Source organism: Neltuma alba, unplaced genomic scaffold (assembly GCF_004799145.2).
Source record: "Neltuma alba isolate B1F8T4 unplaced genomic scaffold, ASM479914v2 tig00006885_pilon, whole genome shotgun sequence".
In the NCBI taxonomy this organism is placed as follows: domain Eukaryota; kingdom Viridiplantae; phylum Streptophyta; class Magnoliopsida; order Fabales; family Fabaceae; genus Neltuma; species Neltuma alba.
Genome location: NW_021634610.1, coordinates 5,590 through 77,678, shown reverse-complemented (window position 1 = coordinate 77,678; position 72,089 = coordinate 5,590). Strand labels below are relative to the sequence as shown.

The 72,089-nt window shown below is 35.5% G+C and overlaps 5 protein-coding genes, 1 non-coding gene and 4 pseudogenes across 7 annotated transcripts; 3 read left to right on the top strand and 7 right to left on the bottom strand.

The window, feature by feature from the left end:
* Nucleotides 1–4,084: 4,084 nt before the first annotated feature.
* LOC114751374 (protein JINGUBANG-like) lies at nucleotides 4,085–5,224 on the top strand. The gene has a single exon (XM_028940056.1). The coding sequence runs from the start codon at nucleotides 4,085–4,087 to the stop codon at nucleotides 5,222–5,224; it is 1,140 nt and encodes a 379-aa protein (XP_028795889.1).
* A 5,693-nt stretch (nucleotides 5,225–10,917) lies between these two features.
* On the bottom strand, nucleotides 10,918–13,145 carry LOC114751368 (leucine-rich repeat receptor-like serine/threonine/tyrosine-protein kinase SOBIR1). The gene has a single exon (XM_028940053.1). The coding sequence runs from the start codon at nucleotides 13,102–13,104 to the stop codon at nucleotides 11,191–11,193; it is 1,914 nt and encodes a 637-aa protein (XP_028795886.1). The 5' UTR covers nucleotides 13,105–13,145; the 3' UTR covers nucleotides 10,918–11,190.
* A 9,009-nt stretch (nucleotides 13,146–22,154) lies between these two features.
* Nucleotides 22,155–25,089, bottom strand: LOC114751373 (protein SIEVE ELEMENT OCCLUSION B-like; annotated as a pseudogene).
* Nucleotides 25,090–31,426: 6,337 nt separating this feature from the next.
* On the bottom strand, nucleotides 31,427–31,498 carry TRNAT-UGU (transfer RNA threonine (anticodon UGU)). Its single transcript has one exon. It is a non-coding gene; the product is annotated as a tRNA-Thr (tRNA).
* Nucleotides 31,499–34,178: 2,680 nt separating this feature from the next.
* On the bottom strand, nucleotides 34,179–36,408 carry LOC114751369 (leucine-rich repeat receptor-like serine/threonine/tyrosine-protein kinase SOBIR1). The gene is given in 2 exon segments (XM_028940054.1): nucleotides 34,179–35,533; nucleotides 35,536–36,408. Coding segments are annotated over 2 exon segments (1,911 nt in total). The 5' UTR covers nucleotides 36,365–36,408; the 3' UTR covers nucleotides 34,179–34,451.
* Nucleotides 36,409–38,090: 1,682 nt separating this feature from the next.
* LOC114751372 (uncharacterized) lies at nucleotides 38,091–41,432 on the top strand (annotated as a pseudogene).
* Nucleotides 41,433–44,701: 3,269 nt separating this feature from the next.
* On the bottom strand, nucleotides 44,702–47,635 carry LOC114751371 (protein SIEVE ELEMENT OCCLUSION B-like; annotated as a pseudogene).
* An 8,973-nt stretch (nucleotides 47,636–56,608) lies between these two features.
* Nucleotides 56,609–59,639, bottom strand: LOC114751377 (protein SIEVE ELEMENT OCCLUSION B-like). Its single transcript, XM_028940059.1, has 7 exons — nucleotides 59,377–59,639; nucleotides 59,172–59,273; nucleotides 58,383–58,831; nucleotides 58,174–58,283; nucleotides 57,942–58,084; nucleotides 57,371–57,850; nucleotides 56,609–57,276 (listed from the first exon to the last, which is right to left on the bottom strand). Exons 1-7 carry the CDS (start codon nucleotides 59,599–59,601, stop codon nucleotides 56,659–56,661), a joined length of 2,127 nt encoding a protein of 708 aa, XP_028795892.1. The 5' UTR covers nucleotides 59,602–59,639; the 3' UTR covers nucleotides 56,609–56,658.
* A 1,991-nt stretch (nucleotides 59,640–61,630) lies between these two features.
* LOC114751378 (protein-L-isoaspartate O-methyltransferase 1-like) lies at nucleotides 61,631–63,819 on the top strand. Of its 2 annotated transcripts, XM_028940061.1 has the most exons (5): nucleotides 61,816–61,885; nucleotides 62,403–62,475; nucleotides 62,550–62,820; nucleotides 63,096–63,260; nucleotides 63,427–63,819. In XM_028940061.1, the coding sequence occupies exons 3-5, from the start codon at nucleotides 62,589–62,591 to the stop codon at nucleotides 63,675–63,677; spliced, it is 648 nt and encodes a 215-aa protein (XP_028795894.1). In that variant the 5' UTR covers nucleotides 61,816–61,885; nucleotides 62,403–62,475; nucleotides 62,550–62,588; the 3' UTR covers nucleotides 63,678–63,819. The 2 variants fall into 2 exon arrangements, with proteins under 2 accessions (XP_028795893.1, XP_028795894.1); XM_028940060.1 differs by lacking the exon at nucleotides 62,403–62,475 and having other exon boundaries at nucleotides 61,631–61,885.
* Nucleotides 63,820–67,783: 3,964 nt separating this feature from the next.
* LOC114751370 (protein SIEVE ELEMENT OCCLUSION B-like) lies at nucleotides 67,784–70,696 on the bottom strand (annotated as a pseudogene).
* Between the last annotated feature and the right edge of the window lie 1,393 nt (nucleotides 70,697–72,089).

Sequence of the window (72,089 nt, the reverse complement as noted above, 5' to 3'; positions counted from 1 at the left end):
TACGCTGCTAGTACTGGCGACTGTGCTTATGGAGGACTGCTTCGTAACGAAGCAGGAACTTTCCTTCGAGGGTTTTGCTTTCATCTCGTCGACGGTGATGCATTGCACGCCGAGCTCTGGGCTTGTCTACACGGGGTTGAAGCTTGCATGGGATGGTGGACACCGTAGAATAGTGTTGGAATCTGATGCCAGCACGGTTATTGAGCTGATCAAGAAAGAACCTGACGAGCTACATGCGGAATATCCTGTTAGCGCTGAAATTCGACTGCTACTGGACAGGAGCTTGGAGGTTCGTAGCACGCATGTGAATCGGGAGGCCAACAAAGCTGCAGACTTTCTCGCCAAAAAGGGTCTTCAAGTAATGAGAGGATTCCACTACATTGATTCTGTGCCCGATGAGATGGCACACATTCTAGATTTCGATCGCAATCCTACGGGTAGCGGTCATGTAGACACTATGTAAGGCTTCCCAAGTATTATCAAAAAAAGAATTGCAGGCTTGTTCACATAATTATAAGAACGAAACGGCTGATCAATTACCCGATGAGAGCAACCTGATTGACACAAAATTAACACAGAGCAACTGTAAGCTCATCCGTTATAAAAAGAAAAAGAAAGTGGGAGTGGGGGCTCACAAACACGTGATGAAGGTTACCGCTTGCTCCCTTCATATCAAGGGCGTTTGTTTGTCTCGACATGAGTGGAAGCGTTTTTTTTTTTTTTTTCCAAATGTTTGTGAGAGATGCTAAGCTCCTCCTAAATGTCAAAGATGAAGAAAAGAGATAGAAAAACCATGAAGTTAATGAACATGAAGTTATACCCATATTAAATAAGAAAATTAAAGTTTTCTATTGAAGGTCAAAACAAATAATCTAATTATGTCTTAAAATTTAAAGTGGAAAGAGTAAAATTCATAAGAATGGATTTATATTTTTATGATATATACTTTTGGTCCTAATTATAAGAGCTAGTTGACTAATTTAAGGAGATTAAAAAATAAGTTAAGTTAATTATTTATAATAAATAAGTGTTGTCTTTCCTAAAATATCTTTACTAGTCAAGTGTGTTGGCTAGAATTGTCATTATTAGAAAGATAATTTTTAAAAAAATACATAAATATTAGAGACAAAATAGATTGAAATCTTATATTTAAGACTAAAATAAAATTTAAACAAGATTTTATATTAAAGATCAGAGATACTGTAATAGAGTACATTTAAAAAAAATTCGCCATTTGGGGTTTATAGTCCAACGACATTAAATATTCTTCTTGATCTTTTTTAAAAGTGGGTGCATTGTATGTAGAAAATGTAATTGTCACCTACGTCATAACCGATTTTCTTTTCTAAGAGGCCGAATCAGTGAGGTACTTTTTTTTGGGGGGGGGGGGGAGGGGAGCGCGTCAACGACCGCCACTTGTAGCTACGGATAGAAGGCATCTCCTATGCCCTAACCCGTAGACGTGTTCAGCTGTTAAGTCAGCGCGCCCACTAACCAACTTACCTTAAACAGTTCGACCGTTCGTTTTCAACCCCCACCTTCTCTTGCCAATCATAGCAATGCTGCTTATTCTTTAATCGAGGGGCTGGCGTGCGTCCATTCAGAAAAATAACAAATAAAATAAAATTGTCCCACATAGTTCGTTCTTTTCTATTTAAATTTTCAAATATTAGCTACCACCTAGCTAGTTTTGAATTTATCAGAAGTATGGGTAAAGTTTTTAAGTTCAACCTCACCACAACAAATTCAAATGGATCCAAACAAAGATAGTAAAATTTGCCCTAAAAAAAGGTGCCATGTATAGTTGCGAATTTAAATTTTTTAAATTGTTTTTCTCTCATGAGTTTTTTTTTTGGGAAATATGAGAAAATATAAATTATTAATTCTTGATTGTTCACGCATATAACGGAAAAAAGTAAAAGCGGAAACTACAAGGAATGTGACACAACGAACCCTTCGCGTCGGTCCGTGGGAAGAACACGCAAAAGCTTTTCGGATCTACGGCCAATGAAACTCAGCCAAAGTGCAATTCATTGCAATATTACACAACTGACGTACCCCATCATTAACAAATCATATCTAATTAACGCCTCTAAAAACATTATAAATATATTCACACAACACAAACATAGGATTGTGTGCCACATTCCATGAACCACAAAATTGGCATACGTTTAGGTCAATTCCATTGGAGACATGCTTTGTCTTAAACACAAACAATTCATATCAGAAACGAGACGTTATCAACCTATAGGCCCCGACTTATGCATAACCCTATCCACACGCAAGCATCAATATAATTAACACTTGGATCCCCATAGTTTATTAATCGGGAAATCGTTAAAGATGTCATGATTTAAGCTTTGTTTATGTATAAATAGGAGGGACGTACGATATAATAATGGTTTTAATATTATAATGGTCTTTGGTGGGATTCTCTACCTGCACCTTAAACTCATGTCTCTCCGCTTAGGCTGATGCTACTAATGCGTCTGCACAAGAAAGATAAACTTTTAGTGGAAGAAAAGGCACCACCCACAACGCAAAAAGGACAATTTGAGGAGCGACGACGCAGCCAAAGAGCAACATAGTGTCCGCGAAAACGATGCCAAAGGAGAATGAACATTAAAGGCACGCATATAAAAATGATTTTTAAATAATAAACAATGTGGAAAAGGTTATATTAAAGCAAGTTAATGATAGAGAAGTAGTGAAGTGAGCATGGCATGCTTCGAAATTGCTAGGGCACCAAAACAGGAATCGTATCGTCGCGCATTGAAGACAACAACTTAGCTCACTATCATCTGAACTTCGATTATTTCGAAATATGGACGGCCCAGAGATCAACCTACGAACCATCATTGCTTTGAATGATAAAATTTTTTTGTATTTGCTCGTGAGTTTGTTAGAGTTCAACTTAATTATGTTTCAAAAGTTTATAAAGGGAAATTCTTTTTAATTAATTGGTTGGACCTATATATATAGATAAATGTTCGTTATACAGAATATGTTATTCATTTAATTAATAATTTGATATATGTTATTGAACATGATAATATTATCGTGTACGCGTATTTGATAAAGGTTATTATCTGATATCTTTGCTGCGCATCTCGAATCCTCGTCTTCTCATGTGAAAAGGGTCCCAGCTTTTGCGAGGACTTTTTTTTTTTGGGGGGGGGGTTGAGTATTGTAAGGACGAGGCCGAGTTGGTTCGGGTACAACGTACATGGGAGATTTTGCTGACTCTGATTCATTGGGTCCATTGGATCGTCAGTGGGTCCCGCCACTCTGGTTATTGGCCCACTAAGTCCCTCCTCCTCACCTTCTCCGCCCGCCACGTGCTGCTCTTTTAGTTTCCCCACCTGTTCCTACAATTAGTTGATTGATTATAAAACATTTATATAAAACGATACAGTATCTGTATATCCTTTTTTTGGGCCATCTTATACAGTCAATCAATTTAGCTCATTAGTATATTGCATGAGATTAAGGACCCGTTTAGAACAGTTTAAAAGCTGTTTTTTAATAGTGATTTATGAAATATGAGATAAGTATGTGAGACCACCACTATCTCAAACAGGCACTAAAATAAATCACCCTTTATTTCTAACTACTAAAAAATATTAATTTAGTAAGTTTTATATTCCTAATAGTACTGAATTATCTATGTATTTTTAATATGAAAATATTTTACATTTATATCATTTTAAAATCATGTCAAAAAGATTTTAAAAAGGGCTAATTTTGGTCCTCCCTCCATAACTTAACAGGTTTAGATCCTCTCAGAATCTTTCTTTTCTCTTTTCTTCTTGGAATTTGATCATCAAATAATAAATGATTCAGATTTAATATTTTAAAAAACAGATGTCCACCTTCTTTCTTCTATTTGTACAATGTTATAATAATAGTTTTATAAAGTATGAAATCTAAACCATTCGTTATTTGATCTAAAGGTAGAGATGAGATTGCAAAAAGAAAAGGAGAAAGAAAGATTATGAGAGGATCCACACTCGTATCCCAACTGCTACTTATACTCCAGCTTCTTCAAACTCCGATTGCCTTGCTTCGTTGCAACTCCAAAATGAGCTTCACAGAGAGAGCGTCCTGTGGAATCAGCACCAGTGTTAAAAAACCATGTTCGCTTTCCCACGAACCCCCTTTTAGTTACCGTTGTTTAGCATCTCTCAAAACCCTAACACCTCACATCACTTGTCTCGCCGTCCACCGGAACCTTCTGTACGCCGCTTCACTTAATGTAATCAACGTCTTCCATGTTTCTCACTACACTCACGTAGACGCATTCAACGAGAACCCCGCCTCAGGATTCGTCAAGTCCATTGCCTTCTGCGATTCCAAGATCTTCACCGCTCATCAAGACTGCAAGATTCGCGTGTGGTCCATCTCTCCCTCCAAACGACACCGTCTCCTCTGCACCCTTCCCACCGTCAAGGACCAGCTCCGTCGTTTCATGCTTCCCAAGAACTACGTCAGCGTTCGCCGCCACAAGAGGAGGCTGTGGATTCAGCACTGCGATACGGTGTCGGGTTTGGCCGTGAAGGAAGGGCTCATGTACTCGGTTTCTTGGGACAGGAGCTTAAAGATCTGGGACGTGTCCGATTACCGGTGCATGGAGTCCATGAAGGCACACGAAGACGCCATCAACGCCGTCGCCGTCTCGGGGAACGGAACGGTGTACACTGCTTCGGCCGACGGGAGCATCAGGGTCTGGGAGAGGGATGAGAAGGTGAAAAAGTACAGACTGGTGAACAGTCTAGAGAAGAAGAAATCAACCGTGAATGCACTGGCGTTGAACGGCGACGGTACGGTGCTGTTCGCGGGGGGTTGTGACAGTAAGATTTCGGTGTGGGAGGGGAAGCAGGAGACGAACGACGTCGTGTTGTTGGAAACTCTTCGGGGTCACAGCGGGGCAATCCTGTGCTTAATCAACGTGGAAGGATCGTGGATCGCGAGTGGATCAGCAGATCAGACGGTGAGGATCTGGGGAAAGGAAAGGGGAGGCGGGTACAGTTGCAAAGCAGTGTTGGAAGGTCATGAGAAGCCGGTGAAGTCAGTGGTGGCATTTTCAGGCGGCGAGGATGCGGGAAACGGCGTCGTCACAGTCTGTAGCGGAAGCCTTGACGGGCATATCAGAGTGTGGGAGTTATTGGGTTTGAATACTCCACCTTCAAAATCAAATAGAGGAGGTCTTCCTATAATATGAAAGCGATGCTATAGGGAATATGGATATGAAAATTATAGCAACAGTGGAGCATTATTAAATATATGGGTCAATAATATGAGAACGTGATGATGTATATATTGCAGATCATAAATATATTACTTGTTTTGCAGCAGACAGTATTTAAACTTGGATGATTGAAGGTCTCGTGATGTATCTAAACTCTGTGTAATTGTGATCACTTCAGCAAGCTAATTAATTAATTGCGTATTGCATGTGATTTCCTAGGATTTGCTCTCTGGACATGCGTGCATTAATATTATCACGTCTTGCTTTTTTGAGGCTTCGTGAAATCGGAATCAATTCAGAATCGTATGATGCTCTTTCTTCCGACAAATTTGTAAGTTTCTTGGAAGAATTGATTGGAATTTATTCATCATGAAGAATTGCTTGTTCCACGCTTTCAGCTGAAGGAAATAATATTCTTGAAAACTTGATTTCAAAACTCATATAATACCTCCCATCCTGAATATATAGAGTTATAGACAAAGGATTTGATCGCTTTGATTTTAAACATAATATCTCAATAGATTTTGCCTAAAAAATTTATAATTTTTCATCTAAAGCACCTCTATTGATTTCACATATTAGTAGGTTTTTAATCAAAAAGCAATTTCAATAGATATGGTTAAAGATGATAGTTTAGGAAACCAAAATACATTTATTATAAATAACTAACTTAAGTAATCTTCTTAATATTTATAAATAAATTTTCTAGATTCAATATTAAAAACGGGGGTAGTACCGCACACAAAAATTTCCTGACAAAATTCCGATTCCTTTTTTCCTAATTAATAAATACAGCTATAGGGTGCGATAAGAGGGCAGATTAAAAAGAATGCTTGCTATTGATGAAACGATAAAAGCACGGCTGTTGCATAGGCAAAACGTGTGATGTGTGCCTTTTTAACCACAAACATGTGTTCTTTGAGAGGAATTAGAAGGGCATGAGATGTGCCGCAAAATCGTTCTTGCAAAAGTTTATTTGATGTTTCTGGTAGACACTGTGACTTGATCTCTATGAGAGATTAGGTCCGAGCTGAGTATATATGACGTACGTGCATATTTGAGGAAAATGGAGAGAAGGAGAGTGGAGGACAAATTTTAATGAACTCCATCTAAAAAAATCGAATAAGTGGAGTTAAAAACTTTAAATTAATTTTGCTTATTCTTTTATTTTACATCTTTCCTTTGTGGAAATTTTATACTTCTCTAACTTTTTAATATGAGCTCATTAAAATTTTTCTTTTCTCACACCAAACCACAGGGTTATAGTCAATTGATTTGCAAGGAAAGGATTAGAGATTGCTTTGCTTATGTGTGTGTGTGTGTGGAGAATAATTCTGGTATAACAATTCTGTTGTCAACTGCAGAAAGTTGTAGTTTGGATATTGCAGAAACACACAAAGCCTCTCAAAATATATAATACGTGAAGGATGAAAATACAAATGAAAATTAAAACTCGATGCTTATTTTGAAAACGAACCAAACAACAACCGAACCAACCAGCACAAACCATATTTCATCAAAACTTCCTTCCTTTGAGAAACAAGATTTACGAGCTTGAAAAGACACAGCTTTTCTTTTAATCATGCATCATCGTTACATTATAATGACGACCATTATTTTCCAATCGCTTTCACACACGCCATTAACGTAATTAATGAACGTCCCACCAAGCTTTAGCTTTTCCGACGCTTGAGATGTTGTGCTCCTTTTCCAGATAAATTGCCGTACGACGAAGAAGCACATCATTTCATTTTTTAAATCAAATGGATGGGACGGCCAAGATTTGTGGCCACATTATTGAGCAGTGGGCTCTAAAACACTTTCTGAAGAATGAGCGAAAACCAGCAGGCATTCTGATCCCTACACATACACATCATACGCACAAATCTCTACGGTTCCCTTGATATTTTGTAAGGATTAAACTAACATATTCACACGAAAGAATATTCCTCAGCATATATCTGTGTGTGTGTGTGTGTTGAATGTATAAACAAAAAGATGGTAGTAGATCCGATGCATGGTATAAAGAGACGGATGGATAATCACAATAATAATAAAACCTGCGCTTTCGGCACTCAGGGGTTGAATGCTGAGCACGAATTAGCGTTATTAAGTTCATTAATCATGATTACGTTTGTCAAACACATATGCTTTTGTTTTCATTGCTGTATGCAATAGTATAATACCCACCATTACCTTTATGATTTTAATTTCTTTCCTCCCAAAATTAACCAAAGCCTTCGCTCCCAATTATAGTTTCTAAATATTCAAATAATGGACACTCTCCTGATCTTAAATTTAGGAGCTAAATAATTATATTATAGATATTGAGAAAACTAATTAAATTAATTATTTATAAGAAATGTGTTAATTTTTCAAGACAACTCCTAATTAATTTGTAATGGAAACTACCGCCTAATGAAAATTCTCCTAATAAATATAATTAATTATTGAGATAGTTTGGAGAACAAATTATGACAAAGTAAACCTCTTCGCTAACTCCAGCATTTAAGATCGAAACTAGAAAGTGCTCCCGTGTGATGCACAGGGGTGTGAATTATGAATGATTTTGTCATAATTTTACAGTGCACACAAAATTTGATCATAGATGTTTTAACATAAAATTAATAAAAAAAATTTCTTCAAACATAAAAAGGGACATATAAGAGTAACCGAAAGTACTAACAAAATTAACAAAAAAGAACAACAAAAACGTTTTTTTAAACCTTGTATAGTAATCCTTTAAAAATAAAACTTTGATAACTTTTGAAAATACTAGCATGGGTTTTAGTAGCTAATTAGAAGGTCACGAACCCTTTATCGAGGCATTATCAACCTAATCAGCTGTGCTATTTGTTTACTTGTGAATCATAGGAAAAATATTTTTAAAAATTACATCTCAGTAGAGCTATGCATCTATTTCATTGTCATGTTGGAAGAGTAAGATGATGTATTTGAAAATGTCAGCACACATATGAGCAGAAATAACTAATCAATTAGATTTATTCAGTCAGAGTGAGCTGGCAAAATAATCATATCTATTTTTCTTTTGACAAGGGAGAGACCTATTACTTAAACTTATTATTTCTTCATTTTCCAAAATCTCAGAGGTGAATGTGACGATTTGGAGGCCATTATCTGTGATTCCTCGTACATTCAGTTTGAACATTTGTTGACAAAAAGCACAAGCGTATTGCATGGTATCCCAATCTATGACTTTGGTCCAATACTACAGAGATCTATGTAGTTGAAATTGAAAAAGCAATGGAAAAAGACGTCTTCAGCACACCGACTGAATGAATTAATAATTGGATCCAATTACTCTAATTATTCAAAGGTGCTCTTGTAAAGGAGAGGGAATGACAGCATTAACATTGGGAAATCAAACAAGCAAGAAATTTTAAATTCAAATGGCCCCTCCATGCGTCTCCCTTTCTTTAGCTTTTACGACTTCAGGGAGGGAAATGTGCCTAACTATTTGTTTGGTACTGGAGAAATGAAGGAATGGGGAGGAAAAAATTTAATGAGATTAATTCCTTCAACAATTAGAAAAGTGGTGTTATAAAATTTTAATAGAAAAATATGTAAGATAAAAGAGTAAAAAATTAATTAAACCTTTCAATCTCATATTATTAATTTTTTAAAATTGAATTCATTAAATTTTTTCTTCTATTTATTTCCTTCCATTTTTCCCGTACCAAACAGATGCTAAAAGGGATCAAAATAACATCCATGCTTGTTTAATTTAAACTTCTGATATTTATTTCACGACATTAAATGTGGCTTGCGATTTGGGAATTCGCCACTTGTATTTGTTGACCCATTTGTAAATGAAGTTTGACACAAACCTGCAAGAGTCTGTTCACCACCCTTCGGCTATTGCAAGACTGAGACTGAGACTGAGAGCTAATCTTGTGGATTTCCTAGCCATTTGAGAACTTACACATATTTTCGTATGCAGCCATGCTTTCTAGAACACAATAAATTTAACCTCCTTTTTCTCCATTGCATAGGCCTTATACACATTAGATTCATAATTTTCTGTCTTGAGAGATACTGGAGCAATCAACAATATGATGCTATTAACAAAAGAAACCTACCAACCAGCCTTTTGAGCCACCAGTCCTTGATTTTTCGCTTCATGAGCATCCATGTTAGAATATTTTGAAGCGGATGAGTTCTGTCATATGACTTGCTTGTTAATTTCTAATATTAGATTAGATTTTTTATTCTGTCAGTGTGACATTATGCAGCAAGGAATAATTTCTCATTGAAACAGACACAAAAGTTGCTAGCTGCCACAGTAAAATCGTTTGATTAGCAAACCTCCTTCAATCATACAATAGGGTAAGTAGTGTTAAAGTTGAAACACAAATAGCCGTGCCAAATCAAGATCATTTTATGAGCCATGATTGTTATTTATATTATTCAGGTGTGATTCCACTCTATCAACAAATTTGACAGTGGGAAACAAATAAAGATTCAAAATAATGAGATATATGCGAGCACAAACATGAACCTAACTGAGCTTTTGCCTTCAGGAAGACAATGAAAACACATTTTGAAAATTCACCATAAGGACCTAAAATAAAAAGATGCCCACAATATAAGCCAATGCCAATCTAAAATTCATTGCAGAAGCTACTGGTATAAACTTCAGACAATATAACCGCATTTGGTAAATTAAAAACATCGAGAAAAATTAAAACGATCTTCCAAGACAAACTATTTGATTTTTTTTTTTTTGGCTTTAAAATTAAAACAGAAAAATCTCTACATCAAACATCTCACTAATGAAATAAATGTCGTATCTCTCACATTTCGCAGTACATTGACCTAGCCTAGGAGCAAGATATGCCTGTAACCCCAAATAACTTAAAAAATCCTCAGATTTTAAGTCAGAGAAAATCACAAACCAAATCTGCTAGTATGTTACTTTTAATTTGCTTCACCCTATCGTGAATGATAGTATAAGTTTATAGCAGAACGCTAATCCTTATAAGTTGGTGCCGGCAGAACTAGATAGACTGATACTATTAATTAATAGTTTTGATTAATGGAAGATACTGAGAAGAGGAAGTGGAAGCCTGACGAGTTGGTTCAAATTTGTCAATTGCTGGGGAGTTATCTCTCTCCCCATCTCCCTTATCTTCCTCCTTTTTTAGTATTCCTTTTTCATCTCCTGTCAGATCCAACACTTTATTATTCTCAGTACCATACTTTTCAGAACTCAGGATGATAGGAAACAGGGGCCTTTACTAGTTTATTGTTCAGTGAATTATTATGTTTTGTGTTTAATGTTTTATTATGTGTCTTATGTTAACTGTTACAAGTGCCTAACGTTGGTTACATCATTGTTAGTTCTATATGAATAGGATAAGGTAGTTATTTTCAGTTTATGTACCATAATATAAATATCATACATGTATTCTGCCAAAAGGGGAGATGAATGAAAAGCATTATTCAGTTTGCCTTAAACTTCCTCTTCTCCTAGAATTTTAAAATTCTAGGTTCTAGGCTCTCCCCCCCCCCCCCTTATCTTTCTCTTTCTCTTCTCTTCCCCTTTATTTCTGTCCTAACTCTCAAGATCTAACACAGGAACATCCCTTTAGCTTCACTCTAGGAATATTCTGTCAGTTTTAGCACTCACAGACGCACTGAAAAAGTAAACACTCGAAATGCGAGGGGCTGTTTCTTGTTCTTAATCATAACAAAGTCCAGATGAATTCTATAGAAAAGCTGGACAATACATGATGATTTACCAGGATTTAGACACAGAAATATCTTACATTATGTAATCAGAAACTGTATATTTTACAGTGTCGTCTTGCGTTTGACACAACACACCTACTAAAGGTAGACTAGCGTGATCATAGACACTTTATAACAAAAGCATTACATGCTATTATTCGACATTCTTCAGGAGCGTAGGAGCACTATCAGTGTTTGATTTGGGACAACATGCATCTGATATCCTTACTGTTAGGTCTCTCCTTGGGATCATCAAGAGTACAAAAGCAAGCAATCTTGAGAACCAGAAGCATCTGCTCTTCATATCCATTGCCTAAGAGCTTTTCATCAATGGCCCTAGTAGGATTGGCTGAAGTCATCACATTCCTCATCCACTTCACCAAACTCAGCTCCTCTGTTTCCTGAAAGAACGCATCAGATGGAATCTTTCCCATCACCAAGATGCCAAGAACAACCCCAAAGTTGTATATGTCGCACTTGTCAGTGAATTTCAGTGTTTGGTGATATTCTGGTGCTATGTAACCCATCGTTCCTGGCACATTTGAAGTTGAGACATGGGTATAAGGTTCTGGCATTGCTTTTGCAAGCCCAAAATCTGCAATTCGAGCTTCCATATCATCATCAAGAAGAATATTTCCGGGCTTGAGATCTCTGTGAATTATACGAGGAGTATGGTGCATGTGAAGGTACTCGAGGCCAGCTGCTACGCCAACTGTAATCTTGTGACGTGCTAACCAATCTAACTCTCTTACGCCTGCTTGAACTTGATTCAGCACATCTTGTAAGCTTCCGTTCTTCATGTACTCATATACAAGGTAGTGGCAATCCGGCCTTGACACGTGAGCTAGCAGAGGTAGAAGGTTTCGATGTCGAGTTTGACCAACCGTGTTGATCTCCGAGCGAATTTGACGCATTTTTTTGTTCAGAATCTTACTGTCTTCTTCAGACAGTTCGACTGCATCTTTTGGAGGTTGCTTGACCTTCTTTATAGCAACAAGTTTGTTGCTTCCTGGTAATTCAGCCTTGTAAACTTTTCCACAGCCACCTTTTCCAATCATTTCTAATGAACTCACTCCATCTTCTTTCTCCAGGAAAGCCAAGTCCTCTGCCTTTGCAATCAATGGACTATAAATTGCAGGGCCTGTGCTCTTCCCTCCACCTTTGAGCACAGCGACGGCCAACTTAAACAGCAAAGAAAATATTAACCCCGATATGCTCCCAGCGAATGCTCCTGCTAGGAATCCGAGAATCCACCCACCTAGTTTCCTCCTTTTTTCCTTGTGTTCGTGATGCGCTGTTGGAGCTGGAGCTGGAGAAGCTTGAGCCCCTGAATGATTAGAATGGTTCCTACTGGATTTTGGAGCATAAGCAGAAGTTCCCTCACTTGTTGTTGGAGCTGAATTCTCAGCAAGGATGTATCTTCTGGGGATATCAGATGCTGAGTGTCCAAATCTCTTCATCAATGGCCCGGGAATTTCATGGAAGTGATTCCCAGAAAAGTTGAAGCGTTGGAGATTGCGAAATGAACGTATGGATGCCGGAATTCTCCCCGTGAAGAGATTGTCCGCCACGGAGAGACTTTCCAGGTTGGGGAAGTACTTCAGGAAATTCAAATTCCCAGAAAATTTGTTGGAAGATATGTCAAGGACTCGAAGGCGAATGAGGGAGGACAATTCAGACGGGACCTCGCCGGAGAAGTGGTTGTTTCCGAGGTCAAGAACTTCCAGCTTCCGGCAGTCAACTATATGAGCTGGAATCTGGCTCACGAGTTGGTTATCCGAAAGAGAAAGCTCCTTGAGCTCAGAGAGACGCCCAATCGCTGGGGACAGAACACCATTAAGCTTCTTAGACTTGAAGATGATTCTGGTGATTCTGAGAGCATAGCTCTCATTACTGGAAAGCCTCCTCTCGCAGAAAACACCGTCGGTGTTACATGGGTGGGCGGTCAATGGGTGGAGTTGACCGTTGAAACCCAACTGCTTCTGAAAAGTCAAGAAAGCTTTGAGATCTGAAGGATCGATATCAATTTTGGCATGGATGATGAAGAGAAGGGAGAATAATGAAAAGAGTAAGAGGTGTGATTTTGCAGGAGGGAGAGCCATTAACAAAGGAAAGTGAAGGCGAGAGGATTTGGGGAAGATGAGGCTGCTTCCTATGTGAGTGTTTGCTCGTTTGATAATTCTTATAGCGGCTAACCGTGTGGAATACTTGCCGCACTGGGGTCCACTGCTGGAATTTTTTTATCAAGCTTCCAATCCGAGCAGTGTTATTAAACCCGGACCGGACCGGACGGTCCAACCGGTTTGACCGTCACCCGGTGATGCAAGCGGCTGGTTCAAATGCTTCAGGCCGTCTTATGCTTTCAGCCGGATTTAGCCGTTTTGAACCGCCTTTTGAGCCGGAATCCAGATTTGAGCCGGGAACCGGAACGGATTTGAGTAAACCGGACGGTTTTGAGCTTACCTTTTCTGGCAAGAAAAACCTTCAGATCTGATATATTTCGTCATTCCTTTGGGATGATTTTACACTTTTGCTAAAATACCACGTCTTCTTCAGTTCTCTGTGCTTCCTTTCCTCCGTCATTGTTGTTCGTTGGTTAATCCTCATCCTCAAGCAAGTGAGCAAGCTTCACTTCTTCCCTCTGTCACGACTTCCAATCTCCCCTTACCCAAAGCTGTACGTCTTAGATAATGGCGAAGCTAATGGAAGAACGTAGCAACTCACTCTCACTCTCTCCCCAAAAGGTCCTTTTTTTTCCGTCTCTAGATTCTTCTCCCTACCCTTGTCCTTATCTGTGAAGATTTATTTTATGTTTTCTAAACTTTTCTTCTTGTGATTAGTCCAGCATAATCCACGTGTAGTGTACTGCTCATCCTAGTGTGTGCGTATAACTTATGAGAATGTTTGAATGTGCAGTGAAGGCCCAAAATCAACGCTTGCCAGAAAAAATCAAATGGGAGCAGAATGAAAAAACTCAAAATCATTATCAAGTTAAACTATTTAAATTTATTTTTATGCTATTTAAAAATTTGATATTTTAATTTTATATATTTATTATATATACATAATATTATTTTTAATTTAAATTTTATATTACCGGTCCAACCAGATGGTCCGACCGATCCGACCGTTTGAACCATGACCCGCTGACTTTTCCGGTTTGATGTCCGGTCCGGCTTTTAAAACATTGAATCCGAGTGCTGAACGGGTCAAATGTCAAGGACAGTTTATTGGTCCTCCTCACTACTTTCTTTTTTCATATTTTTTAAAAAATGTACGCTTTAATTTAATTCGCGGAGTCAACAAATTAAAGAAATGGATAAGGGTGAATACAACTTTTAGTCTCTTAAATTTATCCTTAATTTTGATTTTTTAAATTTTAAATTTTAGCTTTTTTAATTTTTTTATTTAAAATATTAATCCCTATAATTAATAAAAATTTTGACTATTTTACTTCTTGAGCGACCAAAAAACTTATAGTTTAAAACTTGAGTAATTAAGACTAAAATCAATATAAATTTGGGAGATCAAAGATTATATTAAACCAATAAACTATTGGTTAGTATGGTAACCAGTCTCATTCTTATAAAGAGGAGAACACAAATTTGAATATCAAGAAGAGTATTTACTAGGAAGGCTTTCTTTAACGCTTCCGGCCCAATAGAACTTAATCCAGGTTTAAAATGATTTGAGGATACTCTGAGTTATATAAAATTTTTTTTTAAAGTATAGTAAAGGTGGATTCAGCACCTCAATTTTATTTTTCACAGTACATCTAACAATATAATTTTATTTATGATGTATCTAGCACCTTAATCTTATTCTTCTGATGCATCTAGCATCTCAATGTTATTTTTTAGTATCATTTAATACTCTAATCTTTAGGATGGTGAATGCATTTAAAATAAGATAAAGGTATTAAACGCCAAAAAAAATCAGGGTGTTGGATGCATATAAAATATAAAATGAGCGTAATGGATCTAACTTAATCTTTTAAAGTATTAACTAATCTGAGTCCTAACCTTCAACTTAGAATTTATTTGAAAGTAGAAAATGCATTGTATTTGGATCGTTTGATTGATAATCTCAGTGCTATTGTACAAGTAGTAGTAACGTGCCCATCGGGGTTTTTAATCACTTTCAAACTTCATCACACAACCGAGGCGTATAATTTACGCGTTTATTAGATTATAGTAACTACTTTCAAGACTATTTATTTTAGCTATAATTTGTCCTCTTTTTTTTTTGACCAGACAAGCTATAATTTGTCTTTAAAGTATATGTAGGCAGAAAGAAAAATATAGTAAGACTATCCTCTCAAGCCATTAATAGAATTGCTAAAACCTACTGGCAAAAAACAAAACAAAACAAAAACCTTCAATAATGTAGCGGTACGGGGGTCCCAGAAAACTTCAATATCAGCAGTCACCCACAAGGCAAGCACATCAATGATGCAGTTTGTTTTTCCGGAAAAACTGGTTAAAAATTTGTTTTTGAAAATTTAATTAGCTGAAAAAAACCTGAATTTGAACGTGTGCAAGTATCATTAATGAGTGTCACATATTTTTCATTATGTGCAACATATCTTTCACTGTGTGCCAGTGACTTGTGTATTGATAATTGTTGCATACCATTGATGATATGTTGCATATAGCAGAAGATGTATTATACTTATGAATTATAATTATACTTGCTCAAATTCAAATCTGTTTAACTAATTAAATTTTTAAATAGGAATTTTTTTACCAATTTTTTCTTTTTTTTGGGAAATTTAAAAAAAAAAAAGAGCTAATGACTGTGGCTTTTTAACATAGTAAAGATAAAGACCGGCTCTTTAATATCATTTTTTGTTTTCAACCTATTAATACATGCTTTGCAAGATTTTATTAAATTTGTGTAAAAAAGTTGTTCAGCCAATTAATGCGCTTTATGTTTGTTTAATTTTTTATCAAAGAATCTTGAAGCTGTTATGTTTTCTGTGGACGAGCATGACTTAACACTAATTATAAGTATATTCCTATCATATCGTGATAATTAGAGACTTGTGTAGTGATATACATGTGTGTGACGCCCTTTTGTCTTGTTACGATGCATGTTTGGCATAGCCTTATGAAGCTTCACGGATCAGTTGAGATTAAAAAACAAAAAACTAATTGAATGAGAAAAAAAGGATGCTTAACATGTTTTTAGCGGCAATTTGCTTTCTGAATAAAAGCTATTTTAAATTTTTTTTGCGAACAACAGTGAAACTAAAGTCAAGTCCTATTTTTAATTTGAACTTTCTGAAATTAAATTTTTAATATATTATTTATTCAAACCTTTTTAAAATCAATATTTTTTCATAAAAGTTTATCCAAATATAAATGACACATTACACCAATCAACTTTTATCTCAACTTTGATTTATTAAAATCACTTTTATATTAATATTAATCCAAACAAGCCAACTATATGAATATAGCATATATCGTGGGGAAAACAAAGCTACAGATTATCTTGCATTTGAGGTTATTTTTTTGTAAGAAAATGTTCCATAATTAAGGAGTGATGATACCGGCACTTTCTATGTCGGCATTTTAATAGAAAGGATTCTTAAGATCATAAAACTCCATTATTTCAGCGAAAAAGGCATCGGCTAAGGGACAGGTTTTCTTTAATAGGTAGTAATGTTTTGTTTAAATAAAAACAATAATCTATTATTGTTTTAAACTTTTCAACTTCATTTAAAATATGAAGTTTCTTTATCTATTTTCTTCCAGAAAATGAAGCGATAACTTTTTCACTCAATTAAAAGGCAATTGTGTTTCTGAGTTGAGGATGCATAGTGCATTTCTTATGATAATTTTTGCGGTAATAAATAATAATAGCTACAATATTTAAAAAAAATTGACTAATACTATGCAGCAGTATATACCAAACAAAATAAAAGCTAGCCTGCTTTAAATAATGGACAGTGTTAGCAGTTCATATATGGAGAAATAAGGGTGACCAAGGGAATAATGTGTAATTTTGATTAGATATTTGTGTGCCCAATAAAATGTAAAGTGGAGCAAAACACAAAAATACGCCACTGTGTAAAGCCACAAAGTGTTGTCTACGATACTTTAAGGTCTTCTTGGCATGAGAGAAATGGTTTTTTTTTTTTTACTTTTTAAATTAAGTTTATTAAAGTTTTTCTCAACTTTCTTTCCTTTCATTCTCTTTCCACCAAACACAGGGTTAAAGTTGGCTGTGTTTCCTTTTGATAAAGTTAGTAGGAGAAAACAGGTTTAACATAAGGTTATGAAGCAGGAGTCATCATCAATAATCCTCTTGATAATTATAAATGTGTAAGTAAAGGATGGCCAAATCCAATACAACAATGCATAGCCAAGTTAAGCTCTTTTGTAACACATACCAAACAAAAATGTCCGAAAGGATATTCCCAATGAACTTTTTTTTTTTTAAAAAAAAAAGCTCTCTAATTAATAGTGGTAAATAATATTCTCTTTGATTGATAATATAATAACAAATTACTAATTTGAATAAATTAAGAGAGTTAAATAAATAAATAAATTATAATAGATATGATATGATCTCCTTCAATTCAATGTTTACATATATAACACTATATTATATATTAACTTATAACTTATATAAATGAATTTAGAGCAAAATAATAAATAATAGAAATAAAAGTCTCATGTGTAAAATCAAATCACTAAAAAGTTAAATTCAATTCAAAAAAACAATGTGAATGTCCTGACGAGTGACGACGGCATATCATTGTCGCTAGGAAGAAATTGGTATTTTGGGGGAGGTACGGGGATAAATCAGTCAAATTAATTCACTACTTTTCAGTCTTAATAACAAGACTTCGTTTGTCTAGAATTATGACAGGAGGAAGTATTTTATTTGAACGCGTCGGCAGAGCGTAAATGGAACGGCCGGAGTAGAAGTGGGGTTCAAAAAATTGACGGAGGTGGAATAATCAAAGAATTTGATTGGTTTGAGAATTAAATTAGTTGGGTTAACACAACGCTCCTTTCCTCAGTCAACTCTTCAAGTCAACAAGTCTTTGTTGTAACCTAACTGGCCTTTGCATGAATTAAAATCGACCTCACTAATTTTAATAGAATTAGTGTCAAGTCGAAAATGATCTCTGCAGATTCTAAATTTATACTCCTCCGATCCTTAATATAAGACCCATTTAACTAATTTGATTAGATTAAGGAAATTAGGTAAGTTAGTTAATTATAAGAAAAAGGGAAAACCATATTGGAGGTATCTATACTTTTTTTTAATTTTCAATTTGGTACCTATGTGTTTTTTGTTCTGAACTAAATCTTTATTTTTCCTCTATTAACATCATTAATCCTTATGTAGAAACTAAAAATATCAATAGAACAAAGTTATAAGAGCTAATGTTGCTAAAAAGATAAAATTAAATGTTTAATTAAAGGGAAAAAAACACATAGGTACCAAATTAAAAATTGAGAGAAAGTATAGGTACCTTCAATATGGTTTTCCCTAAGAAAAATGACACATTTTTCCTAAAACAACATAATCATCTTTTTTAATACCCCTCTTCCTCTTCTATTTGATTATGGTTGAGGGAGTATTCATAGGAGTAATTTAAAGAAAATTGATAAATATGAGAAATGGGTCTTATATTTAGGACCAAAACCAACTCAAGAATTGAGTCTTATATTAAGGACCGGAAGAGTACTAAAATAGACCAAACTGAGTTTTAGCCTAATGGGTCGCGGAAGTATGGAGTGTGAGCCTAAGATTCTCACAGAAACCCATGAATGGCTTTCTGAAAAAGAAGCAACCAGCACAGCACTAATTGGCCATCGTCCCCGACACCTGAGAAGAAAATTTAAGAGAGACAAACTATTCCGCAAGCTTTCCTTGAAGAGAGGCTGTGGACACGGCCCAAGGATGGGGAAGGATGGAGAGTCCGATCTCATGCGATGTTGGGGTATTATATTACCACACACTTTTTTCGTTAAAAAAAATGTAAATTAAATAATTGACATATATTAAAACTAAATGAGTTGTTGCATTTTTATTGATGGGAGTTTAGTTGATGTGGTATACTGATTGTATCTAAGGATTTCTCGACGTCTTTCAAGTTTTTTGAATGTGGATGAAAAAAATCAGAGTATATGTTATGTTTTGACAAAATTTGAGGTTAGTTTTTTTTTTTTTTGCCAAAAGGTTAGTTGGATAGATATAATACTTATTCGGTTTTTAATATAGGACTTAATTATTGAGCTGATTTTGATAATAAATATAAAACGTATTTCTCATATTTATTAATTTTTTCTAAATTACTCTTATGAATATTCTCTCAACCATAATTCAACAGAAGAGGGAAAGAGGATATTAATGAATATGATTATAATATTTTAGAAAAAACATGTTATATTTTCTATAATTAATTAACTTATCTAATTTTTTTAATTTAATCAAATTAGTTAAATAATCTTATATTAAGGACTGAATGAGTATATTGGTTATTATATGCAAAATTATCGGACAAATTTATTTATATTCTCGACTTTAGCAGGGTCATTTTTATCGTGTTATTGTGCTCATGATAATGCGTGTTTCTGCCATTCACAATTCTTACAATTTTTCGTGAAGAGCAAAATATTAAATATGAAATTGTTTTTTTCCTGCACGTGTCACACGACGAAGATATTCATGACTCATTCATCTTGCTCTATTAGCCATAGTATATTGATTATTACATTACAAGTAGTATAGTGCTATATAGTTGATCACTTTATAGTTTTGCTTTTTCGCTTAGTGGTGTATAATAAAGAAAAATAAGGAAAAAGGCATCCATATTCGTATATTTTTTAAAAGGAAATTAAAAAAAGATGCAAATGCAAAACACAGATAATTACCTGGAAAGTTCGTTTCTTCCTTGAACTGGGTCACATACCAGTCAACCAAAGCAACAAAAAGGCTAGCGTGCTTTCAAGGTTCAATGTTCTCATTTTATATTCATACCAAAGGCTAGACCCAGCTTCATTCAACCTCTCTTATGAACCTTCTTAGTTATTACCTTGTATGTTCTCATTTGGTCCAAAACCACAGGCCTAATGACTTGTGGAGAGATATTTGAATGAAAACTAAATCATGATTTTAAAAGTGATTTTACGATATATGAAATAAATATGTAAAAGAGTTTGTCTTAATTTGTGAATTTTTTCTTTTAAAAAGTCTTTATTGGGATATCTAAACACCCCCTAAGCCTCAAAATAAGACTCATGGACTGTTTGAGTGGAAACCAAATATTATTTTAAAAGTAATTTTACTGTATACGAAATAAGGGTGTGTTTGGATGAAACCAAACCGTGGTTTGAAAAAGTGATTCTGGAGAATAGATTCTGGGAAAAATAGATTCTGTGAAGAATAGATTTTGTAAAAAAGTGATTCTGAGAAGTGAGAGTGTTTGGATAGCTGTTATCAGAAGCATTTTTTATATATACAAATTACTAAAAAAAAAGACATAAGTTAATATGATAATTACAGAAAAAATAGATTTTATGATATATTTTAATTTGAAGGAATAAAATTATTAATAATATGTTTTTTACCAACATAATTAATAATACATAAGACAATATAATTAATAAATAATTAATGTGTATATATATTTATAAAATGTAAGATTAAATATATTTATAAAAAATATGTTTATAAAAAAAATAACAAGATACATATCATATAAGCCCTCACACTCTCCCTTTTTTCTCCAAAAGCAAAAAAATTTTGCTTTTTTCAAAACCATGGTTTTGGAGTCAAAACCATGGTTTTGGTTTTTGGAGGGAGTGTTTGGGTGACTTATCACCCAAACCATGGTTTGGGTCCCCAAACCATGGTTTGGGGTGTCACCCAAACGGAGCCTAAATATGTTATACAAAAATTTTATCTCAATTTACTTAAAAGCACTTTTTAAAAGTGTTTTTTAGGTAAACGAAACACTCCTTAAAAGTCACAAAAAAATTGTGTGTGAATCACGGTTAGTCTTTAGAAAAACGAGGGAAAAAAGATAAAAGATGAGTTAAAATAGAACAAGTTTTAGAAAAAACTGAGAAAAAAATAACCCACAAAATTTCACTGGTAAAAATGATTTGATGAATTTTTGTATTACAAAAGGTATTGATGTTGTTTTTTTTTTTTTTGGTTGATACAGTCATTCTCTTATAAGAAGCATAATCCTATTTTGAATACTAAATTTAAACATTTTCTTAATAGAGATTTGAATCTTAATTTTTGTGTTACAAAAGACTAGCCCTTCTACCCAAAAGCAGGTTATAAGGAGTATGCCTTCTACTATTTATTGTTTGCATATATATTACCTTTGATTCTAAATATAACAGCTAGTTAATTAATTTGAGTAGATTAGAAAATAAATTAAATTATTTATTTGTAATAAATAGGTGTTGTCTTTTCTAAAATATTCTTACTAATCAAGTGTATTAGTTAGAACTACTATTATTAGAAGGACCATTGAAAAAAAAATATAAATATAAAAGACAAAATAAATTAAAATTTTACATTTAAAATTAAAATAAAAATTAAATAAGATCTTACGTTAAATACGGAAGCTGTTATATGCCAACCACATGGTTTCGACCTTTTTGGGCCCAGCCGCCGGGACCAACACTTCAGCTGTTTAACAAGAAAAAGATTTAACAAAAATAAAAATAAGATGATGTCATATTGTTTTATTCCCCTTCTTATGCAAGAACACCGTCCGCTTGGATTCAACAAGAATGGATCCTCTAAAGTTTAGTGTGAAAGAAACTACAACGAACATATATAAGGGTGGATTTAATATTTCTAAATAAAATTTACAATAGATAACGAGAAGAAGGCGTTTAGAAAGAATGAGAAAATAGTGAAAATGCACATTCCAAGTATTTTATTTCAGTACCAAACCTACACGCTTGGGGCCCTTAAAGCCAAACACACAAACATCATCCTTCTTCAACCTCACATCTTCATCATTCCTAGCTAACTACACCAACCACAACGATTCAAGCTCAGAATACTGCTCCCACTAGCTCTCAAACCAAGCACATTATTTCGCCAAGCAACATATATATACACATATGTATATATAACGCCTTTATATAATGTTCTGTGCCTCTTACTCCACGCAACAGCAATACACGAAGTACGTCTCCATTGGACGCCCACATTCAGCACACACCACATTCTCTGGAATTTCCTTAGTGCTGCCCGGAAGTATGAGGCGATAACAGTGCATTGGCTGGTGAAGCTGCTTTAGATATTCATTCATGGCTGGAATGAATCCTTCTCTTATTGCACTTTCCTTCCAATTCTTGATCTCTATCAGGCATGCTAGCACCGCGTCTCCCTTGGCTCTCGCCATTTCATGTGCTTCTCTGCAGAATATGGTCCACCCCTGATCACTGCGGTCGAAGCTCAGCACCGACATCACTTCACTTAAAATCTGGTCGTGCTCCACTGTTTTCCTGTGCTGTTGTTTTGGGTATAACATGCTCTCTAGTCTCGTCCAGAAGAACCATATGGATGTGACGTTCGGCCAGAAGTAGCTGAACTTTCTGGTGGCAAACGTGTTGATCATTCTTAGCATCCTGTCTTTGGTGTTGTTCTTCCCCACATAAACCATCTCCAATGACAGGTTGTTAGCTCTCGCCACACTCATTGCAGTGCTTGTGAATGTTTGAATCCAATCAAGATCTTCACCTCCATTCAGGCATATGTATTTCCTTTCTTTCATTTGGTACACAATTCAATCACAATAATATCTATACGTCAGTAAGAAGGTTGTTCTTCGAATTCAAGCCATCAGGTGAAGGTGCATGAAGACTTACCCATTCTAGAACTGTAGGATCAATGCCATCAACAAGCAGCTCAAGGCTCCAGATTTCTGACTTCCACAAGGATTCTTCTTTCTCACGGGTAAAGGGAAAGGCCAAGTTGCCCCAAATCCAGTACATGTGGAGGGCACTGGGAGAGCATAGCCTGCCTTTCAGATCAAGGGCCACTAAGATAGCTCTCTTTATGAAATTCCACGCCTCTCTGATATACTTTATCACATATGATTCAATAATCAGCGGGTCCCTCACCCTGTACCATGGCATTAATGCTTGTAAATGTTTAAACTTCTGTCGAGCCAAATCATTCCAGGTCGCTTTGTCCAAGACCGGAATCCACACCATTTCGTAGTACATCACAATCCTTGCTCTTGCATCTTTGTACAAGTTATCAATTATTATGATCTCTTCTTGTGAGAGATCAAGATCTGATATCAGCAGCAACACATGCTTCCTTCTCAGCACCTCGAGACTAACCTCAAATTTAACCAATGAAATGTTTTAGAATAATGATAGGGGTTTAAGATGCATATGTAGAACAGTAAAAGTACAGGAATTTAGAGCCAACCCTTGTTTTGGTAGAACCATCTACGAGAGGGTGGATCTTCCTTGGCGTATATCAATGCCCTGAAAATTTTCATGCTGTCTACGTGGGCTGTCTCAAAAAGACGAACCAAATTGCGAAAGGCCTCGATGTGCCTCTTCTCATCTGCACTTCCATAGATATTCTTATAAACCATATTATGTTAATTCAGATTAAAGATTCTTGCACTAAAATGCTAATTCTGATATTCTCACCTATGTATTAGTAGCAGATGGCCAGTTGATTCTGAAGATGCTCATATATACTACTCATCTTATGTGCCAAGCTTGACAGTTCCCATTCCTCCGTGGGGGTTGATCCCTACCTATAATCATTATAACCATTAAAAAAACACAGCTTATTAGTCACTTCTTGATTAAAGTAAGGGAATGGAGTGTAAGAGCTTCCAAACTTACTCGTTCCTCAATCCTACAAGACTTGCAATCTGCGAAGAACAAGCCACGATACTTCGGATGGTCCAATAGGTGGTAACAGGAATATGAGCACTGGCATCGGATGTTGGAGTGTCCTCTGAAATGTACTCAGAGGGTAGATCTTTGAACTCAATGATACATCTAGTCACATCCAGAATCGCCTTCACTAGCTTGATCAGTGTATCAAATTGCTGCTTCAAATAGTCATAGTTCCCTACGAGATCAAGGAGTTGCTTGAGCAGTGCCACAGATTTAGTAAGTGTATTTGTAGCACCCAATTGAGCAACGAGCCAAAATTCTCCAAAGTTAACAGCGAAGGCTAATAAAGTTAGCACTACTTTTGCATGCCATGAAGAGCTAGACAACATGTTTAGGATCCCCATGGTTGTCATATGTACATCTCCACCTCTTTGGCACCGGTAACATAACCGCCAATATACATTTATAGTCATGCAATCCGTTTTCACAGTAACTTTTCACTCTCCTATGTTCGTTTAGAGGCAGAAAATTAACGTTATTATCACACTGAATGGCGAGTTACAGAACTATTAATGCTTGTAGAAGTATTTTCATAGTAAGGGTATATACTTAAAGAAATTACCGTAGTCGTCAAGATAAGTATATATTATTTGCCCTCGGGAAAAGCAAGAAAAGAAAATAGGGGAGGGAAAATTGTCAGTTCTTTTTTTAGAAAATCCATTCAACCTTAACGATAGTAATAAATAAACATAACTTTGGTTAAAGTTTTGCACATTTTGGCATAAGAAAACAACCTCGCAGGAAATTTTGTATATGATAAAGGACAAGGTATCAAGCATGTCCAACTGAGCAAAAATAGCAGCCTTCTCCATAGGATCAGCATGTTCTCTTTTCCCCTATGAACAAAATACACCACACAGCTAGATGCTTAGTTTACTATTTGATTATAACACAGAAATGATAAAAATGGACATAAAAACACAAAATGGTAAATAATACATCAACATCACCATCAACGGCACTACCAATGACATTAATCAAGATTTCCTCTATGATTTGGAGAACAGGCTTGACATCAACTTCACGACCATCAGAGGCATGAGTGGCTTGAGCTTGCTTCATCATGGCAGTGTTGTCCGAGGTTGAAAACATCCTACGTTGTCTTCTCTGCTTCATCTTACTGGGGGGAATCGCTGCCAGTTGGCGAGGGTGGTTGCTTGCCATATCGTCCTCAACACTTGATGTTATCAGAACACAGAATATAAGTAGTGTTTGGTTTTTATGTGTACGTGTGTGTGAGGTAGCGCTAAGGAGCAAGACTTGTATAATGAGAGGACGTGGAATAAAGTCTTATTGAACATGTACTTTGCTTGCAACTGGGTATAAAACAAAAGCAAAAGTGGCCTCTTGATTTGGACAAGATTATGCAGTTACAGTGCATGTTTATAGGTGGTATTTTTGTGTCTGTTATAGTGCGTCATCAGTGAATCAAGCATAAATACATATGCTTCCGTCCTAATAAATTTATGGATCCTCTCTATCTCTTCTACGGTAGACATTGATTATTTGAAAAGATCTGGGATTATGGGTCCACATAATATGGATTAGAGTTCTACTTTATAGGCAAATAGAGACAAAACAACAACAATAGCAATAAGCCTTATCCCACTAAGTGGAGTCAGTTATATAAATCACACGATGCCTTTGTACGTTGTCAACAACCCAGTCCTTAGATATGTTATTGACTAACGGGTTTCGTTCAATAACCTTATTGAGCATTCTTCTTAGTCTTCCTTTGCCCTTTTTTATGGAACTCCATACTATCTGATTTACCCTCCTCACCAGGGCCTCCAATAGCCTTCTTTGCATATGTCCAAACAGTCTTAAGTGGTGTTTAACCATTTTCTCTTGGATAGATGCCACACCAACTCTTACTTTAATATTTTCATTTAGAATATTATTTTTTCTTGTATGACCACACATTCATCTCAACATCTTCATTTCCCTTTATTGCCTAACATTCACCGCTGTACAACATAGCTAGTCTTATAGTAACCTGATAAAATTTTCCTTTAAACTTCTCAGGTACCTTCTTATTGCAAATAACTCCTGTAGCTTTCGTCCACTTTAACCAGCTAGCTTGTATTCTGTGAGAAACGTTTCCATCAATTTTACCATTCTCATGTATAATAGATCCTAAGTATTTAAATTTTGATACTCGAGAAATGATTTAATCCCTCATCTTTACCTCCAAATCACCACTGCCTTGCTTCGTCCCAAAATTACAATGCATATATTCTGTTTTGTTCCTACTCAAGCAAAAACCTTTCAACTCCAAAGTCTTTCTCCATAACTCTAATATAGAGTTAATGTCTTCTTTTGATTCTGCCATGAAGACTATGCCATTTGTGAAGAGCATAGACTTAGGGATTCTTTCTTGAATAAATTCGGTTAGTACGTCTAGAACAATTTTAAACAAGTAAGGACTCAAAGAAGATCCCTAGTGTAGGCCAACCTTAATAGGGAAGTCTTTTGTTTTACCTCTAGGCATTCTTACACTAGTAGTTACCCTCTCATACATATCTTATATGGTTTTGATATAAGCAATCCGTACACCTTTCTTTTCTAAAGCTTTCCAAAGTACTTCTCCTGGCACACGATCATAAGCTTTTTTCAAGTCAATAAAAATCATATATAAATCCCTTCTTTTACTCCTATATCTTTCCATTAACCCTTTTTGTAAATATAGATTGCTTCAATTGTAGATCTTCTTGGTATAAATCCAAATTGGTTCTCCGAAATAGAAGCCTCCAACCTCAACTTATGTTCAATCACTTTTTCCCACAACTTCATCATATGGCTCATAAGTTTTATCCCTTTATAGCTTGCATAGTTTCAAATGTCTCTTTTATTCTTGTAAATAGGAACTAAAATGCTTTTTCGCTAACCATCCGGCATATTCAGTCAGAGTGAGCTAGCAAAATAATCATATCTATTTTTCTTTTGACAAGGGAGAGACCTATTACTTAAACTTATTATTTCTTCATTTTCCAAAATCTCAGAGGTGAATGTGACGATTTGGAGGCCATTATCTGTGATTCCTCGTACATTCAGTTTGAACATTTGTTGACAAAAAGCACAAGCGTATTGCATGGTATCCCAATCTATGACTTTGGTCCAACACTACAGAGATCTATGTAGTTGAAATTGAAAAAGCAATGGAAAAAGACGTCTTCAGCACACCGACTGAATGAATTAATAATTGGATCCAATTACTCTAATTATTCAAAGGTGCTCTTGTAAAGGAGAGGGAATGACAGCATTAACATTGGGAAATCAAACAAGCAAGAAATTTTAAATTCAAATGGCCCCTCCATGCGTCTCCCTTTCTTTAGCTTTTACGACTTCAGGGAGGGAAATGTGCCTAACTATTTGTTTGGTACTGGAGAAATGAAGGAATGGGGAGGAAAAAATTTAATGAGATTAATTCCTTCAACAATTAGAAAAGTGGTGTTATAAAATTTAATAGAAAAATATGTAAGATAAAAGAGTAAAAAATTAATTAAACCTTTCAATCTCATATTATTAATTTTTTAAAATTGAATTCATTAAATTTTTTCTTCTATTTATTTCCTTCCATTTTTCCCGTACCAAACAGATGCTAAAAGGGATCAAAATAACATCCATGCTTGTTTAATTTAAACTTAAAAAAAAAAACCTGTTATCCTGTTTTTATGAATATAAAAATAAAGCCTTGTTTGGATATGCGCCTCTTGTTTACCCATTCTTTAAACTTAGTATTCATGTGCTTTTAGCGTCTTTAGAATAGTTAAATAAATAAAAGTAGTTTAAAGCTGTTTTTATTCTCATTTACCGCCAACTATATCACGACGCCATCCGACCACCGCCCAGAATGACCGACCTCCGTTAAAAAAGAATAGAATTTGTGTGATTTTCTTTTGTTTATCTGTGAAATTCTTTGGCAAATGATTAAAACGTCATAAAGAATACTACATCCTATCCTTAATCCTACCTCCAGTTATTAATATAAAATTTTATTTGACTTTTATTTTAATCTTAAATATAAGACCCTAATCTACTTTGTCTCTCATATTTATCTATTTTTTTTCCAAGACAGTTCTTGTAATAATGATAGTTTTAACTAATAAATTTGATTATCAAGGATATTTTAGAAAATATAATACTTATTTATTACTATTAACTAATTTAACTAGTTTTCTTAATCTACTCAAATTAGTCAACTAACTTTTATATTAAGGACTAGAGGTAGTATAAAAGTTAGTTTGACTTTAAATTTAATTTTAAATATAAGACATCAATCCACTTTATCTATTATATTTATCTATTTTTTTCAAAATAGCCTTTGTAATAGTTACACATGTTAAATATTCCATCAAATGACAGTTCTAACTAATTACACATGATTAATAAAGATATTCTAAGAAAGACAATACCTATTTATCACAAATAACTAATTTAACTAACTTTTTTAATTTATTTAAATTAATTAACTAGTTTTTATTTTAAGTATTGAAGGTAGTTTCTCAAAACTATTTGCAGAATATAAAAACATGGAACAGAGTAAGCATCGTTGTTCCTTACTTTCATGAGAATACAAATCAAATATAATACTCTTCTGGTCCTTAATATAAGACCCATTTAACTAATTTGATTAAATTAAAAAAGTTAAGTAAGTTAGTTAATTATAAGAAATATGACAAGTTTTTCCTAAAATACCATAATCATCTTTCTTAATACCCATCTTCCTCTTCTACTTGATTATGGTTGGTGGAGTATCCATAAGGATAATTTAGAGAAAATTGATAAATATGAGAAATGGGTCTTATATTTAGGATCAAAACCAACTCAACAATTGGGTCTTATATTAAGGACCGGAGGAGTATATTTTTTTTCCCAGTCTCTCATTATACCGAACCAAAGAATGTGTTGCACGTACAAGTTTCAGCCACGTGATAGGAAGAGCGAGGCATATAAAAGGAAAGGCAATATGATTTTGATACACTACTGCTACCCCTTCCATTCGAATTTTTTCTTCGTTTTTCCGGTTAATTATAGGCGTCTGGCGCAAGAAGAAGAGCCTGTTCGGCTCGTCAATCCTCCAGGGCCCAAATAATTCAATTTTCTACCATGAACTATATGTGTCAATGGATTGGTTCGATCCAAAACCTGAATAGATTTTTGTTATGAAGATCGATGAGATGGGTTTCACTGTATTTGGAGATTGAATCATTATTTCCGGGGGGGAAAATCCACCAACTGGCCGCTTAGTGCCCACCGCAAATGAATTCGATCGGCCAAAGGGATGCACAGAACATAAAAGTGAATTGTTATGTAATATGACAAAGTCTTGGCTAAATTAACCCTTACATTGGTTTGTTAGCTTATGAGTATGGCCTACCTAATCAGAAATAGTACAAAGTTCAGCAATATAAAGGAGGCACCATACGAAGCCAGCACTGAGCATGCACAACAGAACACAATATTGGAAGTCAAATAACATGCATACTCCATTTTTTCAGGGAATTCTTAAAACATAAGACATGGTTCACCTATCTGAAAAAAGGGTTTTCTATCATCGTTGGGCGGCCGCTGCTGCTTCTTCTAGCCTTGCCTAGGTTCTTGTTCTTTATTCAGCCATTATGCATTTTGAACCATAATTTATGAGTCAGGCCACCCAGATTCTCAACATCCAGTCTGGTTGATCAACTTCCAAACGTTTTACAAAGTCTATGCCAGTACCGTGAGCATAACAACATTTTAAATACAAAAAAGCAATAGACTACATCTACGTGAGTGATAGAATGCACTCGAAAATACTGAAAATGTTAGTTCAACGTCCTCTTAGTTTAAAGGCATGTTATTCACAAAAAGCCCATCCATTTTCCACCAGATACTGAAGCTCAAATTGGATGGCGTCAACATTTTACTTGGGCACATTCCACAGCCTAAACTACTTGTTAGCATAGCTACTTCCATACTTGTCTATATATGGAAATTTCTGGGTACCGCAGTGCAGCAAAAAGGCTAACACACAAATCTGCCCAAATGGTTGAGTGCATAAAGAATTTTCCAGCAGAAGAATATGCACAATCCAATTTTAATCACAAACTACACAGGCGTTGATCTGAGGTGAATGCACTACGTTGAATGGTGAATATTGATTCTCGTTGCTACTATACTGAAGAAATAAAGCGACACTCTAGCATACAGAAAATAATGCTGAAATATCTCAAATTTATCGTCAATAACTTACCCTGAAAAGGGAATAAATTATATTCCGAAAAAAGAGCCTCAAAAAATTTAAAAAAAGTGAAACAACCTTCCAATTAGTAGTTAGAACACAGTATGCACAGCGGACCATTCAAGTCTTACGGCGGAGGCGCTTCCTAAGCTTCTTGTACTTGTGCTTGTTCATTTTTCGCTTCCTCTTCCTCTTAACACTATCCGCCCAAATCGTCCGTGCATCATCATCCTCAATTCGCGGAGTATCAGCCCCCCCAAAATTTTCGGACTCAGCCGAAACAACGGGATTGCAGCAAAACCCAAACGGGAAAGAGGGAAAAAATTGGAAGCCCAAGCTTTGAGAAGAATTCGGCTTGTAGTCCGAAAGACTCAAAAAGGAAGCTGCGCTGCTAGTGGGATCCGGTAAGCGTGTGCCCGGAAGGGTTTCGAGGGGGATTGGAGAATCAGTGCGTCTCAGAATTGTTGGCGGTTTAATAGCTGATAGTACTCTAAAAGATGGCGTTGAGTTTCTGGAGATCTTGTGTATCAGGCTAGCCATTTAAGCAGCGAATTTGAATAATTATAGACAAAGGTCGAAGGGAAGACGAAGGTCGAAGGATTTAGCTCAGAATTCGCAGACGCAATCAGTGGATCACCCCTTTTAATGAAGGTAAAATTCAGGAGCTAAGGGCAAAACCGACGCCGTATTTGTTACAGGCAAGCAGCAGGACGCCTCCAAGGGCCGGCCTGGCAAAAAATTGCAGCCCATCAAAGGGCGGATCATACTGTTTTACTCATTCACCAATTGTTTCAACCCAAAAAAAAAAAAAATCATCTTCAACAAAAGAAAGTGAGAATTATCTAATGAATAATGATATAGTATTTGACCCAAAAAAAATCTAATGATATCGTATATCTTATCAAAATTTTTACTTAAACGCGATAATCATATAGATCTTTCATATGATGACAAATCTCTAGTTTATATCTAGTTACATGATTATCTAATTAAAGTATAGATTTGTCTTTTTTTTAATTGAAATATCTGATAGCAAAAATATCAGACATTACAACTTAGTTTAATCCTTTCATTTATTTTCATTGAGTTCTTAAAGAGAATAGTTCTCATTTTATTTTTTTCCCCAAAGTATCATCTTTCTGATCTTGTTTTTGAAAGTTGAAACGGAGATATACATAATGAAACAGAATGATGTTGCAGATGAGAATAATAATACGCTCGGGAAAAAAAAAGGGACAAGAATACAGAATACTGATGCTTCAGAAGAAAAACAAAATTTGCCCCCATGCAGGATCGAACTACAGACCTTCAGTTTACAAGACTGACGCTCTACCACTGAGCTATAGGGGCTGCTTGTCATGGCATTTGAAAATTGTTAAATTCCTCACCGTCAAACTTCGATGGCCTCCGCCCTTTCCTATTATTATTACTGAAAAAGTCAATTTCTTTTTGTTTTTAATTTTTCCCCCTTCTTCTTTTACATGCGTGTTTTACGCACTGGATCATTCATTTCTTAGATCGGATTCAATCGGATGATTTCCCCCTTATTCGTAGACTCTTGCAGAGAGAAAGAGTTATGTTATGGCGATTAAATATTTTCTATACAGCTAATTTGACTTGTAAAGAGTATGAAAACGATGACAGACCCGACTAAAGTTTTCATCCCTCATTGGATTTTCTAACATACAATTTCTGCGGTAGGGCCTGCACAGCGACCCTTGTGATGTGCATTTTCAAACTGGGTGCGTGTATGCGACGAGGTCAATGGCCGTGAAGTCTACTCCCTCAGAAAGAAAGTTCGACGTAACTGCACATTGGGCATTAGGCCCCCCCAAAAAAAAAAAAAAAAGAACAGTCAACTTCTGATATTTATTTCACGACATTAAATGTGGCTTGCGATTTGGGAATTCGCCACTTGTATTTGTTGACCCATTGGTAAATGAAGTTTGACACAAACCTGCAAGAGTCTGTTCACCACCCTTCTGCTATTGCAAAGACTGAGACTGAGACAGAGAGCTACTCTTGTAGATTTCCTAGCCATTTGAGAACTTACACATATTTTCGTATGCAGACATGCTTTCTAGAACACAATAAATTTAACCTCCTTTTTCTCCATTGCATGGGCCTTATACACATTAGATTCATAATTTTCTGTCTTAAGAGATACTGGAGCAATCAACAATATGATGCTATTAACAAAAGAAACCTACCAACCAGCCTTTTGAGCCACCAATCCTTGATTTTTCGCTTCATGAGCATCCATGTTAGAATATTTTGAAGCGGATGAGTTCTGTCATATGACTTGCTTGTTAATTTCTAATACTCCTCCGGTCCTAATTATAAGACCCAATTGACTTATTTGAGGAGATTAAGGAAGTAAGTTAAGTTGGTTATTTATAATAAATAAGTGTTGTCATTCCTAAAATATCCTTGCTAATTAAGTATATTGGCTAAAACTATCATTATTAGAAGGATTATCTTGAAAAAAATGCATAAATATAAGAGACAAAATGGATTAGGGTCTTATAATTAGGACCAAATAAAAAGTCAAATGGGGTCTTATAATAAGGACCGGAGGAGTATTAGATTAGATTTTTTATTCTGTCAGTGTGACATTATGCAGCAAGGAATAATTTCTCATTGAAACAGACACAAAAGTTGCTAGCTGCCACAGTAAAATCGTTTGATTAGCAAACCTCCTTCAATCATACAATAGGGTAAGTAGTGTTAAAGTTGACACACAAATAGCCGTGCCAAATTAAGATCATTTTATGAGCCATGATTGTTATTTATATTATTCAGGTGTGATTCCACTCTATCAACAAATTTGACAGTGGGAAACAAATAAAGATTCAAAATAATGAGATATATGCGAGCACAAACATGAACCTAACTGAGCTTTTGCCTTCAGGAGGACAATGAAAACACATTTTGAAAATTCACCATAAGGACCTAAAATAAAAAGATGCCCACAATATAAGCCAATGCCAATCTAAAATTCATTGCAGAAGCTACTGGTATAAACTTCAGACAATATAACCGCATTTGGTAAATTAAAAACATCGAGAAAAATTAAAACGATCTTCCAAGACAAACTATTTATTTTTTTTTTTTGGCTTTAAAATTAAAACAGAAAAATCTCTACATCAAACATCTCACTAATGAAATAAATGTCGTATCTCTCACATTTCGCAGTACATTGACCTAGCCTAGGAGCAAGATATGCCTGTAACCCCAAATAACTTTAAAAATCCTCAGATTTTAAGTCAGAGAAAATCACAAACCAAATCTGCTAGTATGTTACTTTTAATTTGCTTCACCCTATCGTGAATGGTAGTACAAGTTTATAGCAGAACGCTAATCCTTATAAGTTGGTGCCGGCAGAACTAGATAGACTGATACTATTAATTAATAGTTTTGATTAATGGAAGATACTGAGAAGAGGAAGTGGAAGGCTGACGAGTTGGTTCAAATTTGTCAATTGCTGGGGAGTTATCTCTCTCCCCATCTCCCGTATCTTCCTCCTTTTTTAGTATTCCTTTTTCATCTCCTGTCAGATCCAACACTTTATTATTCTCAGTACCATACTTTTCAGAACTCAGGATGATAGGAAACAGGGGCCTTTACTAGTTTATTGTTCAGTGAATTATTATGTTTTGTGTTTTATGTTTTATTATGTGTCTTATGTTAACTGTTACAAGTGTCTAACGTTGGTTACATCATTGTTAGTTCTATATGAATAGGATAAGGTAGTTATTTTCAGTTTATGTACCATAATATAAATATCATACATGTATTCTGCCAAAAGGGGAGATGAATGAAAAGCATTATTCAGTTTGCCTTAAACTTCCTCTTCTCCTAGAATTTTAAAATTCTAGGTTCTAGGCTCTCCCCCCCCCTTATCTTTCTCTTTCTCTTCTCTTCCCCTTTATTTCTGTCCTAACTCTCAAGATCTAACACAGGAACATCCCTTTAGCTTCACTCTAGGAATATTCTGTCAGTTTTAGCACTCACTGACGCACTGAAAAAGTAAACACTCGAAATGCGAGGGGCTGTTTCTTGTTCTTAATCATAACAAAGTCCAGATGAATTCTATAGAAAAGCTGGACAATACATGATGATTTACCAGGATTTAGACACAGAAATATCTTACATTATGTAATCAGAAACTGTATATTTTACAGTGTCGTCTTGCGTTTGACACAACACACCTACTAAAGGTAGACTAGCGTGATCATAGACACTTTATAACAAAAGCATTACATGCTATTATTCGACATTCTTCAGGAGCGTAGGAGCACTATCAGTGTTTGATTTGGGACAACATGCATCTGATATCCTTACTGTTAGGTCTCTCCTTGGGATCATCAAGAGTACAAAAGCAAGCAATCTTGAGAACCAGAAGCATCTGCTCTTCATATCCATTGCCTAAGAGCTTTTCATCAATGGCCCTAGTAGGATTGGCTGAAGTCATCACATTCCTCATCCACTTCACCAAACTCAGCTCCTCTGTTTCCTGAAAGAACGCATCAGATGGAATCTTTCCCATCACCAAGATGCCAAGAACAACCCCGAAGCTGTATATGTCGCACTTGTCAGTGAATTTCATTGTTTGGTGATATTCTGGTGCTATGTAACCCATCGTTCCCGCCACATTTGAAGTTGAGACATGGGTATAAGCTTCTGGCATTGCTTTTGCAAGCCCAAAATCTGCAATTCGAGCTTCCATATCATCATCAAGAAGAATATTTCCGGGCTTGAGATCTCTGTGAATTATACGAGGAGTATGGTGCATGTGAAGGTACTCGAGGCCAGCTGCTACGCCAACTGTAATCTTGTGACGTGCTAACCAATCTAACTCTCTTACGCCTGCTTGAACTTGATTCAGCACATCTTGTAAGCTTCCGTTCTTCATGTACTCATATACAAGGTAGTGGCAATCCGGCCTTGACACGTGAGCTAGCAGAGGTAGAAGGTTTCGATGTCGAATTTGACCAACCGTGTTGATCTCCGAGCGAATTTGACGCATTTTTTTGTTCAGAATCTTACTGTCTTCTTCAGACAGTTCGGCTGCATCTTTTGGAGGTTGCTTGACCTTCTTTATAGCAACAAGTTTGTTGCTTCCTGGTAATTCAGCCTTGTAAACTTCTCCACAGCCACCTTTTCCAATGATTTCTAATGAACTCACTCCATCTTCTTTCTCCAGGAAAGCCAAGTCCTCTGCCTTTGCAATCAATGGACTATAAATTGCAGGGCCTGTGCTCTTCCCTCCACCTTTGAGCACAGCGACGGCCAACTTAAACAGCAAAGAAAATATTAACCCCGATATGCTCCCAGCGAATGCTCCTGCTAGGAATCCGAGAATCCACCCACCTAGTTTCCTCCTTTTTCCTTGTGTTCGTGATGCGCTGTTGGAGCTGGAGCTGGAGAAGCTTGAGCCCCTGAATGATTAGAATGGTTCCTACTGGATTTTGGAGCATTAGCAGAAGTTCCCTCACTTGTTGTTGGAGCTGAATTCTCAGCAAGGATGTATCTTCTGGGGATATCAGATGCTGAGTGTCCAAATCTCTTCATCAATGGCCCGGGAATTTCAAGGAAGTGATTCCCAGAAAAGTTGAACCGTTGGAGATTGCGAAATGAACGTATAGACGCCGGAATTCTCCCCGTGAAGAGATTGTCCGCCACGGAGAGACTTTCCAGGTTGGGGAAATACTTCAAGAAATTCAAATTCCCAGAAAATTTGTTGGAAGATATGTCAAGGACTCGAAGGCGAATGAGGGAGGACAATTCAGACGGGACCTCGCCGGAGAAGTGGTTGTTTCCGAGGTCAAGAACTTCCAGCTTCCGGCAGTCAACTATATGAGGTGGAATCTGGCTCGCGAGTTGGTTGTCCGAAAGAGAAAGCTCCTTGAGCTCAGAGAGACGCCCAATCGCTGGGGACAGGACACCATTAAGCTTCTTAGACTTGAAGATGATTCTGGTGATTCTGAGAGCATAGCTCTCATTACTGGAAAGCCTCCTCTCGCAGAAAACACCGTCGGTGTTACATGGGTGTGCGGTCAACGGGTGGAGTTGACCGTTGAAACCCAACTGCTTCTGAAAAGCCAAGAAAGCTTTGAGATCTGAAGGATCGATATCAATTTTGGCATGGATGATGAAGAGAAGGGAGAATAATGAAAAGAGTAAGAGGTGTGATTTTGCAGGAGGGAGAGCCATTAACAAAGGAAGATGAAGGCGAGGATAGGGGGAAGATGAGGCTGCTTCCTATGTGAGTGTTTGCTCGTTTGATAATTCTTATAGCGGCTAACCGTGTGGAATACTTGCAGCACTGGGCTCCACTGCTGGAATTTTTTTATCAAGCTTCCAATCCGAGTGCTGAACGGGTCAAATGTCAAGGGCAAAGTTTATTGGTCCTCCTTATTACTTTCTTTTTTCATTTTTTTTAAATATACGCTATAATTTAATTCGAGGAGTCAACAAATTAAAGAAATGAAGGAGGTTGAATACAAATTTTAGCCTCTTAAATTTGTTGTTAATTTTGGTTTCTTAAATTTTTTTATTTAAAATATTAATCCTTATAATTTAATAAAATTTTTGATTATTTTGCTTTTTAAGCGACCAAAAAACTTATTTGAAATTTGAGCTATCAAAACCAAAATCAAAATAAATTTGAGAGATCAAATATTATATCAAACTAATAAACTATAAGTTAATATGGTAAATAATCTCATCCTTACAAGAAAGATAACACAAGTTTAAATATTAGGTAGAGTATCTATTGGGAAGGCTTTCTTTAACGCTCCTGACCCAACAGAACTTAATATCAAGTCTAAAGTAATTTGAAAATACTCTGAGTTATACAAAAAAAAAAAATCTTTTTAAAGTATAGTAAAGGTGGATTCAGCACCTAATTTTATTTTTCATGATGTACCTAACATCATAATTTTATTTATGATGCATTCAGTACCTTAATTTTATTCTTCTGGTGCATCTAGCATTTTAGTGTTATTTTTAGTGTCATTTAATACTAAACTAGAAAATGCGTTGCACGGGTTGTGAATTATAAATAATTGAGGGATTTAAAATAAAATTAGGATGTTAAATGCCAAAAAAAAAAAATTAAAGTGTTGGATGCATATAAAAAATAAAATGAGGGTAAGGGATCTAACTAAATCCTTTAACGTATTAACTGATCTATAAGTCTTAACCTTCAACTTAGAATTTATTTGAAAGTAGAAAATGCATTGTATTTGCATCATTTGATTGATAATCTTGCTCAGTGCTATTGTACAAGTGGTAGTAACGTGCCCATCGGGGCTTTTGAAACACTTTCAAACTTCATTATACAACCGAGGCGTATAATTTACGCGTTTATTAGATTATACTAACTATTTTCAGGACTATTTATTTTAGCTATAATTTGTCTTTAAAGTATATATTGGCAGAAAGAAAAATTTAGTAAGACTATCCTCTCAAGCCATTAATAGAATTGCTAAATCCTACTGGCAAAAAAACAAAACAAAACAAAAACCTTCAATAATGTAGCGGTACGAGGGTCCCAGAAAACTTCAATATCAGCGGTCACCCACAAGGCAAGCACATCAATGGTGCAGTTTGTTTTTGCGAAAAAACTGGTTAAAATTTTGTTTTTGAAAATTTAATTAGCTGAAAAAAACCTGAATTTGAACGTGTACAAGTATGATTAATGAGTGCAACATATCTTTCACTATGTGTAGCATATCTTTCACTGTGTTCTAGTGACTTGTGTATTGATAATTGTTGCGCATCATTAATAATATGCTGCATACAGTAGAAGATATGTTATGCTCATGAATTATAATTATACTTGCTCAAATTCAAATCTATTTAGCTAATTAAATTTTCAAACAATGATTTTTTTACCAATTTTTTCTTTTTTTGGGAAAATTTAAAAAAAGAGTTAATGACGGTCACTTTTTAACATAGTAAAGATAAAGATCGGCTCTTTAATATCATGTTTTGTTTTCAACCTATTAATACATGTTTTGCAAGATTTTATTAAATTTGTGTCAAAAAGTTATTCAGCCAATTAATGCGCTTTATGTTTGTTTAATTTTTTGTGGAGAAAATACAACTTTTCATCCCTCAAATTTAGGTCCATTTAGGTCTTGGTCCATGAAATTTGAGACCCGAGATATTGGTTCCTGAAATTTACTCCGTTGCAAACATTAGTCCTTGGGAGTCAGACACTGTTACACTTGGCTGAGTTGGCATAAACGGTATCAGTTATGATGATTTGGCTTCTAACTTGGGCATATAACATGGGAAGCTGGATATCTTACTAGGAAAATTAAAAAAAAGAAAAACAAAAAAAGAGGGAGACTGAAGGGCCTCTGTTCAAAATGACATAGAAGTTGTACCACTTCTCTCTTCTATTCCCAGAACTGCAAGTAACCTGTTCTGGTCTGGGTCGTGCATTCACAATTTTTCGCAGCGCACGTTGTCCATTTTAGTATAGGCATGTATATTTGGGTTTCTTGAAATATATGATTTGAAATTGTGAAACAGGGGGAAAGTTGCGTCGGTGGTGGCCAAGGCAATGAAAAATCCTCGAAGTGCTCTGTGCAAAACCTCTATTATGGCTGCTTCTGATATTTTCAAATCCTTTGGTGATAAATTGCTGGATCCCTCCACCTCTGATGCATTTGACAGCCTGGTGTGACTCCCTTTCCTTTCCCATGATCTTGCTTCCGTTTATTAATATTGTGAATGGATGGATTGCGGTTAACTGAAGGGTCGAATCTTAACAGCTTCTGCAGCTGCTGCTAAAAGCGTCTCAGGACAAATGGTTTGTGTGTGAAGAGGCAGATAAGGCTCTGACCTCAATGGTGGCTTCAATAACCCCTCTTCCTCTACTTCAAAAATTACATGACATGACCTCACCATCAGGGGCTCGAGGAAATGGGGGAGTTTGGGTTGGGAGAGATGATCAAAGTGGCGGCTGATCTGCTGAATGATAGGCTACCGGAGATGAGAGAAGCTGCAAGAAGCGTTGCAACTTCTATGTACGAGGCGCTTACTGAAGGCGAGGAACAGAAGCTGGAGGCGTGGCATAACTTCTGCAGAGGCCCTTCTCTCTCTCTCTCTTTCTTTTTTTTTTTTTTTAATTTTTGCAGTCAGATATTTAACTCCCCATGCCATGTGACTAAGTAAGAAGCCAAATCATCACAGTGACATCATTTGTGCCAACTCAGTAAAGTGTAACGGCATCTGACTTCCAAAAACTAACGTTTTGTGACGGAATAAATTTCAAGAACCAATATCTCGGATCTCAAATTTCAAGGACTAAAACCTAAATGGATTTAAATCTGAGGGACGAAAAGTTGTATATCCCCTTTTTTTAAATCAAAGAATCTTGAAGCTGTTATGTTTTCTGTGGACGAGCATGACTTAACACTAATTATAAGTATACTCGTATCATATCGTGATAATTAGAGACTTATGTAGTGATATACATGTGTGTGACGCCCTTTTGTCTTGTTACAATGCATGTTTGGCATAGCCTTATGAAGCTTCACAGATCAGTTGAGAAAAAACTAATTGAATGAGAAACAAAAGGATGCTTAACATGTTTTTAGCGGCAATTTGCTTTCTGAGTAAAAGGTATTTTAAAATTTTTTGCGAACAAAAGTGAAACTAAAGTTACGTCATTTTTTAAATTTGAATTTTCTGAAATTAAATTTTTAATATATTATTTATTCAAACCTTTTTAAAATTAATATTTTTTCATAAAAGTTTATCCAAATATAAATGACACATTACACTAATCAACTTTTATCTCAACTTTGATTTATTGAAATCACTTTTATATTAATATTAATCCTACTTGGCATGAGAGAAATGGTCTTTTTTTTTTAACTTTTTAAATTAAGTTTATTAAAATTTTTCTCAACTTTCTTTCCTTTCATTCTCTTTCCACCAAACGTAGGGTTAAAGTTGGCTGTGTTTCCTTTTGATAAAGTTAGTAGGAGAAAACAGGTTTAAGATAAGGTTATGAAGCAGGAGTCATCATCAATAATCCTCTTGATAATTATAAATTTGTGTAAGTAAAGGATGGCTAAATCCAATACAACAATGCATAGCCAAGTTAAGCACTTTTGTAACACATACCAAACAAAAATGTCCAAAAGGATATTCGCAATGAACTTTTTTTTCTTTTAAAAAAAAACCTCTCTAATTAATAGTGGTAAATAATATTCTCTTTGATTGATAATATAATAACTAATTTGAGTAAATTAAGAGAGTTAAATAAATAAATAAATTATAATAGATATGATATGATCTCCTTCAATTCAATGTTTACATATATAACACTATATTATATATTAACTTATAACTTATATAAATGAATTTAGGGCAAAATAATAAATAATAGAAATAAAAGTCTCATGTGTAAAATCAAATCACTAAAAAGTTAAATTCAATTCAAAAAAACAATGTGAATGTCCTGACGAGTGACGACGGCATATCATTGTCGCTAGGAAAAAATTGGTATTTTGGGGAGGTATGGGGATAAGTCAGTCAAATTAATTCACTACTTTTCAGTCTTAATAACAAGACTTCGTTTGTGTAGAATTATGACAGGAGGAAGTATTTTATTTGAACGCGTCAGCAGGGCGTAAATGGAACGGCCGGAGTAGAAGTGGGGTTCAAAAAATTGACGGAGGTGGAATAATCAAAGAATTTGATTGGTTTGAGAATGAAATTAGTTGGGTCAACACAACGCTCCTTTCCTCACTCAACTCTTCAAGTCAACAAGTCTTTGTTGTAACCTAACTGGCCTTTGCATGAACTAAAATCGACCTCACTAATTTTAATAGAATTAGTGTCAAGTCGAAAATGATCTCTGCAGATTCTAAATTTATACTAAAATAGACCAAACTAAGTTTTAGCCTAGTGGGTCGCGGAAGTCTGGAGTGTGAGCCTAAGATTGTCACAGAAACCCATGAATGGCTTTCTGAAAAAGAAGCAACCAGCACAGCACTAATTGGCCATCGTCCCCGACACCTGAGAAGAAAATTAAGAGAGGGAAACTATTCCGCAAGCTTTCCTTGAAGAGAGGCTGTGGATACGGCCCAAGGATGGGGAAGGATGGAGAGTCCGATCTCATGCGATGTTGGGGTATTATATTACTAAACACTTTTTTCGTTAAAAAAAGGTAAATTAAATAATTGGCACATAAGATTAAAACTAACTGAGTTGTTGCGTTTTTATTGAAGAGAGTTTAGTTGATGTGGTATACTGATTGTATCTAAGAATTTCTCGACGTCTTTAAGTTTTTTGAATGTGGATGAAAAAAATCAGAGTATATGTTATGTTTTGACAAAATTTGAGGTTAGTTTTTTTTTTGTTGCCAAAAGGTTAGTTGGATAGATATAATACTCATTTGATCTTTAATATAGGACTTAATTATTGAGCTGATTTTGATAATAAATATAAAACGTATTTCTCATATTCATTAATTTTTTCTAAATTACTCTTATGAATATTTTCTCAATCATAATTCAACAGAAGAGGGAGAGAGGATATTAATAAAGATGATTATGATATTTTAGAAAAAACATGTTATATTTTCTATAATTAACTAACTTATCTATTTTTCTTAATTTAATTAAATTAGTTAAATAGTTTTATATTAAGGACCGGATGGGTATATTGGTTATTATATGCAAAATTATCCGACAAATTTATTTATATTCTCGACTTTAGCAGGATTATTTTTATCGTGCTATTGTGCTCATGATAATGCGTGTTTCTGCCATTCACAATTCTTACAATTTTTCGTGAAGAGCAAAATATTAAATATGAAATTGGTTTTTTCCTGTACGTGTCAAACGACGAAGATATTCATGACTCATTCATCTTGCTCTATTAGCCATAGTATATTGATTATTACATTAAAAGTAGTATAGTGCTATATAGTTGATCACTTTATAGTTTTGCTTTTTCGCTTAGTGGTGTATAATAAAGAAAAATAAGGTAAAAGGCATCCATATTCGTATATTTTTTAAAAGGAAAAAAAGATGCAAATGCAAAACACAGATAATTACCTGGAAAGTTCGTTTCTTCCTTGAACCGGGTCACATACCTGTCAACCAAAGCAACAAAAAGGCTAGCGTGCTTTCAAGGTTCAATGTTCTCATTTTATATTCATACCAAAGGCTAGACCCAGCTTCATTCAACCTCTCTTATGAACCTTCTTAGTTATTACCTTGTATGTTCTCATTTGGTCAAAAACCACAGGCCTAATAGCTTGTAAAGAAATATTTGGATGAAAACTAAATTATAATTTTAAAAGTAATTTTACGATATATGAAATAAATATGTAAAAGAGTTTGTTTTAATTTGTGAATTTTTTCTTTTAAAAACTACTTATTTTTGGGTGACTTCCAAAACCATGGTTTGGGTGGAATGTCCCAAACAACATCAATTTTGATGCCATAATTTGAAACCATGGTTTGGGTCAAAACCATGATTTCAGGAAAAGTGAATCCATTCTGCTTTTGGCTCAAATTGGAGAGTATGATTGTGCCTATCAGAGTAAATCTCAATAATAATATGACTTTAACATCCCTCGATTAATTTTTTTATAAAAATATCAATCTTATATCTTATAAATATATATACACATATTAATTATTCATTAATTATATTATCTTATGTATTATTAATTATGTGGGTAAAAAATACATTATTAGCAATTTTATTCTTTCAAATTAAAATATATCATAAAATCTATCTTTTATATAATTATTATATTAACTTATGTTTTTTTTAGTAATTTGTATATATAAAAAGTGCTTTTGATAACAATTATCCAAACACTCTCACTTCTCAGAATCACTTTTTCACAAAATCTATTCTTCACAAAATTTATTCTCCCCAGAATCTATTCTCCAAACCATGGTTTGGTTTCATCCAAACACCCCCTTTATATTCATACCAAAGGCTAGACCCAACTTCAGTCAACCTCTCTTATGAACCTTCTTAGTTATTACCTTGTATGTTCTCATTGGTCAAAAACCACAGGCCTAATAGCTTGTAGAGAGATATTTGGGTGAAAACTAAATCATGATTTTAAAAGTGATTTTACGATATATGAAATAAATATGTAAAAGAGTTTGTTTTAATTTGTGAATTTTTTTTTTAAAAAGTACTCATTGGGATATCTAAACACCCCTAAGCCTCAAATAAGACTCATGGACTGTTTGAGTGGAAACCAAATATTATTTTAAAAGTAATTTTACTGTATATGAAATAAATATGTTATACAAAAATTTTATCTCAATTTACTTGAAAGCACTTTTTAAAAGTATTTTTTAGGTAAACGAAACACTCCTTAAAAGTCCAAAAAAAAAATTGTGTGTGAATCACGGTTAGTCTTTAGAAAAACGAGGGAAAAAAGATAAAAGATGAGTTAAAATAGAACAAGTGTTAGAAAAAACTGAGAAAAAAATCACCCGCAAAATTTCGCTGGAAAAAATGATTTGATGAATTTTTGTATTACAAAAGGTATTGATGTTGTTTTTTTTTTTTTTTGGGGTGGATACAGTCATTCTCTTATAAGAAGCATAATCCTATTTTGAATACTAAATTTCAACATTTTCTTAATAGAGATTTGAATATTAATTTTTGTATTATAAAAGACTAGCCCTTCTACCCAAAAGCAGGTTATAAAGAGTATGCCTTCTACTATTTATTGTTTGCATATATATTACCTTTGATTCTAAATATAACAGCTAGTTGATTAATTTGAGTAAATTAGAAAATAAATTAAATTAGTTATTTGTAATAAATAAGTGTTGTCTTTTCTAAAATATTCTTGTTAATCAAGTGTATTAGTTAGAACTACTATTATTAGAAGGACCATTGAAAAAAAAATATAAATCTAAAAGACAAAATAAATTAAAATTTTATATTTAAAATTAAAATAAAAATTAAATAAACTCTTACATTAAATACGGAAGCTATTATATGCCAACCACATGGTTTCGGCCTTTTTGGGCCCAGCGGCCGGGACCAACACTTCAGCTGTTTAACAAGAAAAAGATTTAACAAAAATAAAAATAAGATGATGTCATATTGTTTTATTCCCCTTCTGATGCAAGAACACCGTCCGCTTGGATTCAACAAGAATGGATCCTCTAAAGTTTAGTGTGAAAGAAACTACAACGAACATATATAAGGGTGGATTTAATATTTCTAAATAAAATTTACAATAGATAACGAGAAGAAGGCGTTTAGAAAGAATGAGAAAATAGTGAAAATGCACATTCCAAGTATTTTATTTCAGTACCAAACCTACACGCTTGGGGCCCTTAAAGCCAAACACACAAACATCATCCTTCTTCAACCTCACATCTTCATCATTCCTAGCTAACTACACCAACCACAACGATTCAAGCTCAGAATACTGCTCCCACTAGCTCTCAAACCAAGCACATTATTTCGCCAAGCAACATATATATATATATATATGTATATATAACGCCTTTATATAATGTTCTGTGCCTCTTACTCCACGCAACAGCAATACACGAAGTACCTCTCCATTGGACGCCCACATTCAGCACACGCCACATTCTCTGGAATTTCCTTAGTGCTGCCCGGAAGTATGAGGCGATAACAGTGCATTGGCTGGTGAAGCTGCTTTAGATATTCATTCATGGCTGGAATGAATCCTTCTCTTATTGCACTTTCCTTCCAATTCTTGATCTCTATCAGGCATGCTAGCACCGCGTCTCCCTTGGCTCTCGCCATTTCATGTGCTTCTCTGCAGAATATGGTCCACCCCTGATCACTGCGGTCGAAGCTCAGCACCGACATCACTTCACTTAAAATCTGGTCGTGCTCCACTGTTTTCCTGTGCTGTTGTTTTGGGTATAACATGCTCTCTAGTCTCGTCCAGAAGAACCATATGGATGTGACGTTCGGCCAGAAGTAGCTGAAATTTCTGGTGGCAAACGTGTTGATCATTCTTAGCATCCTCTCCTTGGTGTTGTTCTTCCCCACATAAACCATCTCCAATGACAGGTTGTTAGCTCTCGCCACACTCATTGCAGTGCTTGTGAATGTTTGAATCCAATCAAGATCTTCACCTCCATACAGGCATATGTATTTCCTTTCTTTCATTTGTTACACAATTCAATCACAATAATATCTATACGTCAGTAAGAAGGTTGTTCTTCGAATTCAAGCCACAGGTGAAGGTGTATGAAGACTTACCCATTCTAGAACTGTAGGATCAATGCCATCAACAAGCAGCTCAAGGCTCCAGATTTCTGACTTCCACAAGGATTCTTCTTTCTCACGGGTAAAGGGAAAGGCCACGTTGCCCCAAATCCAGTACATGTGGAGGGCACTGGGAGAGCATAGCCTGCCTTTCAGATCAAGGGCCACTAAGATAGCTCTCTTTATGAAATTCCACGCCTCTCTGATATACTTTATCACATATGATTCAATAATCAGCGGGTCCCTCACCCTGTACCATGGCATTAATGCTTGTCAATGTTTAAACTTCTGTCGAGCCAAATCATTCCAGGTCGCTTTGTCCAAGACCGGAATCCACACCATTTCGTAGTACATCACAATCCTTGCTCTTGCATCTTTGTACAAGTTATCAATTATTATGATCTCTTCTTGTGAGAGATCAAGATCTGATATCAGCAGCAACACATGCTTCCTTCTCAGCACCTCGAGACTAACCTAAAATTTAACCAATGAAATGTTTTAGAATAATGATAGGGGTTTAAGATGCATATGTAGAACAGTAAAAGTACAGGAATTTAGAGCCAACCCTTGTTTTGGTAGAACCATCTACGAGAGGGGTGGATCTTCCTTGGCGTATATCAATGCCCTGAAAATTTTCATGCTGTCTACGTGGGCTGTCTCAAAAAGACGAACCAAATTGCGAAAGGCCTCGATGTGCCTCTTCTCATCTGCACTTCCATAGATATTCTTATAAACCATATTATGTTGATTCAGATTAAAGATTCTTGCACTAAAATGCTAATTCTGATATTCTCACCTATGTATTAGTAGCAGATGGCCAGTTGATTCTGAAGATGCTCATATATACTACTCATCTTATGTGCCAAGCTTGACAGTTCCCATTCCTCCGTGGGGGTTGATCCCTACCTATAATCATTATAACCATTAAAAAAACAGAGCTTATTAGTCACTTCTTGATTAAAGTAAGGGGATGGAGTGTAAGAGCTTCCAAACTTACTCGTTCCTCAATCCTACGAGACTTGCAATCTGCGAAGAACAAGCCACGATACTTCGGATGGTCCAATAGGTGGTAACAGGAATATGAGCACTGGCATCGGATGTTGGAGGAGTGTCCTCTGAAATGTACTCAGAGGGTAGATCTTTGAACTCAATGATACATCTAGTCACATCCAGAATCGCCTTCACTAGCTTGATCAGTGTATCAAATTGCTGCTTCAAATAGGCATAGTTCCCTACGAGATCAAGGAGTTGCTTGAGCAGTGCCACAGATTTAGTAAGTGTATTTGTAGCACCCAATTGAGCAACGAGCCAAAATTCTCCAAAGTTAACAGCGAAGGCTAATAAAGTTAGCACTACTTTTGCATGCCATGAAGAGCTAGACAACATGTTTAGGATCCCCATGGTTGTCATATGTACATCTCCACCTCTTTGGCACCGGTAACATAACTGCCAATATACATTTATAGTCATGCAATCCGTTTTCACAGTAACTTTTCACTCTCCTATGTTCGTTTAGAGGCAGAAAATTAACGTTATTATCACACTGAATGGCGAGTTACAGAACTATTAATGCTCGTAGAAGTATTTTCATAGTAAGGGTATACACTTAAATTACCGTAGTCGTCAAGATAAGTATATATTATTTGCCCTCGGGAAAAGCAAGAAAAGAAAATAGGGGAGGGAAAATTGTCAGTTCTTTTTTTAGAAAATCCATTCAACCTTAACGATAGTAATAAATAAACATAACTTTGGTTAAAGTTTTGCATATTTTGGCATAAGAAAACAACCTCGCAGGAAATTTTGTATATGATAAAGGACAAGGTATCAAGCATGTCCAACTCAGCAAAAATAGCAGCCTTCTCCATAGGATCAGCATGTTCTCTTTTCCCCTATGAACAAAATACACCACACAGCTAGATGCTTAGTTTACTATTTGATTATAACACAGAAATGATAAAAATGGACATAAAAACACAAAATGGTAAATAATACATCAACATCACCATCAACGGCACTGCCAATGACATTAATCAAGATTTCCTCTATGATTTGGAGAACAGGCTTGACATCAACTTCACGACCATCAGAGGCATGAGTGGCTTGAACTTGCTTCATTATGGCAGTGTTGTCCGAGGTTGAAAACATCCTACGTTGTCCTCTCTGCTTCATCTTACTGGGGGGAATCGCTGCCAGTTGGCGAGGGTGGTTGCTTGCCATATCGTCCTCAACACTTGATGTTATCAGAACACAGAATATAAGTAGTGTTTGGTTTTTATGTGTACGTGTGTGTGTGAGGTAGCCTCCTAAGGAGAAAGACTTGTATAATGAGAGGACGTGGAATAAAGTCTTATTGACCATGTACTTTGCTTGCAACTGGGTATAAAACAAAAGCAAAAGTGGCCTCTTGATTTGGACAAGATTATGCAGTTACAGTGCATGTTTATAGGTGGTATTTTTGTGTCGGTTATAGTGCGTCATCAGTGAATCAAGCATAAATACATATGCTTCCGTCCTAATAAATTTATGGATCCTCTCTATCTCTTCTACGGTAGACATTAATTATTTGAAAAGATCTGGGATTATGGGTCCACATAATATGGATAAGAGTTCTACTTTATAGGCAAATAGAGACAAAACAACAACAATAACAATAAGCCTTATCCCACTAAGTGGAGTCAGTTATATAAATCACACGATGCCTTTATACGTTGTCAACAACCCAGTCCTTAGATATGTTGTTGACTAACGAGTTTCGTTCAATAACCTTATTGAGCATTCTTCTTAGTCTTCCTCTGTCCCTTTTTATGGAACTCCATACTATCTGATTTACCCTCCTCACCAAGGCCTCCAATGGCCTTCTTTGCATATGTCCAAACAGTCTTAAGTGGTGTTTAACCATTTTCTCTTGGATAGGTGCCACACCAACTCTTACTTTAATATTTTCATTTCGAATATTATTTTTTCTTGTATGACCACACATTCATCTCAACATTTTCATTTCCCTTTATTACCTAACATTCACTGCCGTACAACATAGCTAGTCTTATAGTAACCTGATAAAATTTTCCTTTAAACTTCTCAGGTACCTTCTTATTGCAAATAACTCCTGTAGCTTTCGTCCACTTTAAGCAGCTAGCTTGTATTCTGTGAGAAACGTTTCCATCAATTTCACCATTCTCATGTACAATAAATCCTAAGTATTTAAACTTTGATATTTGAATGATTTAATCCCTCATCTTTATCTCCAAATCACCACTGCCTTGCCTCGTCCCAAAATTACAATGCATATATTCTGTTTTGTTCCTACTCAAGCAAAAACCTTTCAACTCCAAAGTCTTTCTCCATAACTCTAATATAAAGTTAATATCTTCTTTTGATTCTGCCATGAAGACTATGCCATTTGTGAAGAGCATAGACTTAGGGATTCTTTCTTGAATAAGTTCGGTTAGTACGTCTAGAACAATTTTAAACAAGTAAGGACTCAAAGAAGATCTCTAATGTAGGCCAATCTTAATAAGGAAGTCTTTTGTTTTACCTCTAGGCATTCTTACACTAGTAGTTACCCTCTCATACATATCTTGTATGGCTTTGATATAAGCAATTCGTACATCTTTCTTTTCTGAAGCCTTTCAAAGTATTTCTCCTGGCACACGATCATAAGCTTTTTCCAAGTCAATAAAAATCATATATAAATCCCTTCTTTTACTCCTATATCTTTCCATTAACCCTTTTTGTAAATATAGATTGCTTCAGTTGTAGATCTTCTTGGTATAAATCCAAATTGGTTCTCTGAGATAGAAGCCTCCAACATCAACTTATGTTCAATCACTTTTTCCCACAACTTCATCATATGGCTCATAAGTTTTATCCCTTTATAGCTTGTATAGTTTTAAATGTCTCTTTTATTCTTGTAAATAGGAACTAAAATGCTTTTTCGCTAACCATCTGGCATATTCTTAGAGCATAAAATTTCATTAAAAAGCTTTGTTAGCTACAATTTATTCTCATCGCCTAAACATTTCCAAACTTCAATAGGAATATTATCAGGCCCAACGGTTTTACCATTGTCTATTTTCTTGAGAGCTGCCTTAACCTCTCCGATGTGGATCTTGCAGTAAAAAGCCAAATTCGTATCATCTTCGCTAATTAGCAAGTCCTGTAAATTCTAAGTCGCACATTCACTTCCCTCATTAAACAACTTGTAAAAGTAAGCCTCTTATTTGTCTTTAATATCACCATCAGTAACTAGAATTTTACTATCTTCATCCTTTATACATTTCACTTGGTCCAGATCTCTCTTTTTTCTCTCCTTTTGCTTCGCAATCTTGTAAATATTTCTTTCCTCCGCCTTTGTTCCTAACTCCTTATAAAACTCCTCATAAGCTTTAGTATGTGCTTCGCTCATTGTTCTCTTCATCTTTCTTTTTTAAAGTCAAATGACACTTTTCTAGTTTTCTGTACTATTGCACACATATATGGCCTTAAAACAATCTCTTTTTTGTTTGACTTTCTCTTGTACACTCTTATCCCACCAACAAGTCTCCTTATCTCTCTGACCACGACCTTTAGATTCTGTCAAAATTGCTTTAGCTACCAAACGAACCCTTATAACTATATCTCCCCACATTATGTTTGCATTTCCCTACAACTCCCAGATCCCTTCCTCCGAAAGAGTCCTTTTGAATAACTCCCGCTTCTCACTCTTTAACTGCCACCACTTAACCCTAGGTTTTACCACTTGATGATGCTTTTGTCTAATACTCTTGAAATGTTCATTAAGGATAAGTATTCTATGTTGGGCAGTCACCCCATCCCCAGTAATCACTTTGCAATTAGTACACAGTCTTCTGTCCAGATTCTTAACCAAAAAGAAATCAAGGCACTACTCTTGTACATGATTAAATGCTCCTCTCACTTCTTGAAACAAGTGTTGACAATCTTGAGATTATATGTAAGAGAAAAGTCAAGAATATATTGTCTTCCATTGTTAAGCTCCCCAAAATCAAAAGCACCATGAGCCCCATCAAATTGTCCTGCTTCCTTGCCAACATGTCCATTAAGATCCTCACCGATCAAATTTTTTTTCTTCAAGTGGTATGTTTTGAACCAATCCCTCCATATCTTCCCAAAACTTATCTTTAAGGTATGCCTCTGTCACAACTTGAGGTGTATAGGCACTAATAATATTGATAGTATCCTTACCAACAATTATTCTTAAAGATATTATTCTGTTCTCAAACATTTTAACCTCCACCACATTCTTTTTTCATATTCTATTAACGATGATACCAATACCATTCCCTGCACTTATTTTTCCTGTGTAGCAAAGTTTACAGCCTCCAAGTTCCATGGCAACTCCTCCTATCCAAATAGAGACAAAAGGTGAACAGTTTTTATTCAGGTTGCGTGATGCATGCCCCTTCAATAATATGCAGCGGACACCTGGAGCTTGGGGATATAATACTGAAAAGGAAGAGAAACATGGAGAAAAGAAAAAACTAAATAAAGAACAGGGAGCAAAATCTCAGTCCCGGCGGCCAATAGTCCTTCTTTCCTATGGCAACCTTAAAAGTGAAACTAAAGTTAAGTCATTTTTTTTAACTTCTGACTTCTGACTTCTAGTTTTTTAAATTTGAATTTTCTGAAATTAAATTTTTAATATATTATTTATTCAAACTTTTTTAAAAATTAATATTTTTTTCAGAAAATTTTATCCAAATATAAATGACATATTACCCTAATTAACTTTTATCTGTTATAAATAAAGAAGAAATAAAGAGAAGAATCATACAGAGAAAGAGAGGATCAACAAGAGAGGGTATTTCTCATTTCATTCAGATATGTTCAATACATTATACATGACCTTTACTTATAGACACAACTTTACACATTTGATAGAATCTACAGATTACATAATAATATGAGATAATTGTGGGATAGAGAGATAATATGAGATATTAGAGATTATAGGAGATATATGGACATCCACAAAGATATTATTATATTCATAACATTATCTTAATTTTGATTTATTAAAATCACATTTATATTAATATTAATCCAAACAAGCCAACTATATGAATATACTAGCATATATCATGGGGAAATTAGAGCTACAGATTATCTTGCATTTGATGTTTTTTTTGTAAGAAAATGTTCCATAATTAATGAGTGATGGTACCCGCATTTTCTATGTTGGCATTTTAACAAATTAAAAAGGGTTCTTAAGATCACACACCCCATTATTTCAGCGAGAAAGGCATTGGCTAATGGACAGGCTTTCCTTAATAGATAATGTTTTGCTGTTTTTTGTGTTTTTAGTGGTTGGTGTCGTAGTATAGTTTAATTTACTTTCTGGTTCGTGAGGTGTGTGTAGGTTACATTGATTTTTTTTTTGGGAAAGGTTTTGATTTTATTACCTTCAACTTAAAGCGTGTGTTGTACTTTTTTGGTAAAAAAAATTGAATAAAAAACAATAATCTATTATTGTTTTAACTTTTCAACTTCATTTAAAATATTCCAGAAAATGAAGCGATAACTTTTTCAATCATTGTGTTTCTGAGTTGAGGATGCATGGTGCATTTCTTATGATAAATTTTGCGGTAATAAATAATAATAGCTACAATATTTTTAAAAAAATTGACTAATACTTTACAGCAGTATTAACGAAGTAAAATAAGAGCTAGCTTGCTTTAGAGAATAGACAGTGGTAGTGGTTCATATATAGAGAATTAAGGGTGACCAAGGGAATAATGTGTAATTTTGATTAGATATTTGTGTGCCCAATAAAATGTAAACTAGAGTTAGGATAGAAACAGGTCAAGTCAGGCTTCGTCCTTAATAGGCCAGACCTATTTAGTTGCCCAATAAAATGTAAACTAGAGTTAGGGGTAGAAATAGGTTAAGTCAGGCTTCGTCCTTAATGGGCCAGACCTGTTTAGTAACACACTAGCCTGTAATAGTCTTTTTGTTCTTGCCTGAGTTTGGCTTGTATAAAGGCTTGACCTAGTCTAAACCTGTTAAAAAAACTTTAATTTTAATATTTTCAAAACACATATGCTAATAAAAAAATATAAAATATACATACTACATAATAATTATTTTTTATCATTATCTTATATTTAAATTTTAATGTCATAAGTAGTATTTTAAATCTTAATTACAGTTAATATTATTAAAAACAAGTTATAATTATATATTAAAATTTAAAATAAAACTAGATATAAGTATAAAATAAAAATTAAAAAATAGGCCAGACTAGACTTGAGAGGCCTAACAAGCTTTTCAAAAAGTCTAATCTTGGCCTATTAGGTTAAATAGACCATAAAAAAGGCCTGAGTCTTTTTCTATTTTGAAATAGGCCAGCCATAGACCTCTGATAGGCCGCTTGGCTTATTTTCACCCCTAATTAGAGCAAAACACAAAAATATGCCATTGTGTAAAGCCACTATCTACGACACTTTAAGGTTTGTTTGGCATGAGACAAATGGTCATTCTTTTTTTACTTTTTAAACCAGCTTTATTGAAAAAAATTTCTCTTCTCCCTTTCCTTCCATTCTCTTTACACCAAAATAGGGTTAAAGTTGGTTGTTTTTCCTTTTGATAAAATTACTAGGAGAAAACGTGTTTAACATAAGGTTATGAAGTAGGAGTCATCATCAATAATCCTCTTGATAATTATAAAATTTTTTAAGCAAAGGATGGCTAAATCCAATACAACAATGCATAGCCAAGTTAAGCTCTTTTGTAACGCATACCAAACAAAAATGTCCAAAAGGAGATTCTCAAAGAACTTTAAAAAAAAAAAAAGACATACGGAGCTCTCTAATTAATAGTTGTAAATAATATTCTCTTTGGTTGGTAATATAATAGCTAATTTAACTAATTTGAATAAATTAAAAGAGTTAAATAAATAAATTAATTATAATAGATATGATATGGTCTCTTTAAAATTTTTTTAACATATATAACACTATATTATATATTAACTTATATAAATTAATTTAGAGCAAAATAATAAATAATAGAATTAAAGTCTTACGTGTAAAATCAAGTCACCAAAAAGTTAAATTCAATTCACAAGATAGTATATATTAAAAGACAATATGAATGTGCTAACGACCCCATATCATTGTCATTAGGAAAAATTGGTTTTTAAGGGAGGCGTGGGGGTAAGACAGTCAAGTTGATTTATTTTCTTTGAGCACATCGGCAGGGCGTAAATGGAACGGCCGGCGTAGAAGTGGCGTTCAAAAAAATTGATGGAGGTGGAATGATCAAAGAATTTGATTGGTTTGAGAATGAAATTAGTTGGGTCAACACAACGCTCCTTTCCTCACTCAACTCTTCAAGTCAACAAGTCTTTGTTGTTATCTAACTGGTCTTTGCACGAATTAAACTAGACCAAACTAATTTTAATAGTATTAGTGTCGAGTCTAAAACAATTTACTAAAATAGACCAAACTAAAATTTACCCAAATGGGTCGCAGAAATCTGAAGTGCGGGCCTAGGTTTCTCACAGAAACTCATGAATGGGTTTCTGAAAAATCAGGGTATATGTTATGTTTTGACAAAATTTGAGATTAGGTGGATAGATATAATATTGGTTGTTATATGCAAAATTATCGGACAAATTTATTTATAATCTCGACTTTAGTAGGGTCATTTTTATTGTGGTGTTGTGCTCATAATAATGTGTGTTTCCGAATGAACATTTGCTGCTACTCACAATTCTTACAATTTTGTCGTGACGATTAAAATATTAAATATGAAATCATTTTTTGCCGTACGTATCACACGACGAAGATATTCATGATTAATTCATCTTGCTCTATCAACCATAATGCTACTTCCAGTACATAATATAATATTTTATTTGATTTTTATTTTGGTTTTAAATATGAGACCCCAATCCACTTTATCTGTTATATTTATTATTTTTTTTAAGATAATCTTTCTACTAATGATAGTTCTAGTCAATACATTTGATTAGCAATGATATTTTAAGAAAGATAACGTCTATTTATTACAAATAACTAACTTAATTTATTTTTTCAATCGTCTCAAATTAGTTAACTAGTTTCATATTGAGGACTGGAGGTAGAATATTGATTATTACATTACAAGTAGTATACGTAGTGCTATATAGTTGATCACTTTATAGTTTTGCTTTTCACTCAGTGGTATTTCCACTTTAAATAATAAAGAAAAAGAAGGAAAAAGGCATCCATATTCATTTATTTTTTAAAAGGAAAAAAAGATGCAAATGCAAAACACAGATAATTACTTGGAAAGTTCATTTCTTCCCTGAACTGGGTCACATATCAGTCAACAAAAGCAGCAACAGTCTAGCGTGCTTCCAAGGTTCAATGATCTCATTTTATACCAAAGGCTAGACCCAACTTCGTTCAACTTCTCTTGTGAACCTTCTTAATTATTACCCTGTATGTTCTCTCATTGCTAAATTATTTGACCACGGGCCTAATAGCTTGTAAAAAAAATGCTTGAATGGCAATCAAATCATAGTTTTAAAAGTGATTTTACTGTATACAAAACAAATATGTAGAGGAGTTTGTCTTAAATTACAAATTTTTTTTAAAAAAAAGCATTTCTTGGGATATCCAAACACCCCTTAGGCACAAAACAAGACTCATGGGCTATTTGAGTGGAAACTAAACATTATTTTAAAAGTAATTTTATGTTATATAAAATAAATATGTGACACAAAAATTTTATCTCAATTTACTTGAAAGCACTTTTTAAAAGTGTTTTTTTGGTAAACCAAACACCCCTTAAAAGTCACAAAAAACATTATGTGTGAATCACGATTAGTCTTTAAAGAAAGGAGGGAAAAAAGATAAAAGAAAATTATAAATAGGTCCCACCCAAGGGAATTAAATACAAAAAAGTCCCTTGAAATATCAAATTATTCTCAAGTCCCAAGAGACCTCATTTGCAATAAATTTTATTTGTTTAATTACCAAATTGTTCTTTTTTTTTTAAAGTTTGTATTGACCACTAAGCATTCGTTGACAATTTAAGGTATAAGGATTAACAACTATTACGACAGGTATTGATAATACACTTTCTCAACACATCACAAAATATAATACATGAGTTTTATGTGTGAATCACGGTTACTCTTTAAAGAAAGGAGGGGAAAAAAAAATAAAGCATAGGTGAAAATAAAACAAGTTTTAGAAAAAAAATGAGAAAAAAATCACCCACAAAATTTTATTGGTAAGAATGATTTGATTAATTTTTTATACAGAAGGTATTGATGTTGTTTTTTTTTTTGGGGGGGGCTAGATACAGTCATTCTCTTATGAGAAGCATAATCCTATCTGGAATACTAAATTTGAACACTTTCTTAGTAGAGATTTGAATATTAATTTTTTGTGTTATAAGAAATTAGCCCTTCCATCCAAAGGCAGGTTATAAGGAGCATGCCTTCTACTATTTATTGCTTATATATACATATATATACACACTATCTTTGGTTCTAAATATAAGAGTTAGTTGACTAATTTAAGTAGATTAAAAAAATTAAATTAGTTATTTGTAATAAATAGTTGTTACATTTCTTAAAATATTCTTGCTAATCAAATATATTAAGTAGAACTACTATTATTAGAAAAACTATCTTAGAAAAAAATGCATAAATATGAGAGACAAGTGGATAGAAATCTTACATTTAGAATCAAAATAAAAATCAAACGAAATCTTATATTAAGTACGGGACCACCATTTCAGCTGTTTAACAAGAAAAAGATTTAACAAAAATAAAAAAAAAGATGATGTCATACTGTTTTATTCCCCTTCTGATGCAAGAACACTGTCCACTTGGCTTCAACAAGAATGGATCCTCTCGGGTTTAAAGTTTGTGTGAAAGAAACTACAATGAACATATATTAAGGGTGGATTTAATATTTCTAAACAAAATTTAAAATAGATGACGAGAAGAAGGCGCTTAGAGAGAATGAGGAAATAGTGAAAATGCACACTTCAGGTATTTTATTTCAGTACCAAACCCACACGCTTAGAGCCCTTAAAACAAAACACGCAAACATCATCCTTCTAAACTTCACATCTTCATCATTCATTCCTAGCTAACTACACCAACCACAACGATTCAAGCCCAGAATAGAGCTCCCACTAGCTCTCAAACCAAACACATTATTTAGCCAAGCAACATAGACACACACATATACATAACGCCTCTATATAATGTTCTCTGCCTCTCACTCCACACAACAGCGATACATGAAGTACCTCTCCATTGGACGCCCACACTCAGCACACACCACCTGCTCTGGAATTCCCCCAGCGGTGCCTGGAAGTATGAGGCGATTACAGTGATGTGGCGACTGAAGCTGCTTCAGATATTCATTCATGGCCGGAATGAATCCATCTCTTGTTGCACTCTCCTTCCAATTCTCGAACTCTTTCAGGCATTTTAGTGCCGTCTCTCCCTTAGCTTTCGCCATTTCATGTGCTCCTCTGCAGAATATGGTCCACCCCTGATCGCTGCCGTCGAAGCTCAGCACCGACATCACTTCACTCATAATCTGGTCGTCCTCCACTTTTTTCCCGTGCTGTAGTTTTGAGTATAACATGCTCTCCAATCTCGTCCAGAAGAACCATATGGACGTGACGTTCGGCCAGAAGTAGCTGAACTTTCTGGTGGCAAACGTGTTGATCATTCTCAACATCCTCTCTTTGGCGTTGTTCTTTCCTACATAAACCATCTCCAATGACAGGTTGTTAGCTCTCGCCACACTCATTGTAGTGCTTGTGAATGTTTGAATCCATTCAAGATCTTCACCTCCATACAGGCATATGTATTTGCTCTCTGCGATCTGGTACACAATTCAATCACATTAATATCTATACGTCAGTAAAAAGGTTGTTCTTCGAATTCAAGCCATCAGGTGAAGGTGTATGGAGACTTACCCATTCTAGAACTGTAGGATCAATGCCATCAACAAGCAGCTCAAGGCTCCAGACTTCTGACTTCCACAAGGATTCTTCTTTCTCACGAGTGAAGGGAAAGGCCAGGTTGCCCCAAATCCAGTACATGTGGAGGGCATTGGGAGAGCATAGCCTGCCGTTCGGATCAAGGGCCACTAAGATAGCCCTCTTTATGAAATTCCATACCTCTCTGATATACCTTATCACATATGATTCAATAATCAGGGGGTCCCTCACACTGTACCATGGCATTAATGCTTGCAAATGTTCAAACTTCTGTCGAGCCAAATCATTCCAGGTCGCTCTGTCCACTACTGGAATCCACACCATTTCGTACTGTGTCTCAACCCTTGCTCTTGCATCTTTATACAAGTTATCAAGTATTATGATCTCTTCTTGTGAGAGATCAAGATCTGATATCAGCAGCAACACATGCTTCCTTCTCAGCACCTCGAGACTAACCTGAAATTCAACCAATGAAATGTTTTAGAACAATAATAGGCGTTTAAGATGCATATGTAGAATAGTAAAAGTATAAGAATTTAGAGCCAACCCTTGTTTTGGTAGGTCCATCTATAAGAGGGGGTGGGTCATCCTTGGCGTATATCAATGCCCTGATAATTTTCATGTTGTCTACGTGGGCTGTCTCAAAAAGACGAACCAAATTTTGAAAGGCCTCGATGTGCCTCTTCTCATCTGCACTTCCATAGATATTCTTATAAATTATATTACGTTAATTTAGATTAAAGATTCTTGCACTAAAATGCTAATTCTGATGTTCTCACCTATATATTGGTAGCAAATGGCCAGTTGATTCCGAAGATGCTCATATATACTGCTCATCTTATGCGCCAAGCTTGACAGTTCCCATTCCTCCGAGGAGGTTGAGCCATACCTACAATCATTATAACCATAAAAAAAGGGAAAAAACGGAGCTTATTAGTCATTTCATGATTAAGGTAAGGGAATGGACCATAAAAGCTCCCAAACTTACTCGTTCCTCGATCCTACAAGACTTGCAATCTGCGAAGAACAAGCCACAATACTTCGGATGGTCCAATAGGCTGCAACAGGAATATGAGCACTGGCAACGGATATTGGAGGGGTGTCCTCTGAAATGTACTCAGAGGGTAGCTCTTTGAACTCAATGATGCATCTGGTCACATCCAGAATCGCCTTCACTAGCTTGATCAATGTATCAAATTGCTGTTTCAGATTGGCATAGTTCTCTACGAGATCAGGTAGTTGCTTGAGCAGTGCCACAGATTTAGCAAGTGTATTTGTAGCACCCAACTGAGCAACGAGCCAAAATTCTCCAAAGTTAACAGCGAAGGCTGATAAAATTAGCACCACTTTTGCATGCCATGAATAGCTAGAGAGCATGTTCAGGATCCCCATGGTTGTCGTATGTGCATCTCCACCTCCTTGGCACCGGTAAGATAACTGCCAATATACATATATAGTCATATAATGTGTTTTCACAATAACAACTTTTCACCCTTCTGTATTAGTTTAGAGGTAGAAAATTAACGTTATTATCACACTGAACGGCGAGTTATAGAACTATTAATGCTTGTGTAAGGATGTGTATATATATACACACCTAAAGAAATTACCGTAGTCGTCAAGATAAGTATAATTATTTGCCCTCAGGAAACGCAAAAAGAGAAAAAGGGGAGGGGGAATTGTCAGTCTTTTTAGAAAATCCATTCATCCTTAACGACAGTGATAAATAAATAGAACCTTGGTTAAAGTTTTGTAGATTTTGGCATAAGAAAACAACCTCACAGGAAATTTTGTATATGACAAAGGATAAGGTATCAAGCATGTCCAACTCAGCAAAAATAGCAGCCTTCTCCATAGAATCAGCATGTTCTCTTTTCCCCTACGAACAAAATAAACCACACAGCTAGATGCTTAGGTTATTATTTGATTATAACACATGAACGATAACAATGGACACAAAAACATAAAATGGAAAAGAATACATCAACATCACCGTCAACGGTACGAGCAATGACATTAATCAAGATTTCCTCTATGATTCGGAGAACAGGCTTGACATCAACTTCACGACCATCTGGGGCATGAGTGGCCTGAACTTGCTTCATCATGGCAGTGTCGTCCGAGGTCGAAAACATCCTACGTTGTCTTCTTTGTTGCATCTTACCGGGGGGAATGGTTGCCACCTGGTGAGGATGGTTGCTTGCCATATCGTCCTCAACACTTGATGTTATCAGAACACAGAATATAAGAAGTAGTGTTCGGTTTTTATGTGTACATGCGTGTGAGGTAGCCTCCTAAGGAGCAAGACTTATATAATGAGAGAACGGGGAATAAAGTCTTATTGAACATGTACCTTGCTTGCAACTGGGTATAAAACAAAAGCAAAAGTGGCCTCTTGATCTGGATAAGATTATGCAGTTACAGTGCATGTTTATAGGTGCTATTTTTGAATCTGTTATCGTGCTTCATCAGTGAAGCAAGCATAAATACATATGCTTCCGTCCGAGTAAATTTATGGATCCCCTCCATCTCTCCTGCAAATAGACATTAATTATTTGAAAAGATCAGGGATTGTGGGTCCACATAATATGGATTAGAGTTCTACTTTTTTTGAGTAGGATGGTATTGCTAACTCAGGGTATTCCAGCCTTCCGGTCAGACTAATCCCAAGTGCACTCACAGGTATCGAGCCCATGACATGGTAGGGAAGGCGCCTTGCGTTCCTGTTTGCGACCAGTCGGACCCGACCCTTACAGGATTAGAGTTCTACTTTATTGGCAAATAGAGACAAAAGGTGAACAGTTTTTAATCAAGTGACGTGATCCATGCCCCTACAGTAATATGCGGCGGACACCTGGAGCTTGGGCGTATAATACTGAAAAAGAAGAGAAACATAAAGAAAAGAAAAAACTAAATAAAGAAAAAGTTCATTGTTTGATTTACAATTTTATTATCACTTATGGGAAGTGGGGGAAAAGAAGAAACGGGAAGAAAAGGGGTAAAATCATAGTGCGGGGCAATAGTCCTTCTTTCCTATATGGCAACCTTAATTATTTTTCCTTTTCTTTTTGCCCCCAGTTACTTTCATGTTTACCAAAGCAAGTAATTTGAAGACAAATAATACACAAACTTCTTTAACTGAATTCAGATAATGTTGCTGTAGTTCTCTTTCCACCTTTTTTTTTTTTTTTGCCTGACACTGTAGTTTTAGTCATCCACGAAGTGATCACTTTAAGTTAGCTTGGGAAAAGTTATTACTTTTTTATTTAATTTGAAATTTGAAATATACAGAGACAAGAATATTTGAACGGCATATAACTATTAATATTTTATGTTCTCTGCATAATACTCCCTCGCTTTCTTATTATAGAAAACAAATAACCAAATTACGTTGATAAAAAAAATAGTTAAAATTAGTTGAGGACAATTAATATATAAAAAGTATAATATTTTTTCCAATAATGCCCCCATTAATAAGGAGAGAAAGTATGTGAGAGAACAATTAAATTATTAAAAGAAAGAAAAGTGAGAGGGAGAGAGAGTATGAGCTGGAGACAAAATAAATAGGGATAAAATAGGAAATCAATACAAAAAATAGAGACAAATTTTAAGTGTCTCTTATATATGAAAACATGCATAAACATCAAATGTCTCTTATAATAAGGAACGGAGGGAGTAGTAAATAATGTTATGAAACATCATCATTAAAAGAAATCCTCCCGGTGTTGCCAGAGAGCATTACTCCGTATTTAATATAAAACTTAATTAACTAATTTGAATATATTGATAATATTAGCTAAATTAGTTGATATGATTTTTTTAAAACATCATATTTTCTTTAATTTCTTATATCTTTCTCCTACTTGATTATTATTAAGAAAATATTCATAGGATTAAATTTAAAAAAATAACAAACATATAAAATAAATCTTACATATATAACTAATATTAACTTTTTAATTAGTTTGTACGTTAAGTACGTATAATTTTACCAGTCACATATACAAATTAATGAAGGGCCATATTTTATAAATATAAATAACCTGGAAGATAAATTTTTATTGTGGATAAAAATTAAACATAAAAATAAATAAAATTGAAACAATTGAGATGAAGCTAAATATTAAGACCCTGAATACCCATGAATAAAAGGAGTAACGATGAACGTGGGAATGAGTACACAGAGGAATGTACGGACGGTGCCTGGCGGGGGAAGGAAAGAAGAGAGGACACGTGTGAGGAGTATATGAGGTGGAGGAGGGAGCATGTGAAGAAGCGAGGATAGAAGCAGAAATGGGAACCGCCCCCGTGTCAGCGTACGGTTGCCGCTACTGTTATGCCTATGCCCGCCCTGTCTTACCCCTTCAACTCCGATTCCGGCACCGCCACCTTTTCTTTCAGCCTCACCCTTTCTTCCCCGTTATCACCACCCTCTCCTCCTTCTGTCCCCTTTTCCCTAACCCTAAGTTCTCTCTCTTCTCTGCCATGCAGGTATTCCGTTCTCCCCTTTTCCTTCTTCTTCCATTTCATTCTTTGTTCTTCCAAGAAGGCTTTTCTTGGCATTTCTTTTTTCCCGTCGCTCTTGGTCTCGTATAATTATGCACTCTTCGCTGGTACTCATGACTATCTTCTGCTCTGTGATATATCTGTGTCTTCCTCTGTGAAGCCAATCATGATTGGTTATTTCTTCAACGGCTTTTCCGGTGTTTAGCATAGACTTGAGGCCCTTTTCTATCATCAGTTGCTATGTAAACTAGTTGACGTTTGGGCCTTCTTATTCAACCCGGTTTTATGATAACCAACATTAACTATGCATTCCTAATAACTCGGCAGCCCACCAATCCAGCGGAGGGATCTAAATCCATCATTCCAAATTTAAGTCCCCTGCAGAAGTTGTAGTTAGATCAATTAATGCTTCTGTCTCTTTAGATTTTTCCCCTTTAAATTCAGCCTCTCTAGTCCCCCCCCCCCCTCCTTATCATGAAGTTGACATTTCTCTTCTTCTCAGTGTTCTCTTATAAGGGTGGAAAGAACCTACAAAAGGGGGAATCAAATATTGCTTATTTCCCCTTTTAATTTTTGTAAGCGCCCTCTTTTTTCACTGTTTATAAATTAAATTAGCGTTCAATCTATATCTTTTTCCCGAACATTACAGCAACTCTGGTCTGGGAGTGGCAGTGATAGGAACAGGGCAATGGTGGAGAATCTGCGGCGTTATGGAGTAATAACATCAAATAAAGTGGCCCAAGTAATGGAGGCCATCGACAGAGCCTTCTTTGTTCCCGAGGGAATGCAACCTTATGCTGACAGTCCGATGCCGATAGGGCACAACGCCACTATATCTGCTCCTCATATGCACGCCTACTGCCTTCAGTTGCTGGAGCAGAACTTGCAGCCTGGAATGCGTGCTCTGGACGTTGGCTCTGGTATCCAATATGTTAAACAACATGTATCTTCATTGCATTTTCTTTTTCAGTTCAAAATATAATGTCCTGATGGATAATTCTGGAATGTGGGTTGTGATACTTGACGGAAAAGGCAATTAAATTAAAGATGTTGTTCTTAGGGATTTGGATGGCGCAAATTCACGGTTCTTAAGGCTCCCAGATGATGCACTGGATAGCAATTTTAGTGTTTGCCCTTTTTGCCTTGTTATCTACAATCAGGATTTACAATTTCCTAACTGTGGGCTTGTTTGCAGGATCAGGGTATCTGACGGCATGCTTTGGCTTGATGGTCAGACCCGAAGGCCGTGCGGTGGGAGTGGAGCATATTCCTGAATTGGTTTCCTATTCAATAGAGAATATTCAGAAGAGTGCAGCGGCTCCTCTATTGAAAGACAGTTCCCTATCGGTGCATTGTGGGGGTATGACTCTGGAACTGCTATGAATCTGAAATATATCAATGTAAGACAAGACTTTGAATGATTCTAACTGGTTTTGAAGCACCAGGGGAGACAAATGTAGGGTCAGAGCAATATTATGGGACGTGCATAAGAGGGATAATATGAGAAAGTGTGTTTGTGTGCGCAGATGGAAGGCAAGGGTGGGCGGAGTGTGGTCCGTATGATGCAATTCACGTGGGAGCAGCGGCAGAAGAGATTCCAGAAGCACTGATGGAGCAGTTGAAGGAAGGAGGGAGAATGGTGATTCCAGTCGGGAACATGTTTCAGGATTTACAGGTCGTCGATAAGAACTCCGATGGTTCTCTCACCATCCGAACCGAAACTTCTGTTCTTTATGTGCCTCTCACTAGCCCTGATGCTCAACTACGAGGCTACTAATATAGTTTTGGAATTCAAATGTTCTTTTTTTCCGTGAAATTCATGACAAGAACAATTCGATTTTCTGCTCAGAAGAGTATAGGTCCTCATTCCTCTCGTGCCTTGTAGCGGTTGCTCGGCAAATGCACGTGTGATTATAATGGGAACATATCATTAGAAAAATTCTCGAATTGATTGTTACAAGTTGGTGATGGCAAAATTAGACTTCCTCATGATGGAAATATAGAGGTTGAGATCCCAAAAGAGTTATTACTCTGTAATTACAAAAATGGATGTGATAATCTGGCCCAAAATGTTGGTATTAGTCAATTCTTCGATGACTGAGCCATACTCGCGCCAACTTTTTGCTTCTTCTTCCCTCTCATTCTTTGCTCTTCCAAGAAGGCTTTTCTTGGCATTTCTTTTCCCGTCGCTCTTGGTCTCGTATAATTATGCACTCGTCGCTAATACTCACGACTATCTTCTACTGTATCAGATATCTGTGTCTTCCACTATGAAGCCACTCATGATTGTTTATTTCTTCAACGGCTTTTCTGGTGATTGGCAAAGACTAGAGGCCCTTTTCTGTCATCAGTTGCCATGTTAACCGGTTTACGGTTGGACCTTCTTATTCAACCCGGTTTTATGATAACCAACATTAACTATGCATTCCTAATGATTCGGAAGCCCACCAATAGCGGAGGGATCTGAATCCATCATTCCGAATTTAAGTTCTCTGCAGAAGTTGTAGTTTGATCAGTTAATACTTCTGTCTCTTTAGATCTTTTTCCCCTTTCAATTCAGCCTCTGTAGTTTTTTTTCCCCCTTTCCTTATCATGAAGTTGGCATTTCTCTTCCTCTCAGTGTTGCATTGAAGGTGTGTGTAGGTTGCCTTGAAGGTCCCCCCCGGGGGGAAGGTCTTGATTTTATTATCTTCAACTAAAAGCGCGTGTAATACTTTTTTGGTAAAAAATAATTTTTAAATAAAAAACAATAATCTATTATTGTATTTTCATTTACAATAATGTTGGAACTTTTCGCCTTCCTTTAAAACATGAAGTTTCTTTATCTTATTTTCTTCTAGAAAATGAAGCGATAACTTTTTCAATCAATTAAAAGGCCATCGTGTTTCTGAGTTGAGGATGCATGGCGCATTTCTTATGATAAGTTTTGAGGTAATAAATAATAATAGCTACAATATTGGAAAAAAATTGACTAATACTGTACAACAGTATTAATGAAACAAAATTAAATGAAAGCTAGCTTGCTTTAAATAATAGACAGTGGCAGTAGTTCATATATGGGGAAAAAACGGTGACCAAGGGAATAATGTGTAATTTTGATTAGATATTTGTGTGCCCAATAAAATGTAAATTGCAGCAAAACACAAAAATAGGCCCCTGAAGTGCTGTCTACAACGCTTTAAAGGTCCGCTTGATACGAGAGAAATGGCCTTTTTTTATTTTTAAAACGAAAATTAGTAAAAAAATTTATTTCCTTCCATTCCCCTTGCACTAAACATAGGGTTATAGTTGATTGTTTTTTCTTTTGATAAAGTTACTGGGAGAAAACATGTTTAGGATAAGGTTATCAAGTAGGAGTCATCATTAATAATCCTCTTGATAATTGTAATTTTTTTTTAAAAGTAAAGCGTGGTTAAATCCAATACAACAATGCATAGCCAAGTTAAGCTCTTTTGTAACACATACATACCAAACAAAAACGTCCAAAAGGAGAATCTCAATGAACTTGGAAAAAAAAAAGGGGACATATGGAGCTCTCTAATTAATAGGAGTAAATAATATTCTCTTTGGTTGGTAATATAATAACTAATTTAACTGATTTGAAAAAATTAAGAGAGTTAAATAAATTCTAGTAAATATGATATGATCTCTTTAAAAATTTTTTACATATATAACGCTACATTATACTACCTCTGGTCCTAATTATAAAAGCCAGTTGACTAATTTGAGGAGATTAAAGAAGTAAGTTGAGTTAGTTATTTGTCCTAAATAGGTGTTGTCTTTCCTAAAATATCCTTGCTAATCAAGTGTATTAACTAAAACTATTATTGTTAGCAGGGCTATTTTGGAAAAAAAATGTATAAGTATGAGAGACAAAGTGGATTGGGGTTTTATATTTAGAACCAAAATAAAAGTCAAACAGGATCTTATATTAAGGACCGGAGATAGTATATTAACTTATAACTTATATAAATTAATTTAGAGCAAAATAATAAATAATAAAAATAAAAGCCTCATGTGTAAAATCAAATCAGTAAAAAGTTAAATTCAATTCACAAAAACAATATGAATGTCCTGACCACGCTATACCATTGTCGCTAGGAAAAATTGGTTTTTTGGGAAAGATTTCGTATACCTACAAACAAGATTTTATAATTATGAGTATTTTATTTGAGCGCATCAGTAGGGCGTAAATGGAACGGCCAGAGTAGACGTGGGGTCAAAAAAGCGATGAGGGTGGAATAATCAATGAATTTAATTGTTTTGAGAATTAAAGTTGTTAGGTCAACACAACGCTCCTCTCCTCACTCAACTCTTCAAGTCAACGAGTCATTGTTGCTATCTAACTGACCTTTGCATGAATTAAAATATACCAAACTAATGTTGATGATACTAGTCTCAAGTTTAAAATGATTTTGGAAGACTCTAAGTTTATACGACCAAACTAAATTTTAGCCAAGTGGGTCGCGGAAGTCTGAAGCGTGAGCCTAAGTTAACCTTGAAGTCATGAAGAGAGGCTCTGGATATGGCCGAAGGATGGAGGAAGATGGACAGTGTGATGAGATGTTGGGCTATATATCACTACACACTTTTTTTTATTTAAAAAAATAATGTAAATTAAATGATTGACACGTATGATTGAAACTAGCGGAGCTGTTGCATTTTTATTGAAGAGTTTAGTTGGTGGTGTATACTGGCTGTATCTAAGAATTGCTCTATCAACCACAATATATTGATTATTACATTGCAATTAATATAGTGCTATATAATTGATCACTTTATAGTTTTGCTTTTCACTTGGTGGTATTTCCACTTTATATAATAAAGAAAAAGAAGGAAAAAGGCATCCATATTCATATGTTTTTTTTAAAGGAAAAAAGATGCAAAATGAAAAACACAGATAATTACTTGCAAAGTTCATTTCTTCCTTGAATTGGGTCACATACAAGTCAACAAAAGCAACAAAAAGTCTAATGTGCTTCCAAGGTTCAATGATCTCATTTTATATTCATACAGAAGGCTAGACCCAACCTCATTCAACTTCTCCCACGAACCTTCTTAGTTATTACCTTGTACATTCTCTCACTGCTAAGTTAATAAATTTTCTGGTCAAAAACCATGGGCCTGATGGCCTATAAGTCTCAAAACAAAAGTCACTGGTTGTTTTGATTGTTTGAGTAGAAATTAAATTATTATTTCAAAAATAATTTGAATGTATATAAAATAAGTATGTGAGATAAGTTTTATCTCAATTTACTTCAAGGTACTTTTTAAAAGTTTTTTTTTTTATGTTAATCGAAGTTAGAAAGGAGAGGAAAAAGGATAAAAGATGAGTGAAAATAAAAAAAGTTTTTCCCTGAGGAAAAAATCACCCACAGAAAATTTATTGGTAAAAATGATTTGATAAATTTTTATATACAGAAGTTATTGATGTTTTCTTTTCTTTTCTCTTTGTTAGATACAGATATTCTCTTACAAGAAATAATCCTCTTTTAGACATTAAATTTGAACACTTTTCTAGTAGAGTTTCGAACTTTAATTCTCTACGTTATAAGACGCCAGCCGGTCCACTCGCAAGCAAATTATACGAATTAAGCATACCTTCTACAATTTTCTGTTTACACACACACGCACACACAGACATGCCAACCACCTGATTTCCGCCTTTTTGGTCCAGCGCACAAGAAAAAGATTTAACAAAAGACAAAAATAAGATGACGTCATATTGTTTTATTCCCCTTCTGATGCAAGAACACTGTCCGCTTGGCTTCAACAAGAATACTGCTACCACTAGCTCTCAAGCCAAACACATTATTTCGCCAAGCAACATGCACACATATATGTAACGCCTTTCTATGAAGGCTATTTACTGTTCTCTACCTCTCACTCCACACAACAGCGATCCATGAAGTCTCTCTCCATTGGACGCCCGCAGTCAGCACACACCACCACCTCTGGAATTCCCCCACTGCTCCCCGGAAGTATGTGGCGATTACAGTGATGTGGCTTTTGAAAGCTGCTTCAGATATTCATTCATGGCCGCAATGAATCCGTCTCTTATTGCACTCTCCTTCCAATTCTCGATCTCTCTCAGGCATGTTAGTGCAGTGTCTCCCTTGGCTCTCGCCATTTCATGTGCTCCTCTGCAGAATATGGCCCACCCTTGATCGCTGCCGTCAAAGCTCAGCACCGACATCACTTCACTCATAATCTGGTCGTCCTCTACTGTTTTTCGCTGCTGCAGTTTTGAGTATAACATGCTCTCTAGTCTCTTCCAGAAGAACCATATGGCCGTGACGTTCGGCCAGAAGTAGCTGAACTTTTTGGTGGTGAACGTTTTGATCATTCTCTGCATCTTCTCTTTGGCGTTGTTCTTCCCCACATAAACCATCTCCAATGAGAGGTTGTTAGCTCTCGCCACGCTCATTGCAGTGCTTGTGAATGTTTGAATCCATTCAAGATCTTCACCTCCATACAGGCATATGTATTTGCCCTCTGTCATCTGGTGCACAATTCAATCATATTAATATCTATACGTCAGTAAAAAGGTTGTTCTTTGAATTCAAGCCATCAGGTAAAAGTGCATGAAGACTTACCCATTCTAGAACTGTAAGATCAATGCCATCAACAAGCAGCTCAAGGCTCCAGATTTCTGACTTCCATAAGGATTCTTCTTTCTCATGAGTGAAGGGAAAGGCCAGGTTGCCCCAAATCCAGTACATGTGGAGAGCGTTGGGAGAGGATAGCCGGCCGTGCGGATTAAGGGCCACTAAGATAGCTCCCTTTGTGAAATTCCACACCTCTCTGATATACTTTGTCACATATGATTCAATAATCAGGGGGTCCCTCACGCTGTAGCATGGCATTGATGATTGCAAATGTTCAAACTTCTGTCGAGCCAAATCATTCCAGGCCGCTCTGTCCACGACTGGAATCCACACCATTTCGTAGTACGTCTCCGGCCTTACTCTTGCATCTTTGTAAAAGTTATCAAGTATTATGATCTCTTCTTCTGAGAGACTAAGATCTGATATCAGCAACAACACATGCTTCCTTCTCAGCACCTGGAGACTATCCTGAAATTCAACCAATGAAATGTTTTAGATTCAAGATGCATATGTAGAACTGTGAAAGTTTAAGAATTTAGAGCCAACCCTTGTTTTGGTAGATCCATCTATAAGAGGGGGTGGGTCGTCCTTGGCGTATATCAATGCCCTGATAATTTTCATGTTGTCTACGTGGGCTGTCTCAAAAAGACGAACCAAATTGCGAAAGGCCTCGATGTGCTTTTTCTCATCTGCATTTCCATAGATATTCTTATAAACTATATTACATTACTTCAGATTAAAGATTTTTGCACTAAAATGCTAATTCTGATGTTCTCACCCACATATTGGTGGCAGATGGCTGGTTGATTCTGAAGATGCTCATATATATTGCTCATCTTATGTGCCAAGCTTGACAGTTCCCATTCCTCTGTGGGGGTTGAGCCGTACCTATAATCATTATAACCATTTAAAAAAAGAACCGATGCTTATTAGTCACTTCATGATTAAAGTAAGGGAATGGAGTGTAAGAGCTTCCAAACTTACTCGTTCCTTAATCCTACAAGATTTGCAATCTGCGAAGAACAAGCCACAATACTTCGGATGGTCCAATAGGCAGCAACAGGAATATGAGCATTGGCAACGGACATTGGAGGAGCTTCCCCTGAAATGTACTCAGAGGGTGGCTCTTTGAACTCAATGATACATCTGGTCACATCCAGAATCGCCTTCACTAGCTTGATCAGTTTATCAAATTGCTGCTTTAGATAGGCATGGTTCTCTACGAGATGAGGTAGTTGCTTGAGCAGTGCCACAGATTTTGCAAGTGCATTTGTAGCAGCCAACTGAGCAACGAGCCAAAATTCTCCAAAGTTAACAGCTAGGGCTGATAAAGTTAGCACCACTTTTGCATGCCATGAATAGCTAGAAAGCATGTTCAGGATCCCCATGGTTGTCGTATGTGCATCTCCATCTCCTTGGCACCGGTAAGATAACTGCCAATATACATATATAGTCATGTAATGTGTTTTCACAATAACTTTTCACTCCCGTGTGTTAGTTTAGAGGCAGAAAATTAACGTTATTATCACACTGAATGGCGAGTTACGGAACTATTAATGCTTGTGTAAGGGTATATACTTAAAGAAATTACCCTAGTCGTCAAGATAAGTATATATTGTTTGCCCTCAGGAAAAGCAAAAAAAGAAGAAGGGGAGGGGGAATTGTCAGTTCTTTTTTTAGAAAATCCATTCAACATTAACGATAGTAATAAATAAATAGAACTTTGGTTAAAGTTTTGCAGATTTTGGCATGAGAAAACAACCTCGCAGGAAACTTTGTACATGATAGAGGGCAAGGCGTCAAGCTTGTCCAACTCAGCAAAAGTAGCAGCCTTCTCCATAGAATCAGCATGTTCTGTTTTCCCCTACGAACAAAACCACACAGCTAGATGCTTAGATTACTATTAGATTATAACACAGAAACGACAAGAATGGGCACAAAAACATAACATGGTAAATAATACATCAACATCACCGTCAACAGTACGAGCAATGACATTAATCAAGATTTCCTCTGTGATTTGGAGAACAGGATTGACATCAACTTCACGACCATCAGGGGCATGAGCGGCCTGAACTTGCTTCATCATGGCAGTATCGTCCGAGGTCGAAAAAATCCTACGTTGTCTTCTTTGCTGCATCTTACTGGGGGAAATGGCTGCTAGTTGGCGAGGGTGGCTGCTTGCCATATCGTCCTCAACCCCTGATGTTATCAGAACACGGAATATAAGAAGTAGTGTTTGGTTTTTATGTGTACGCGTGCGTGCGAGGTAGCCTGCTAAGGGTGTGTTTGGTTCAACAAAAAGAAGGAGAGGGAAGGGAAGAGATTTTAATAAAAAGAAAGAGAGAGAAGGGAAGGGGAGGGATTTTAATAAAGAGGAGGTAAGGAGAGGGATTTTAATATTATCTTATTTGGTTCAAGAGGGGAGGGAAGGGGACGGGAGATGTTTTCATACAGATAATTTTACCCCTTTTTTAAGTAGTTTTTAAATCAGTAATTTTTTTAAACTTAACAGAATATTTAATAAAATATAATTATAAATAAAAATTAAGATGTAAAATTATAATTTATAATTATTAAAATTGAACAAATATAGTTATAGTTATATTTATATGCTTATATTTATATTTATGTGCATATTCAAAATTATATTTTATGATTCTATTCACGGTATGCGATGATACTAATTTTAAATAATATTAGTCATAGTAACAAGACTTATTTACTAGGATATCATTGACAGTGATTAGTTATGGAAAAGTCCATGTTATCACCAAATTTTAGCAAAATGAAAAAGAAGATGAAGGGAAAAGAAAGCTCAGGTAGAAACAAAGTAGATCTTTTCGCAAACAGTGAGATCTTGTGAAGCAAGAGAAGGACAGAAGGCAACAAGAGGCACGAACTTGTGGAGGATATTGATGACTGATACAGAGTAACAGGACAAGCCAGTGTAAAGAAGAACAAAGCTACGGCGAAGAAGGAAAGAAATACTTTAGGCGGATAAGCAAAATTGGAATATTGAAAAGCAAGTGTGGGTAATTTAGCCAGGATATAGCAGAAAATTTCTCTGCTCCCAAAAACCCCGATTTGGAGTGACGGTGGAGAAGGGGAAGGGTGAGGAAAAAGACAAAAACTTACTTCCTCTCCCCTCCCCTCTTTCCAACCAAACACGCTTAACCCCCTCTCTTTTCTTTCCCTTCCCTTCCCTTCCTTGCAAAAATCCCAACCAGACACTACCTAAGGAGCAAGACTTTATATGAGAGGATGTGGAATAAAGTCTCATTGAACATGTACCTTGCTTGCAGCTGGGTATAAAACAAAAGCAAAAGTAGTCTCTTGATTTGGATAAGATTATGCAGTTACGATGCATGTTTATAGGTGGTATTTTTGAGTCTCTTATAGTGCGTTATCAGTGAATCAAGCATAAATATACTTGCTTCCGTCCTAGTAAATTTAGAGACCCTCTCTATCTCTTCTATAAATATTATTCATATGATAGACGTTAATTATTTGAAAAGATCTGCGATCGTGGGTATGGATTAGAGTTTTACTTTATTGGCAAATAGAGACAAAAGGTGAAC

Bases quoted from the DNA above. Each gene is read 5' to 3' on its own strand.
- LOC114751374 (XM_028940056.1), top strand. From the start codon at position 4,085: ATGAGCTTCACAGAGAGAGCGTCCTGTGGAATCAGCACCAGTGTTAAA.
- LOC114751368 (XM_028940053.1), bottom strand. From the start codon at position 13,104: ATGGCTCTCCCTCCTGCAAAATCACACCTCTTACTCTTTTCATTATTC.
- LOC114751377 (XM_028940059.1), bottom strand. From the start codon at position 59,601: ATGGCAAGCAACCATCCTCACCAGGTGGCAACCATTCCCCCCGGTAAG. The intron at 58,085-58,173 runs GTGAGAACATCA...ATGGAAGTGCAG, and splicing joins CATTTGCTACCAATATATAG to ATGAGAAGAGGCACATCGAG. The intron at 57,851-57,941 runs GTTGGCTCTAAA...GTTGAATTTCAG, and splicing joins ATGGACCTACCAAAACAAGG to GTTAGTCTCGAGGTGCTGAG.
- LOC114751378 (XM_028940060.1), top strand. From the start codon at position 61,688: ATGGGAACCGCCCCCGTGTCAGCGTACGGTTGCCGCTACTGTTATGCC. The intron at 62,821-63,095 runs GTATCCAATATG...GCTTGTTTGCAG, and splicing joins TGCTCTGGACGTTGGCTCTG to GATCAGGGTATCTGACGGCA. The intron at 63,261-63,426 runs GTATGACTCTGG...TTGTGTGCGCAG, and splicing joins CCTATCGGTGCATTGTGGGG to ATGGAAGGCAAGGGTGGGCG.